The sequence below is a fragment of the Diadema antillarum genome, unplaced genomic scaffold (genome assembly GCF_040938485.1).
Source record: "Diadema antillarum isolate AM-2024a unplaced genomic scaffold, OU_Dant_1.0 seq00000373_RagTag, whole genome shotgun sequence".
Taxonomy (NCBI): Eukaryota; Metazoa; Echinodermata; class Echinoidea; order Diadematoida; family Diadematidae; genus Diadema; species Diadema antillarum.
The window spans coordinates 218,992-291,080 of NW_027271373.1; the positions used below are offsets into that span (position 1 = coordinate 218,992).

Consider the following 72,089-nt stretch of genomic DNA (forward strand, 5'->3'; position numbering starts at 1 on the left):
TGAGATGAAGAGTGATTGTGGAATTACTTAGAACTTATACCATTTGATAATTGTATTGTTCAGCAAAGACTGCATAATGACAGGTCTATCAGACTGTTATAGAACGAGAAGAAATGTTATGAGAAGTTGGAGATCCACTTTAGATCCAATCTTACATGGTGTATTTTTTGCATGAGCTGAATGTATGGCCTTTCTCATACTATCCCAGAGATTAATGTATGTTAATTCTCTCAGATAAAAATTCTTAGTACAGACCAAAAAAAAAAACCTGCCCTTTTCATCTCTTTCTAGAATATCCCCCTTGAATGTTTCCAATACCTTACTGCCAAACACCACATTATCAGCTTCAAGGAAGTGACAATTTTTTTTAGATTACCCTCGTGTGATGGTTTTCTAAATTGTGGAGGAATTCTGATGCATGCAAAGCGCCACAGAACTGAGCTATTATGGCTCCTTTGTAGTTTTAAAATCATTGGCTGTCTTAATAATTGAAGATGACCCACTCAAGGGCAATCAGGAAAAAACCTATTCATTCTTTATTCATTCTGTGTTATTCCAGAAATATATCTAGCAAACCTTGTGTCAGTTTGTGGCCAACAAACAAGCTTGTGAATGGGATGCCTTGGTAGGGTTACCATGGCATTTCTTGGCATTGCGAGACTTTTCCTTGCTTGTCTTCGTTTTCTCGAGACAGCATCAAGTTTTTGAAGATCACCTTCAATTGTATCAATGCTTGCTTTTGTACAAATATTTATTGACTGGGATCAAATATAATCATTAACGATTTAATTCCACAACGCAAAATAATGTGTTGCCTGAGAGGCAAAAACAAACCACTTTAGCGCTCAGTTCGCGAACCGCATATACCCGCCTGGCTATATGGGATGTAACGCTTACACGCTTGCCCACATTACATGGGACAGTGGTATTGCCCCCCCCCCCCCCCCCCATACACAGATTTTGTTCATCACCATGGCTTGATGACGTCACTTGTGAACCTCGTCCTTACATTTTGAATTTATTCAATTCAATTCAATCAATTCAATCATGGTTTATTTCCAATCAACGAAAATCAAAAACATAGTACAATGTATACATGTCATTAAATGATATTGTTCAAACGCTTGCAAAAGATTCATGTAATATACGAGACAAATTATAGAACAACATATATGTACAATAATAAAGAGGAAAACTGTACAAATACTACGTGGGCGAGCGGAAAATAAATTCGATCATGGAAAATAGTGATCCACTAAAAAGCAAAGCTTGTCGGACGTGGATCGCTAGATAAATAATGAGTGAATGATATACTATTCTATAACAATATACATGTAGTTATTTTGAGATACACAGGTCGGGAAAAAAATATAGAATACCAATGCTATAGTGCCCGGACACTGTTCATTGAACCACGTGTACCGGGAAAATATGACAAGGACAATACATTCGTACACACATTCAATTACCCACACGCATATACACTGTTGGACGCGAGACAGTACCGAGAGGAGAGAAGACGGTAACAATACAAGTCTACGAAGAACAATAGACAGGAAAGGAAAAGGAGAGAAGAAAGAAGAGAGGTCTGCACACAGAACACGCCAAGTGCTGCGACATCAGGACAGGTGAAAGCTCAAGCATAAATTATAACAATTTAGATTATCTAAGATTATAAGTAGAAAGTAAATGTTTTCTGAGTTTATATTTAAATGTGACAAATTTGGGGGAATCTTTTAAACTATTATCTAATTTATTCCAAAGTCTGGGTCCGGTATAAAGAAATGTATTTTGGGCATGTGCGGTTCTCATTAACGGAAGATGGAATTCGTCGGATCGTCGCGTGGGATAGTTATGAACATGACTGTTTCGATGAAATATATCATGGAATATTTTAGGTAAAAAGGTACTGTTGTAATTAAACATAAACTGACCAAGTTGAAACACATACAAATCATTTACTTTTAATATTTTATGGTCAGAAAACAAAGCATCTGTATGTTCTCGGGTATGTAAATTAAAAACAATTCTAAGCGCTTTCTTTTGCAATAAGAGAAGTTTATCAAGTAACATCTGATATGTATTACCCCAAGCAAGAATCCCGTAGTTTAAATAAGGGAGTATCAAACTAGAATAAAGAGTTAATAATGCAGATGAAGGAAGATAATATTTTAATCTATTCATTACGCCAATGTTACGTGAAATAATTTTACATATGTTATCAATATGATTCCTCCATGAAAGCTTGTTATCAACGCAAACACCAAGAAATTTAAAAGAAGAAACTTCTTCTAAGGGAGTAGTATCAAATGTTATATTGCCTGGGAGGCTATCTAAAGAATTACTAAAGAGCATAACTTTTGTTTTTTTGAATATTTAATGACAATTTGTTTGCGTATATCCATTGTATGACCTTTATCAATTCTTCATTAACTGTTCTTATTAAGATATTTGGGTCAGGGTGGGAAAAAAAAAAGATTAGAGTCATCCGCGAATAATATGAATGATAGTTTCTCCGACGATCTATGAAAATCATTAATATAAATAATGAATAACAATGGGCCTAATAAACTCCCTTGTGGAACACCACATGCAATTGTTTTACTTTGAGAGTCAAAGCCGTTGACATGTACAAATTGGGATCTTTCTGATAGGTAACTCGTGAACCACTCCAAGGCCTTTCCACGTATTCCATAATGAGACAGTTTGGCGAGAAGTATTCCGTGGTTAATCGTGTCAAAGGCCTTGGAGAAGTCCAAGAAGATACCTATTGTGTGTGAAAGTGTGTCGAGTGCGTGTGTGACTTTGTCGATGAGGGTAAGTAGTGCGTGTGTTGTGCTGTGATTTTCCCTGAATCCAAATTGAAAGTTTGAAAATATGTCGCAGGTTTTAAGAAAACGTACTGTCCTGATGTAGACTATTCTTTCAAGAATCTTAGAAATAGAAGATAATAAAGATATGGGTCTATAGTTATGCATGATTTCCATTTTGAATCGGGAGATGGCTGTCATTCTGCGTGACCTGGAAATGAATTCGGTCTAACTGGAACAATTTTGGCAAATTCATCTAAGGCACTTACCACAGTATTATTATTATTATTATTTTCTATGGTGGCCATCTTGAATTTCAACACGGTGGCCTAGTAAATCGAATGATCCACAATTAGGAAACAGCTGTCCTGGAACGTTGGACACCACAAGCACGTGCATTCTTGAAAATTTGATGCTTCTACAACAATTACAACCTGAGATATGGGTGAAAACGCTATGGCGGCCATTTTGAATTTCAAGCTGGCAGCCTACAAACTGTACAAAACAATCCACAATATAACAAAAAGATACATCAGAGTGTCTGACATCACAACGATGCACTTTGCACCAAATTTGAAGTTTCTACAATGCTCACTTTACGAGATATGGGTCAAAATGGGTCAAAATACAGTTTGTTATGGAGACCATTTTGAAATTCAAGATGGCAGCCTACAAATTGTATCAAAAACAATGTACAATATCAGAAAAAGAGATATCAGAGTGTCTGACATCACACCCATGCATTTTGCACAAAATTTGAAGCTTCTACAATGCTCACTTTATGAAATATGGGTCAAAATACAGTTTGCTATGGCGGCCATTTTGAAATTCAAAATGGCGGCTGAAGACGTTGTTGGAAAAAATGGAATCAAAGTTTTTTGGATTCAGCACCCCCAAATTGACAAAGTTAGCCAAAAAAAAAATATATTTTGGCACAAAAATCTCACGGGATTTCATAGTAGCCTCTACTATTACCCTTGACCCACGACCCCAAAATTCCCTACATAATTACTGCCAGTCATTACATGCTTATTCATTATGTTCCATGAAGATACCTTGAACGATTTCCGAGATATGGAGAAAAAAAGTGAAATTAAAAATTTTAACTTTAACCTCATGACCCAAACTCTACCAGAGAATCTTTGTTGGGTAGTACATTCAGTCATTGCATAGATAAGGGGAAAATAGTGAAATTTTGAGCATTTGATCTTGACCTTTGACCTTTGACATTCAGCATCTGCACCCAAAAATTGAAAGGCACAACTTCACCTCCTCATACATATACATGCCAAGTTCATTAGGATACCTCAAACGGTATTTTTAGTGACGCTGTCCACAACTTTGATTACGGACGGACGGAAGGACGAACAACCCGAAAACACAATGCCTCCGGCATTGTCCGGCACCACTTCGAGGCAGAGGCATAAAAAAAAGGACGAAATGTCACTGTATAGTGAAAATCATAGTAAGTCTGTTATGCTTGTTTTTTGTTTGTTTGTTTGTTTTGTGAACACAAAGTGGATATAAATTCAAATCAAATCAAGCGCCCGCTCAATATCGAATGTGTTACATCAATTGTGTTGTGTCAAATGCCATTGAAACTACATATTTCTTGAAATGTCCTGAAATCTAATTTGAACTCCCAACCCCCTCCTGGTTCGCGGCGACAGAATTACATTTTGTACAAAGTGCATCTTTACGGGATTTGTGAAAGACCTATAATTTGGATTTAGAGATAAGTTGTCAAATAGAAAATAATTTTGAGCATTAAAGGCGTAGTTTAACTCGTACATGAAATCAATGCAGTATGCCAAAGGGCCTTCTCCCTAGCTTGGCGTCGTCACTGTGTGTAGGCTTTACTAAATTTATAATTGTCTATGGAAGACGACCGAAGGGAGAGGGTGTGGGAGGGTTTGTCCCTTCCCACACAAGCGAGATTTTGCATTTTTAGGATAGAAATTTAACGATCTAGTGCACACTTTTGGTAGAATATTTAAAAAGTTTTCAATCAAAAAAAAAAGGTACATGTTTGAGCAGGTTGCCCAAAATATATATTTTTTTTTCAAAAATGAAAACCAAATAGGAAAATAGGATATCAAGCTTAAAAAAAAAAAATAAGGGAGGACCATCCAACCAGAAAACAAAACAAAAAACACGGGGGGGGGGGGACACCCCACCCCTATTGCCAGCAATGGACAAGATCACAGCAAATGATCATGATTGTGCTTCTGATAGAGGAGTGGTTTCTGTTGGAGGAACGGCTTCTGTAGGAGGAACGGCTTCTGATAGAGGAGTGGCTTCTGTTGGAGGAACGGCTTCTGTAGGAGGAACGGCTTCTGATAGAGGAGTGGCTTCTGTTATAGGAACGGCTTCTGTTAGAGGAACGGCTTCTGTTAGAGGAGTGTCTCCTGTTGGAGGAACGGCTTCTGTTAGAGGAACGGCTTCTGTTGGAGGAACGGCTTTTGTTTGAGAAACGGATTCTGTAGGAGTAGTAGCAGGAACGGCTTGTGCTCTTCTCCTAGTCATACGTCGGACTGCTCTTCTCCTATTCATACATCGGACGCGAATTAAGTACAATCCCTTCAAGACTGCCTGAGCTAAAAGCGTTGCCAAGCTAACGCCCACCACTGTTGCGGCCGCTATGCCGGGGTAGTTTTCGAAGTCGAGAACATAAGAAACGGAGGCGCTTCCGAGCGGGTCCGTTCCCCCAGCCGCAAAGTAGGTGACGATGGACAGCAGGTAGATAACCAGGAACATGAACGGGTAGACAACGTGTACGAAGCGGACGACGATCAGAGTGAATATGATTTCGATGAGGAAGCTGACGGTGAAAATGAGATTGTACAAGCAGTATAGGTCAAAGTACAGGATCCCCAAGTAGAAAGCAGTTACGATGATGGAAGGAGCGGCGGCGAGGTTAAAGAGAAGCCACTGAATTTGGTATCGAACTTTGTCTGAAAGTACAACGAAAGAAAGCAATAAAGAAAGAAAGAGAGAATAACCGTGATCAAAACAAACGAAAACAAACATGATCAATTACCCAAGGTTATGATCTTATCCTTTGGTATAACGTATGGTGAAAGAGTTGGATATGATTATCATAGCTGCTCTCTCAAAAATTACCTCGATTTGTTCCAACAAACATGACAAATGCATTTCCATTTTTGTGTCGCAGTCAATTCAAGTTATGAGATCTTAAATAAACTATTAAAGCCATGCCCTCAGCAGAAAAAAAAAATGTTAAGTTGCTTGAAAGCGTTGTTGTTTGCTTAGTGGTACATGCGTCTTTCAGTTGCAGCAAGATAATGAGGGTAGTTCTGCATCGGAAACAAGTGAGCTTAAACGACAGAATAAACAGTCAGAAAAAACTTCGTTAAAACACATACATTTTTATAATATCTGTCCCGCTAAAATCATTTGTTACCACTTGTGACTTTTACATAGAATGGCAATGCTTATGGATAAGGGTCCTACGTCTGACTCATGCACTGAATTAAAGTTTAATAATTTCTGTTATTCATTCATGGGTTTTTTTTTTTTTAAGTTAGGCGTAGAGACATTCAGTTTACTAACTACTTTACAATGACGCAGACCTGTATCACATATGCTTACAGACAAAATGAAAAGGCAGTGACAGGATACATATAAATCTAAAAATACATGAACAAAAGAATAACTTCCAAATGACTTAACCACTCTGTAAACTACAGATGTACATCGAATGTACAAAATATGTGAAAGAGGAGACTAAGGGTTTTGACAGCGGAATAATGAAAAGACTGAAAAATGTTTGAGATTTAAAGGCATCAATTAACTATGTTCTGAGGATGGGGAAAATATGAGTTGCATGGTGTCTTTGATATTGGGTGAAATTGAGTTATGTAAAAAAAAATTTTCATTGCAATTGATTGACAAATTGCCCTATATCGAGGTAAATACGCACTGAATTGTTGATCAGTGTTTTAGCAGTAGCCAATGATAACAAATCATGGGCGTACATACTCGGGCAGGATTCGAACCTACGACGTCCCGATCACCGGTGATCAGGAGGTCGTAGGTTCGAATCCTGTTCGAGTATATGTACGCCCAGGATTTTTTGTTATCATGGCTACTTGTAAAACACTAATCAATTCAGTTGCAATGAAAAAAATCTCGACAGAAGAATTTTATGGCTTTGAAAGAAAAAAAAATGTCTAAATAATCGTTATGTGCTATCTTAAATGAATGTAGATGTTAACTTCCTCCCCTAAACCATTTGCACTCCACCTATACAAAAAAACTCTACCTTCAACTATTGAATTCGTCCTGCTCTGCTTGAAGTCCATCACAGCATTAAAACAGACAAGGAAGTGATAACATGCTGCAGTAGTAAGTGTCCAAAAAGGGAGGTAAATGAGAAACTTCGGGCCCAGTGCCTTCGCATCGAATACAACAAGATATATAAAAAACCCGACGAAGCAGGCGGCCACTAGGAATTCGATGTACCTGTAGACAGATCTTGACTGAAAGAGAAAAAGAAATGAACGTAATTGAAACTGCGTCTTAAATTTCAAAGCAACTGTTCAGGTCCCGTTGTACTAAATTCTTGATTATGAAATTTCAAATGAATTCCTTCCTGTGAAATCCAACAAAATTCAATCATGGGGGATTTGACAATTTCTATAGTTCGGTGCTAATTGCTGGTGTTACTGCTATCTCAGCTGCACCAGCGCCGGAGATAATCCATGGGCGTCACCAGGGGGGGTGCGTTGGGTGCGAACGCACCCCCCTTGAGACCCTTAAAAAAAAAAATAAAAAAAAAAAACTTCAGTCTGCGAGCGACCTCAACGCCGGACACTAAATGATTATTATTTTCTATTTATTCATTTTTTTTTTTGATATTTTGCATCGGGGACAAAAACAAAACAAAAAAGAAAAAATCGTGGGCAAAACCAATTCGCACCCTGGTTCTGGCAGCACTGATCTTATACATAATTATCTAATAGTGCAAGTGTATTCTATACAGTGTTGACTATATACATAAATTTTGGACATCCTTCCCATACTTGGTCACTTCGACGCCACCTCGCTGGTCATACCTCCCCCAGTCATGAACATGAACCGACACCTTTGACTACCAGTGGCGGATCCAGGGGGAGGGGCACACCGGGCGTCCCCCCCCCCCCCGCCCCCTCTTAATTTCCAAAGCGAAAAAGTATAGCTACAAACGGCAGTTTTTGGACTGTAAAATGTCAAAATTTTCAAGCTCGCTCGCTGGCATTTAGTCGTAATGCCATTCTCCTGAAGTTGCTGCCAGAAATTGCCGGCAGTTCCACCCGATGCGCCCCCCCCCTTACTGCAAAAAATATAGCTACAAACGGCAGTTTTGGGACTGTAAAATGTCACAATTTTCAAGCTCACTCACTCCGCTCGCTCGCATTTAAATTCTCCTAATATTGCTGCCAGTAATTGCCAGCAGTTGCGCCCGGTGCGCCCCCTCAATTTCGAAAGCAAAAAAAGATATAGCATCAAACGGCAGTTTTGGGACTGTAAAATGTCAAAATTTTCAAGCTCGCTCGCATTTAATCTTTATGCAATTCCCCTGATGTTACTGCCAGTAATCGTCCAGTTGCGCCCGGTGCGCCCCCCCCCCCCTTAATTTCCAAAGCGAAAAAATATGGCTGCGGAGAACGGCAGTTTTTGGACTGTAAAATGTAAAATTTTCAAGCTCGCTCTCTTCGATCGCTCGCATTTAATCTTTATGCAATTCCCCTGATGCTACTGCCAGTAAATGTCTACAGTTGCGCCCGGTGCGCCCCCCCTTAATTTCCGAAGCGAGAAAATATAGCTACAAACGGCAGTTTTTCTACTGTAAAATGTCAAAATTTTTAAGCTCGCTCTCTTCGCTCGCTCGCATTGAATCGTTATGCAATTCACCTGATCATGCTGCCAGTAATTGCCAGCAGTTGCGCCCGGTGGCATGCGCTTCCCCCCCCCCCCCTCCCTTAATTTCCAAAGCGAAAAAATATGGCTAAGAACGGCAGTTTTTGGACTGTAAAATGCAAAATTTTCAAGCTCGCTCTCTTCGCTCGCTCGCATTTAATCTTTATGCAGTTCCCCTGATGTTACTGCCAGTAATTGTCTGCAGTTGCGCCCGGTGCGCCCACCCCCCACCCCTTAATTTCCAAAGCGAAAAATATAGCTACAAACGACAGTTTTTCTACTGTAAAATGTCAAAATTTTCAAGCTCGCTCTCTTCGCTCGCTCGCATTGAATCGATATGCAATTCACCTGATGTTGCTGCCAGTAATTGCCAGCAGTTGCGCCCGGTGCGCCCCCTCCCTTAATTTCCAAGGCGAAAAAATATGGCTAAGAACGGCATTTTTTGGACTGTAAAATGTAAAATTTTCAAGCTCGCTCTCTTCGCTCGCTCGCATTTAATCTTTATGCAATTCCCCTGATGTTACTACCAGTAATTGTCTGCAGTTGCGCCCGGTGCGCCACCCCCCTTAATTTCCAAAGCGAAAATAAATATAGCTACAAACGGCAGTTTTTCTACTGTAAAATGTCAAAATTTTCAAGCTCGCTCGCATTTAATCGTTATGCAATTCCCCTGATGTTGCTGCCAGTAATTGCCAGCAGTTGCGCCCGGTGGCATGCGCTCCACCCCCCTTAATTTCCAAAGCGAAAAAATATGGCTGAGAACGGCAGTTTTTGGACTGTAAAATGTAAAATTTTCAAGCTCGCTCGCATTTAATCGTTATGCAATTCACCTGATGTTGCTGCCAGTAATTGCCAGCATTTCCGCCCGGTGCGCCCCCCCCCCCCCCCCAATTTCCAAAGCGAAAAAATATGGCTAAGAACGGCAGTTTTTGGACTGCAAAATGTAAAATTTTCAAGCTCGCTCTCTTCACTCGCTCGCATTTAATCGTTATGCAATTCACCTGATGTTACTACCAGTAATTGCCGGCAATTCCGCCCGGTGCGCCCCCTCCCTTGATTTCCAAAGCGAAAAAAACATGGCTAAGAACGGCAGCTTTCGGACTGTAAAATGTAAAATTTTCAAGCTCGCTCGCATCGAATCGTTATGCAATTCACCTGATGTTGCTGCCAGTATTGCCAGCAGTTCCGCCCGGTGCGCCCCCTCCCTTTATTTCCGAAGCGAAAAAATATAGCAACAAACGGCAGGGTTGTTTTTTTCACTGTAAAATGTCAAAATATTCAAGCTCGCTCGCATCGCTCGCTCGCATTTAATTGTTAATGCCTTTCTCCTGATGTTGCTGCCAGTAATTGCCGGCAGCTGCGCCCGGTGCGCCCTCCCCCCTTATTTCCAAAGCGAAAAAATATAGCTCCAAATGGTAGTTTTTTTTTTTACTGTAAAAGATGAAATCCTAGCGACGCCGGTGCCCTTTCCCCGCTTGGTTTCCCTCAACAACAGTAAAAGTCTAGGGATTGAGAGCTTCCTATATTCCAAATGTCTGTCCAAAAAAAAAAAAATCTCGTTACATTAGGGTCAAAACGCACCCCCCTCGAAAAAAAGCTGGTGACGCCCCTGTAATCTCAAACTAGAAATCAGTCGGTGTTAACAAATTGACTGCAAAAGTATGACGTAGACACTATTTCCGCTTCGGCAGGTAATGTTTTTGTAAATTACAGTTGTTTTTGTTTTAATGGCGTGTATTACTTAGAATGAAGTAGTTACGCCATAGCGCCATGTTATGCTAATGTTTGGCCCGGTGTAGTCTAGCTTTTGAGAACCATCTGTCTGTGCTATTTTGCTTCCTAGAATGCTAACGCCCTCTAACGACGAAAGAAGTGGTATGTTGCGCTGGATGGTCCCATTCACTGAACTCTATGGTATAGTGGAAGCACAGAACTATAGGTAGAATGATCAAGTGGGGTCTGAAAGGGTAAGCACTATTTGGGCACCCGTCTCGCTTCATCATGAATATTCATCAGGCAGTAAGATACTGTACTAGTAAATGGCAGAACGCTGGATACGTGCCATAGAATGTAAAAACGTATTGCCGGGAAATATAAAAATCTCGAAAAATTGCATCAACGGGGAATGTTAAAACGTCCCGCCGAGAGATGGAAAAATGTTCAGTTTTGCCGGGAAATGTAAAAACGCTGCCGGGAAATGTAAAAATCATGTATTTCCACGGTATTACAGATACACGTAGATGATGAATATTCATGATGAAGCGGGACGGGTGCCCAAATAGTGCTTACCGTCTGAAAGCATAGCCAGCGCACGCGATCTTCGCCATTTTGGTTAGTCTTTTGTAACGTCACGGCTTGCGTGCGCAGAACAGGGTTTGCAGAGTTACAGCATAGCGCAGGCCTACGCTGACTTTTTTTTCTTCTTTTTTACCTCCCCTGTTCATCGCAAGCCGTGACGAAACAGAAGACTAACAAAATGGCGGCATGTAATGTGCGCGCAACTGGCTGTAAAGCTACGCATGGGTTGTGAATGGGCTTGATCATAGAGATGTATACTAATATATATCATATCCCTCATGTAAAGTCTCTTGCCATAGGATTACACAGAGCACGAACATGGTGTAGTTTTACTAGCTAGCCACGAGCAGCTGGATGCGGTGCAATTCTCGCTATCGCCAATGACGTAAAAAGTACCCGGATGTTGATTATGGGATAGTCCGGTAGCAAAGTCACTTCCGTTCGTACGCGCGTGATACGTGACTAATGCTATTTACACACACAACCGACTGTATTCTACGTGTACTTCCGAATTTCTCGACTTGAATTACAGCTTTAATATGATTTGAAATTTCTCCATTCTTAAGAAATCGCTGTTAATACGACTATTGGTTGTTGCTGCGAAGCTGCCATGTGTTGTTCGCACGACAATAAATGAAAAAAATCTGCAGAAATAGGACCCTTACTGGCATGCGAGACGTGACGTGGCCGCGTGGGTGAAGTTTGCGGGTGACTCCACAGCGCAGTACGTGCACGCGCGACTTACTAGTAGTGGTAGTATTATAGTAGCACTAGGTAGTAGGCCTAGTGCCTACGTACATTGTACAGTGTACGTACTTACTTGGAAGAAATTGCTTCGGAGACAGGATAAGTTCGAGATCACTGTTCGTTCCCGATTGTGTTCGCGACATTTCGACAGAGAACAAATAAAAAAAAAAAAAAAAGATGGGCATTCCATGACGATATACTGTATATCCAGGTGGGTGAATATTTTCCACCATATTTTCAGCGTATGCAGAGATGACTGATCTGTGATGTGCACATCGATCGCATGATCAAGCAGTACGCCGTATCGGTATGTGTTATGTACTCCTGTAATTAGCTTATGCGCTGCGTGCAGTGGTGCATGCTAATGCAAGGCCGACCGCCGGCGGGGACTACAGTGTACGAGCAGTGGCGTATCTAGGGAAAACGGCGCCCGGGGCAAGCGCGAAAATTGCGCCCCTAATTTCTGAAAAAGTGTTCAACCCCAACCCCATCCCGGTTCACATAGGGCCTATGCTTTTTCAAGCACTTAAAAGGGGTCTTTTGCGGGTGATTTAAATGTAATAAATTTAAATGAATATTGGCGAGCGAGCGCAGCGAGCGAGCCGAAAAATTTTGTATATTTCGCGTCATCATCACGTTTGGTTCTTATCTTTTCTTCTTTTTTTTTTGGATAAATTGCGGTGAGCGAGCGCAGCGAGCGAGCTGAAAATGTTTGTATTTTAGCTTACAATACATGGAATTCTTGTCATTTTTTGCTTATTTAATCTTACAATTCTAATCAAGATATAGTGACGGCCTTATAAATAACGATTTATACCAACAAACTTAGGACTGGAAAAAATACTCCAAATTAGTACGCACGAGTGAGCCGAAATTCGTATATTTCTGCGCCATCATCACGTTTGGTTCTTATCTTCTTCTTCCTTTTTTGGATACATTTTGGCGAGCGAGCGCAGCGAGCGAGCAGAAAATTTTTGTATTTCAGCTTACAAGACATTGGAATTCTTGTCATTTTTTGCTTATTAAATCTTACAATTCTAAACAAGATATATAAGTGACGGCCTTATAGATAACGATTTATACCAACAAACTGAAGAGTTGAAAAAATATTCCAAATTAGTACGTACGAGTGAGCCGAAATTCGTACATTTCCGTGCCATCATCACGTTTTGTTTTTATCTTCTTTTTTGTTAAATTTTGGCGAGCGAGCGCAGCGAGCGAGCCGAAAATTTCTGTTTTTCAGCTTACAAAACATGGAATTCTTGCCATTTTTTGCTTATTAAATCTTACAATTCTAATCAAGATATAGTGACGGCCTTATAGATAACGATTTATACCAACAAACTGAGGACTGGAAAAAAAATACGCGCGAGTGAGCCGAAATTTGTATATTTCCGCGTCATCATTACGTTTTGTTCTTATGTTGTTTGATTTTTTTGCGCCCCCCCCCCCGTAATGTTCGACACCTTTGGTGCCCTCGTGTGATCCAGTATAGGCGATCGCTTCAGAGCGAAAGAAATAAAATTGCAGCCGCTGCTCCGTGTAACATTTTGCCTTCTAACAATGGCATGTGTGAACACAATATACATTGTCATTTTGTCCGCGTTATCATCCCGTTTTGTTCTTATCTTCTTTTCTATACATTTTGTCGAGCCTAAATTTCAGCTTACAAAACATGGAATTCTTGTGTGAACACAATTAACATTGTCATTTTTTCTTTTTATCTTGTTAGATTTGGTTTTCTTTCCCCCCCCCCCCCCCCCCCCCCCCCGGTCCGGGCGAGGGTTTTTTTTTTCCCCTTCTTCTTCTTCTTCTTCTTTTTTTTTTTCGTTTTTTCGTTTTCGGCGCCCCCAAGGAGTGGCGCCCGGGGCACGTGCCCCCCTTGCCCCCCCCCCCCCCCTAGATACGCCACTGTGTACGAGTATGACAGGCCTGGCCACTCGCTGGCTAGGGCGGCACAGCGGCCTACTGTACTAGTATCCGTGGTCGGCGCTGCGCTATAGGTAAGGTACACGTACGCGCACGCTAGCGTTGTGCAAATTATGCCCCGCGCCGGAAGTGCCCTTGCTACCAAGTGCACTAAATCTTGACGAAAAAGCCACATCCGGGTACTTTTTACGTCACTGGCGATAGCGAGAATTGGTTACTAGCCAGCGTGATATAGTACTTTTGGGAATCCACGATCTGCACCCAATCGTGATCGTGAGATCGATATCTACATTTCTCACTTAAGAATGTGCGCAGTGCGCGTAGTAGCGATACTTTTGAGCGACAGTCTTGTGGCTTGTGGCTAGCTAGCTAAAGCGCTAGCAGCGCGGTGGTGCGCGACAGCATTACAGAAATCTGTGGTGCGATGGCGTGTGTGTGTAACGTTAGTCTGATCAATGCATTCAGCTCAATTGACAAAGTGACTGCTTCAAGTAACGGAGGAATGATCGCAGGAGGACATCATTTCAGGTACGAATTAGGAATAAACTAAAACCGATTTTGAAGATGATTTAGGTAACGAAGCTGCTTTAGGCCTACTTCTAACGTAGTCCTGGACCTCCTCGATCTTTCGGAGTTTTGCACGCTGTTTAGTGTAGCTCGTGTGTAGGAATCAACAACAGCGCAGCGGTGTCGTTCGCTACGCGCTGCACGCACTGCAGCTGCACTGCTACGGCCTAACGTTAGATTTATCGTTCAGGAAACCTGCACACTTTTCCAAAAGGAAACCGTCATTAATCTAGTAAAATGCTCGAGAGGGATATAAAACAAATATCGACTGCTTTCTTTCGGGCCATGGTAAAACTATTTGACCTCGGTGATTTCTCAACAGTGCCATGTCCCTCAACTTCGTCTCGGGACATAGCACTGTTGAGAAATCACTTCGGTGCAAATAGTTTTACCATCTCCCTCTGCAGCAGTCGATATTTGTACACTAGAGCGCGGACTGCGTGTGGCGCGTACGCAGTGTTCATGTGCCGAGATGAAGAGGCCGCGCGCCATCTTTGTCCGGGCAAAAACAAACATCGCGTCCGGGCAGCGCAGTAGTGGTGGACACGTGAATACGTATACACAAGCGCTCAAACACGTATTGGCTTTCAGCAAGATGAGGGGGTCGGAGATGAGAGAAGGAAACAACTCAAAAATTTAAGTTGCCAGCAATCTCTTATTATGAGTGGTAAAGAAAATGAAAATTATACAAAAGTTTACTTTATTCTCCACGAGGTAATACTTTCAAGCCGACCAACACGACCATGGCCCATGCAATACAAAGGGTTTTCTTGGTCTCTAGACAGCCGGGTGCCCCTTGTGATACAGTATACTGCGTCAATTTTTGTATTTTTTTTTTTGCAATTATATTTTTTCTGTATGAGGGGACTGCATTCTATAGTCCTATCTGTGTATACGAGTGTTTCATTGAATTTTTTTTTTCTTTTTGTGGAAATGAAATGAATCATCTTTATAAGTACGTGTAGGCATATTGGTTCCATGACATATCAAGTTCAAGCTCGAAATGCTAATGTTGAAGCTTACGTGAACCCTAACCCAAATCATAACACCTAACCCTCATCCTAATCCTCACCCTGCCTTGAACCAAAAGACCAATCAGACCCATGATGCTAATTCTATTTTCAGAAAGATATATATCAATGCCGGAGCATAATATGTCCTGTCATCAGGCATATATTACGTATTCTAAGCTTTTCCCACACTATCACCTTAGTAAAATTAACTGCTGGTATAGCAAAGGGCGGTGGAACGATTTTTTTTTTCTTTTTTTTCTTTTTTTTTGTGGGGGGGGGGGCTCAAGGGTCAAATAACGCACTTAGAAAAGAGCACTTTTTAAACTTAAAAAGGGGAGGGTTTTTTTTTTTTTGGAAATGGGGCAAATGCCCCCCCCCCCCCCCCTCCTCCCCCGTTCCGCCGACCTTCACGAGTAGCAATAGATCGAGAATGGCTGAGGGAGGGCGGAGTGCCCCCCTGACGAATTTTGCAAGACCTTCTCTTTTCTTTTTTTTCTTTTTTTTGTTGTCTTCAATCAATCTGTTTAACACAAACTACAAATGTAATTTTAGTTACTTGTGAAAGGAAACTCCGCTCCCCTTCTTTTCTCCTGTTTCTACATCCAAAAGCAGCACATGAACCAGGCATTTTGCAACATAGATCCATGCTACTTTAAGAAGAATTTGCGCATTTAAGAACATTTTCGATTTCCAAACTCCGATAGAGACCTTGGCATAGATGATAGCCTACTGCCGTTGCATCCCGTCGTCGATCTCCCTGAATGCTCCGCTAGCGCTATACGTTATCGGTACGGTCGCTAGTCGAAATTTGCCCGGACCAAAATGGCGAACGCCTCCTTCTAGGGCTCACACCCGTAAATACAATGGAATGTCCGAAACCCCTTCACAAATTCGTACCAAAGATACCAAAATAAATGAAGAAAAAAATTAATTAAAAATCAATGATGCAGTTTGGCAAAAAACTGAATAGCTGCAGATATTGAGTATGAATTCCTCTACAAATTGCATTTTGGTTAGAAGATGAAAGCTTTTCTGGTGGAATTTGAGGGGACTATATTTCATTGGGTACGTGCACGGAAAATGGGTGACTTTTTGAGAGACAAGAACTCGTAGTCTGGCTTTTCGTACCCCTGAACAGAATTTGAACTGAATTATCCACCCTGAGAATTTGATGGATGAAAGGGTACATCTAACTTATCCAGGTTAGTGAAGCTGAAACACCTCATTTCTCCCAGCTATTTTACAGAATTTTTTGAAATTTGATTTTTAACACACGTCCCTATGGGGAAATATTTATGGGTGTGAGCCCTATAGAGGATGCATGCAATGCACACAAGTCTATGGGAAGTATTCATCCCATACAAACTCTGCTGGTTTATGTTGATGTATTGTGTCAGATCTCTTCCTCCCTCCCCCCTTCCCCTTCCTACCCCCCCCCCTTCTCTTCTACCCCCCCCCCCGACTCTGTTTGGCTATAATTTGTTTTCTTATTATGTTGATTGTGTTGTTGTGGTATAGATAGATCTTTGTACATAGCAGTCATCAGTATCACACAACTTTGAATGACTGTGTTATTTTAATGTATTTCTTTGTTTGGCTACCACTGGAACAGGTCAAAATTCATAAAGTTAGTCTGTTTGACAAAACAAAGTCTTTTCAAGTATTTTGTAGGCAATAATGTGATGATGACACCCCCATAATCAAAGATTACTGCCTGCATCTAGGTATTCATCTTATGAAGAACTGATCAACACTACATTTTTATTTTTTTTTAAAACCTCAAAGGGTGTGAGTTTCAAAAGTGTTCCTTTGAGAAGCTTTATAACCCTAGAATGTGTAATTTCCCATATGATGTAGGTGCAAATATCATCAAAAACACATTTATGATGTTTAAAAGTCAAATGAGAAATATGACCTACACTATAGGGCTCACACCCGTAAATACAATGGAATGTCCGAAACCCCTTCACAAATTCGTACCAAAGATACCAAAATAAATGAAGAAAAAAATTAATTAAAAATCAATGATGCAGTTTGGCAAAAAACTGAATAGCTGTAGATATTGAGTATGAATTCCTCTACAAATTGCATTTTGGTTAGAAGATGAAAGCTTTTCTGGTGGAATTTGAGGGGACTATATTTCATTGGGTACGTGCACGGAAAATGGGTGACTTTTTGAGTGACAAGAACTCGTAGTCTGGCTTTTCGTACCCCTGAACAGAATTTGAACTGAATTATCCACCCTGAGAATTTGATGGATGAAAGGGTACATCTAACTTATCCAGGTTAGTGAAGCTGAAACACCTCATTTCTCCCAGCTATTTTACAGAATTTTTTGAAATTTGATTTTTAACACACGTCCCTATGGGGAAATATTTATGGGTGTGAGCCCTCTATCGGTCACAGGGATTTTACGGAGTCCGCCCTCTAGTGTTCTTTGTATATATCTCTATGGGCTTGATCAATCTACCTATTTATATCTGTGAGTGGAAGGGGCGCTGTGCGCACTTAGCTCGCACTACACACCGAAAAGCTACTACGCTCGTGTTGCATTGTGGGTACAAGTTTGAAGCCACCGGAAGTGCTGGCCGGTGGCGGCATTTTGTGACTTTGTTATGGGGCACCAATAAGGTACCAAGTGTCACATGGCTATTTCGTTATGAAATTAGAAATTTTGTCTACAAAATGGCATTTTGAAATCAGTCATTTCGTTGGAGAAATGTTCATTTTGTCATAAAACCAGTTGTATGTTAGGACCTGTTAATTTTGTCGACTAAACAGGCGCTGCAGCCCCCCCCCCCCCACACACACACACACACTTTTGGAAGAAAAAAGAAGAAAAGAAAGACAGAAATAAACAAACAAACAAACAAACAAACAAAGGGGGAAAATCGGGGGAAAAAATCACAACACCCATGAATTTGAATATCCAAAGATTCCGCCCTTTACATAAAGTTCCCGTCTAAGCACCGGCGTAGCCCACCCCCCCCCCCCCTCCCCTTAAGATTCTGAATAATTCTGAGTGCACAAGACTGATCACTTACCTTCCAAAGATCAAAAGTTCCCTCATGTATAAGGGGAATATCCCCTTTTAATCAACCCTTTCCTCTCTCGGTTCCCTCCGATCATTTTTTTTCTTGATACTTTCCCAAATATTCCATCAAATATGCGTATACGAGATATCTCAATTTCACCTTTAAAAAGGCAAAAGCTCCCTCGTACGGGAAGGGTGGGGATAGTACTCTCCCACGCTTTATCCCTATTTGCCTCCCCCCGCCCTGTGCATACAAATACACTGGTTACATTTCGAGTTTTCCAAATAAAAAATATGCCACAAAATGTGTTCACCAAAACGTTTAACTCCAATCAGAAAATACAGAATGTCCCTCATGTAGGCGGGAGAATAGAGCTTATCCCCTCCCATATTATCCTGCTATGTCTCGTTCCACAGACTTGCACTTCTCTAATTGACAAATTTTCAGATATTCCAACAGAAGTCAAAATATTATGCAACTTCAAAAAATTAATAGTTCTCTTAGAAATGAGTTTCTCTAAAACTTTGGACAACGATGATGATGACAAAATTGGACGATAATTACTGACTTCAGATTTGTCACCCTTCTTAAATAATGGAATTACTTTGGCCAGTTTCATCTTATCAGGAAACACACCATTAGAAATTGATATATTAAAAATATGAACAAGTGGATCAGCAACTGAAGATATAACACCTTTAAGAATACAAGTATCTATATCATCATAACCAGAACTCCTCTTGTTCTTAAAGGAAGATAAAATATCCATAACCTCATGCCTATTAGTTGGAGTAAAAGTAAACAGAATTGAGATTACGCTGACCTAAATATTCAGTAAAATGCGGATGCTCTGACACAGGAATATTTTGAGCGTAATTTTCACCTATCTTTGAAAAATAAGAATCGAAAACATGTGCAATGTAAACAGGGTCACTGATGATTTCATCATTCAACTTGATATTATCAATAGCTGAATGTTTACTCGAAACATTCATAGTTTGCTTTAAAACATTCCAAGTGTTTTTCATATCAAACTTATATCTTTGCAATTGCTTAAAATAATATTTTTTTCGGAACGTAAAATCATAGTTAGAGTATTTTTATATGAAGTGTATTTATGTTTTGATCGCTCATTTTTTTTCAAATTTGTATCTCTAATATAATCGATTTTTCCTGTTAATCGACCGAAGAATTGATTTTGAAATTTACGGTAACCTAGGTGTCTTTATATAATCTGATTTCTTTTCTTTTTTTTGCTTTGGAATTACATTATCCAAGTAAAAATTAAATGTTTCCATGAAATAATGAAAAGACGAATTGATGTCATCACTTTCAAATACTCTTGACCAGTCAGCATTTTTGAGAACCGCATCAAGACTAGTTAACTTTTCAGACGAAACTCTACGACTTAATAAAAAAAGATTGAAAAGAATTAACATTAACAACAGAGGTTTTAAGAGCAAATGAGTCATAATTGGATAATGATCAGTCATATCTGAAAGAATTATATAAGAATCAGTAAGGGGTAGGGTGTTAGAAAACAAATTATCAATAAGGGTATAAACAGAGTGATCTGTGACACGTGTAGGTTTCGAAATAAGCGGAAGAAAAGAGGAGGACAAAAATGTCTGAAGAAACTCGTGTGCGATAGTATCATTTTCCGACTTAAGTAAGTCAATATTAAAATCGCCGAGGAAGAAACAATCCTTGTTTTTGAAAACAGGGGATTTTACCAAATCAGAAAGGTAAGTTTAAAAATCCTTGATATTGGAGTTGATATATATTGACCTACATCATAATATGTGAAAATTGCACATTGAAGGGGTGGAAAGCTGCTCAAAGGGACACTTTAGAAAAATGAAATTAATGATGCACATTGGGGTGTTTCAAAAATAAATCTTGCAGTTTTGATATGGTATCTCAAAAACGGCGGTAATAATGCAGCATGGGCTTTCTTTTTGAAGGGTATACTTTTTCTCAACGCCAGCAAAATGTTATATACTAGACGTAAATAATCATAGCTGAATGATACGTAGCTCAAAAATCAAAATGATGGTAACAACAGTGAGTATAGATAGATTGACCTATTTCCTAACACCAGCCTCTCGGGATCTTCAAAGTTGTCATTTTGAATCCGGTGTTGGCAAGTGTTAGTTGCTGTTTGCGAGACCCACATTCACGTCAATGGATGCACGATGCAATACATGCATAAATGCCATGCTCCCGCGTGGAATGTATACAAACATACTATATGGCCCCATTCATCTGAGCCTTGAAATAAAATTCAGATTGTTATAGTTTGTAGAAGGAGTGATATTTGTGGCACTTCTATCCCTCTTCCTCAATATGTGTCTAGAACTGAGCAGTCATGACTAGGGCCTACTTGGGATTGCTTTCATACTTGACTTGAATCAAGGGCCATTACGGTCCATTCAGAGCGATACTAACGCCAAGGTCATGTGAAGACAACATGAGCGTTTTACATTTTATTTACTGTGATCACATTGATCCGCCTGTCGGTGTTGGAGCTCAATTTAAAGCAGCTGTGTGGAAGACAATACTAGCACCAGTGATAATAAAAACAAATAAAGGTGTTGTTTTTATTAACACTAGAAAGTTTAAATTCCTGATTCAAAGAAACAGTACTTCCGTAATCAGGCTGACTCTAACAAAGTGCTAAGTAATTGAAATGAAGCTATCATAGTTGTGTCCACCTATATTTCATTGAAAACGAGAAATGAATCGAATAACCCCTTACTTTTTCAGGTGAAACGTTATGAGCTCATTTTATAACGTCATGTAATTTGACGAAAAGATTTATAGACAGATTATGCGTTTGGTTAAAAAAAAAAATACAGCAAGTATCCACAATAACCCACTTTTACCAACAACGAGCCCTTACTACCGCTTACCAACATCAATGCATGACTCTGACTTTTTTTTTGTCTTTTTTTTTTTGAAGAACGGTAGCGCCGAAGTTCTTCACCAGCAATAGCAACAAGAATACTGGTTGTACCTTTTTTATTCATTTTTTTTTGCGATGATTGTGATGATGATTGTTCTACTGACAGTAGTAATATCACAACTACTACTATTACCGCAGTACATGGTAATTATGACAACAGGAATGAGTTAACAAAAAAAATGATGATAACAATAACAACAATAACAATAATGACAGTAATAATTATAATTATGACAATAACACCAGTAATCATTATCAGAATGATCGCAATGATGATCAAGGAAACAACAAAATCGAAATAACACCAGCGATTGCCTTTTCACTTCCAATCTCACTGCTAATTATTTCAACGCGTTCAGTGAGGATTTTATAAGGTGCACATAAATTGGCATTCAATAGCCAAATGTGTCAAAATAGGCAGTCCAATAGGCAAATACTTTCCAATTACCTAAGTCTCGCATTATTGTAAAGTTTAAAAATCAGCTAGTTTCGTATGTTTTATTTGTTTTTTGAATCTGCTTTGGTAAAACTTAAGTAGTACAGGAAACGTAAAGATTTTTGAAACTGACTCTCTTCCTTTAGTCTTACTGAAAAAAAAAACCCGAAGATTATGAAACGAAAATTTTCCCCTTCTTCAACTTCAAAGTAGAACATGGAACAGAATTAATGATTGTGATATATGTAATCATAATTATGCGAATGCCGTTTACAGCAGTTTAGGCACTTAGACTTGTCAACTGAGACAGTGCGGTGTGTTACTCTCTAAAAAAAATCGAGTGAAAATTTTCACTCTAAAAAGAGTGAATACAAAAAAGAGTGAATTTCGAGTGAAATTGGAGTGAATTTTGAGTGAAAATGCTCATTTTCACTCATTTTGGAGTGACGTCAGGGATCACTCGAAGATTTTGGAGTGATCCCTGACGTCACTCCAAAATGAGTGAAAATGAGCATTTTCACTCAAAATTCACTCCAATTTCACTCGAAATTCACTCTTTTTTGTATTCACTCTTTTTAGAGTGAAAATTTTCACTCGATTTTTTTTTTAGAGAGTACTAAATCGTTCTGAACATTGAACATTTCACAAAAGCTACCATTGTCTTCACTATGCTATTGTTTGCACCAGTTTGCTTCAGTATCATCAAAGGCACACAACTCTCTAAACTTGAAATAGGAGATAACACATTTGTAGTTTGAAAGGTACTTATCAACCATTGCTTTAATATTTCGCTAAAAAAATAAAAACCGTGACTTTTGACATTCTTTCAAATTTTGTGCTAAAAAAAGGCATTTTTCGGCAAAAACGCGCTTGACATCCGGCCGTACGCTAAACTTGAATATTTTTGCAAGACTTTCAGCTGGAAAACTAAGCATTAACAAATTTTGCCGTCCAAAGAAAAAAAAAATCGTCTTGGCTGGCCTACTATGAGATTTTCATTGTTTAAACAACGAAAACAAAAACTCTTCGTCTGTATGAGGAGGGATGTCAGTCTAAACACCCCCCCCCCATACTCACTGTGGACACGTCTTTGAGTCGTCTGCAACAAAGTTTGAAGTCCGTCCATTGTACAGAATACCACTTTCTGCTCTCATCTTCACTATCAATTGTTCTCTGCACGTTCGCTGGTGATTTCCCTGAAAATGGACAACAGGAATAGCTGTTTTATTTAATCATATTGCTGTAAAGCGCGTGATACTCGTATTTTGTTTTAAATCTATTGCACAGTCTGTCACGAAACCACTACGCAGACATGGGAGAACTAACTTATTAACACAATGTCGATCGTACAAATAAGACTATTCGAAGGGCCGAGAACGTTACAAACATCTTATTTCATTCGATTAGATTACTGTTTTTTTATGAAGAAAAAACAAAACGAACAATCAAATGAATAAACACAGAAAGATAAAACGACACCTCTTTGCGATACGTAGTCCTGATCGCGTTTTTGACGAAACTTTCGAACAAGGGCAAATAGGATGAAAGCAGCAGCTGGTATACCAATACTTAGTCCAACGATGAGACCGACATTATTACGTTTTCCTGAAACTGGATAAAGACACAGCAAAATCGCGTTATTCAGTCATTGCATGAGTAAGAAGGCGTAAAACAGTATCCTGATCATTTTACAGCATCATCACATTTTGTATAGTGCCAAGAATGTTGTTGACTACACGGGTAAAACCGTTATGGTCTTTGCCTTTACTCAGCAAAATTCATTACGCTTTTTAAACGTGTGTTAGTTATACCAAAATAGACTTTTATATGATTGTGTGGTCAAGCATTTACATTACTCAAAACTGCCTACTCGGATTAGACTTCCCAGTGACAAAGCAGATGCAAAATATTTGTTGAAGTACTGTTTATACTTTTTTGTTGTGCATAATTTTTGGCAGTGATGACAGAAGCTATGCTATGTCTGATTATTCAAAACCACAAAAAATGACAATTTTCACAAACCTGATATAGGCAGAAGAGTGATTTCTGCTGTCGACGTTCCATTCACCGCGTCACCGGTAGCTATGCATACGAAGGTTTGCTCTGTCCCGTGATTGGCAGAGACATTGATTTTCTCGAACCTCTCGTATGTGTCGTCAGATAGTGTTGTCTGTAGCGAAGCCATGGATTGTAGTCTCTCCCCAGACTCATCAGTCCACATCATAGAAATGTCAGGCTTGAATCCACTCACGACACACGCAAGTGTAATGGAAGTAGCGTTGGATGGGGCTTGGTACATACATCGGTTTTGACTGGACTGACTCCTATTCACGCATTCCTCGATTATATGGCTTGATGCCATCGCTACGGAAACAATAAATTCATAAGATGGCACACAGTTAATATTAATACTAAAACTATATATATATATGTATATATATATATATATATATATATATATATGTGTGTGTGTGTGTGTGTGTGTGTGTGCGTGTGTGACCGTGCACCTCAAAACGAACATAAAGTCGCACACACTAATTTTGCGTGAGGACTGAAAATAAGTGAAATGGGTCAACCGAGCCGAACTTGACTTTTTCATATTTTCTGAAAGAGCGGGTCTTCTTTTACATTATGCTAAAATTTGGTATCATAAAACGGGCAGGAAAGTGTGTTCTTTTAGCAGTTTATCTCGAAAATTTTTGGTAGAATAGTGTGATTAGGTGTGTCTTTAGAATCCCTTTTTCATTTCTGAAAAACCTTGTCCACACTCTTCACTTTCAACTCTAATAACTTTCGAAAGGATAGTGCTACTGCTTTGAAAGTTGGCATTAATTATGGACAAAATGTGTTAATGAGGCATCTTTAATTTCAGTTTAATCAGATAATCCCTTCATTGTTGTTACTCTGGTGGTTTACTTCCTGTTTTTTGTCCCATTCATCGCACAGCCAGCACGGTTTGGTAAAGATTAAGCGCATGAATAGACACTGTACTTCAGAGCCTCTTTTCTCAGTTCACACTTTTCCTGAGTTTGTGCTTTCTTTCCAATATTTAGATAGGTTAGGAGAGCCATTTGATTTGAGTTATACATCATTTTAAAGCTTAAAGTCTGCTCTTTCAGAATATGGTCTTAACTAAAAATTCATATTTGGCGACTTTTTGTTTGTTTTGAGGTGTAGGGTCACATATAATCTATACAGTCTTATTAAAAAGAAAAGGGTAAATCAACATTTAAAAGGGGCGAGGAGTGACAGCGTTTTTAAAATGTTGTATTCACCCTTTAATCCAGCTGAATCCAACAGTTAGATGTGCTAGATACAGCAAGAAAGGGGGTGGATACATTTTTAAAACGCTGACACTCCTCGCCCCTTTTAAAACGCTGATTTACCTTTTTCTTTTTAAGAGTGCATAATATATATATGTATATATATATATATATATATATATATATATTGTAACCAATGAAGAATTGGTAGATTAGTGTATTAGTAAGAAAACGGTGAAAATTAGTCAAATATTGAGAGTTCCGTGGTCGAATATATAATCGATCGATTATTTTAACAATCGATCATGAATCGATCAGTTTCAAGGAAACTGACGTTTATGGATTGTTTTGTTAGGAATTTTAGAGGGGTAATAATTGTTGGAGATGCGATTATGTTCAGTAATAATTTTTCATATAATTATTGCTTTGTTATCTTATCATTTCCGTATGATGAGGAAGGTTAATAAGCGTTAGTATGTGAGGAAAATGTCAGTAAAGTAAAATGCGTAACTGTTTCGGAAATATAGCGGTTGGAGAATAATAAGAGGTTGAATATGTATCCAATAGAGCTGGGTGGGCCTGGATATAGGCCGATAGAGCTGGGTGGGCCTGGATACAGGCCAAAGTGTGGATGAGTAGTGTTAATAAAGCGTTGATTGAAGTGGATACTACTGCCTGGACCGTTTCATTTGAAGTCTGCTGCAGTATAACACAAGTATTGGTGAGTAGTGCAGTGCAATTACGGAACTGATGAAATGATATGCGAGTGAACTGGTATTGGTATCTGCGATTGGATGAGCTGCACTGGTATTGGTATCTGCGATTGGATGAGCTGCTCTGGTACTGGTATCTTCGTTGGATGAATTGTGACTGGTAGTATTCTGGTAGTAAGCAAGTAATGGGAATATACTGGTAGTAAGTAACCCAGCAATATGGTAGATTTCAACGCCGTTCTCCACGCCTGGTTGTATATTTCAACCAAACGGACCCCAGCCTAGCTCGGACCATCCTGACCCTTCTCCAGCTAGTTGCCGGGGCCGGTGGCACACAGCGTATAACAACATATACACTAGCGACACAAGGAGAGAAGGCTACACGTGGTGTCAGGAGTGGGATTGGCAGTAGACAGGGCAGCGCAACATGCATCACTCAGCAAGGACTGCTGGCTTGCGTCAGCAAACTCCAGCGGAAATTTGGTGGCAGCTAGAACAGGAGCTGGCAGACGTCGAAGCGATGATGACAGATCTTCGTGCAGCACTCGGAAGAACTCCAGCTCCGTCGCAGGGACCCGCTACCACCAGCTACCCCAGCTCAGGAACGATGAGTTCAGGAAGGGCAGGAATTAGCAGCAGCACACCACTAGACCAGGATGGCTTCACCACAGCACCGAATGATGCAGCAGAGTCATCCGGAAGTAAAGCTCCTCCTGCTAGTTTTGCAAGGCGATCTGGTGGAAGCGTTGAGATTCCTCATTCGTTCCCCAGTAGTTTTGCAACACCTGAAAGCAGACCAGTCAACGATGGATACAGCAGGTATCGCAATCAACCAGTTACAGCGCAACGGCTTGGTGTCGGCATGATGACTGGAAGTCAGCAATGGCAGAGTGGTCCTACATGTGAAGGTAGGATGGCAGGCGGCCCCAGCAGGATCCAGCAGACCAGTTGGGAGACACCAGCAACGGGCAACCAGCCAGCACCAGTAAATGAAGTTCTGGTAGGTGGTGGAGGTAATTCATCAGCAGCGCCATCAGCAATGGGTACACCGTGGCGAAGACCAGAACTGTGGGACGAAGGCAGTTACCAGCGCAGATATAGAGGTGGAGATAAGCTGCGGATGACTCCCGATAGATTCGACGGCAGGGGGCCGATTCTTGACTATTTGAGTCATTTTGAGGCCTGCGCAGGGGTGAACGGATGGTCCGAAGATGAAGCACTGCAGTATTTGGCTGCCAGCATGCGAGGCCCAGCTGTAAAGGTCCTTGTTCAACAGACAGGAAGGAGGTTAACGTACAGCGAGCTGGTAAATAGGCTTAAGCAACGGTTCGGCCCAGCAGGCAAATCCGAGGTCTTCTTGGCTGAGCTGCGGACCAGGAGGAGGAAACCAAAGGAGACTCTGCAGGAGTTGGGGCAGGGTATTCGGGAGCTGACTGCATTAGCCTACCAAGAATTTGACGAGGCGGGGCAAGATCGCTTAGCAAGAGGCCACTTCATGGACGCGGTCGTAAGAGCAGAGATACGAGAAGGTCTTTTCCGCGCCCAGCCCCGCACACTTGACGAGGCGATCGAAGCAGCATTGAGTACAGAGGCTTTCCTGAGGATGGAGACGGAGAGAAGCGATGGCCGGTCGCAGCGGTATAGCAGAGCACTGGCGACTGATGATGTAGAGCAGAAGAGCCCTGCAACCAAGGAGAAAGACGGCGCTATGAGGCGAATGATGAAAGCAGTGGAAGAGCTGATTTCCAGAGTGGAATCTTCTCCACCAACACGATCGAGAACGAACGCGACATCACAATTTGCAAGGGTACCAGCATCATCACTGCCTGGGGACCAGAGCAACAATTGTTTCAATTGCGGCCAAGCTGGCCATTGGAAACGAGATTGCCCACGTCTAGTGAAGCAACCACTTAGAAGTATGCCAGCAAGCATCGATGCAGACAGAAGGATAATTAACTTCGCCACATTTTTCGAACACACTAATGTCTTATTCTTTTCCAGTAGAACACTTAAGATCCAGGATTTATATCATTTTAATATCGGGTCATTTATGTATCAATTAAACTCAGGTGGTCTCCCTAATGTGTTTTCTTCGATGTTTGTCAAAAATACTGAAGTTCATTCTTACCCTACTAGACAAAAAGATTCTTTTCATCTTTCTCCTGTACGAACCGTATGTGCTTTAAAAACAATAACCACTACAGGACCTAAATTTTGGAATGAGTTGGATAGAGAAATAATCCAATCTCAGTCTCTTTATTCATTTAAACATAAACTTAAACTAGTTTTTCTGAATTCATATCTATAGCTATTCTTCAATCCTCCTCGATATTCTCTGTTCATACTTCACATTACTGACATTATCGATTATGTAACATGTGCCTCGCTCGTGATTTCTGTATTATCTCCTGAACTTCCTTTGTACACATTTGGTATCTCTGCTATTGTACACTGCATCTGACTTGTACCTCGCTCGGGTGATCACGCAACACTCAAGAAGTCTGTGCCGCGGACATTGTTTTCATTGTTTTCTTTTTTCTTTTTCTTTTTACTTTTTGGCGTTTATATTTCTCCAATTCAGAAATTGTCATTCCTTTAATTACATACCCAAGTAAGAAATAATCTCACATTGTTGAAATGTGGAATATGGAACAATAAAAAACAAAACAAAAAACAAAGGAGGTGCTACCACTGCAATCAAGTTGGCCATGGTTGGAGGCACTGCCCCCAAGCATCAAATATCGAGCAGATACCAGCACGCAGTCAGCCAGAGTGGGGACCAGCTCCACTTCGTAGCGATGTTGGTGGCGTGCAACAAAGGACACCAGAACAACCACAGCCAGCACCCCAGGCTGAACAAGCAGAGCAAGCACGGCCAGTTGGCAATAGCAGATATCACGGTCTTCATGTTGAGTCTAAGATCAACGGTCAGCCCATCACATTCCTAATTGATACCGGTTCATCGCAGACGTATGTGTCCAATGCGATCTTCAGCAAGATTGCAGATGCAAGGAAGCCGGTATTGCAGCGAGCAACTCGTACAGTGCGCCAAGCAGACGGTTCTCCACTCGAGACCAGTGGTAAAACACTGGCTGAAATCCAGATGGGACATTTGCTGTTCGTGTTTGAGGTGACGGTGGCCAATCTTCACAATGAGGGTATCATCGGGTTGGACTTCTTGATGCAAACACAGTCGGTGCTGGATTGCCGCAAACTGGAGCTGCAGCTGCCATGGGAGACGATCCAATGCAAAGATCATCGGGGTCAGCCTTTCTGCCGCAGAATCATAGCAAGCGAGACCAGTTCAGTACCCCCAGGACACGAGGCAATATTGAAAGGCATGGTGGCAGGTGGAAGGCCACAACCAATCGCAGGAGTTGGCCTGCTGGAAGCTCCTACCAACCAGGCTGAGACCCTCAGTAAGGGCTTGCTGATAGCAAGGGCTGTCGTTGAGGCGGATGCTGAGGTACTCCCTATCAGAGTTTACAACCCCACAAAGGAAGAGAGAGTGGTGAAGCAGGGCACTATGGTGGCGTGTCTGACTCAGCTCCAAAACGCTGAACAGGTCGAGGTAATTCCACGTGACGTGAACGGTGGTGATGGCATGCCATCACATGTGGTAGAGCTGTACGAGCGAAGCATTGAAGAGGTCCCAGAGCAGTACCACACGCAAGTAGCAGAGCTGCTGGAAGATTTTGCAGATGTCTTCTCACATGGACCAACAGATCTGGGCAGAACTGACCTAGTCCAGCACAGCATTGATACTGGTGATGCAAGACCAGTGCGACAAGCACCAAGACGATATCCAGCAGAGCAGAGGGCGGAGATTGATAGACAGATAGATCAGCTACTATCTCAGGGGCTGATTGAGCAAGTAAGCAGTCCTTGGTCTTCCAACGTGGTCTTGGTCACAAAGAAGGATGGGAGCAAAAGGATGTGCATAGACTACCGCCAACTGAATGTTGCAACACTGAAAGACGCTTATCCGCTGCCCAGAATAGATGACACACTGGATGCACTCAGCGGGGCAAAGTGGTTCTCAACCCTCGATCTTGCCAGTGGGTATTGGCAAGTGCAGCTTGACGAGCAGGCTAAGCAGAAATCAGCCTTCATCGCTAATGGTGGGTTGTATGCCTGGCGCGTTATGCCCTTCGGGCTATGTAATGCGCCAGCCACCTTCGAACGTCTGATGGATAGAGTGATGGCAGGCCTTACCTGGGAAATGTTGCTTGTGTACTTGGACGACGTGATTGTCTTTGGCAAGACAGTGGAAGATGAGCTGTCACGACTTCGAGTGGTTTTCCAGCGACTCCGTGAGGCCGGCTTGAAGCTTAAGCCGTCGAAGTGCTCGCTATTTCACACCAGCGTTAGGTACCTGGGGCATATCGTGTCGAAGGATGGAGTGACAACAGATCCAGACAAGACATCCGCCATTCAACAATGGCCAACACCGAGGACCACCAAGGAAGTGAGGAGCTTTGTGGGGCTGGTATCGTACTACCGCAGGTTTGTTGCAGGCTTCGCCTCCATCGCCAAACCACTCCACCAGCTAATGGAGAAAAATCACAAGTTCCTCTGGACGAAAGAATGCCAAGAGGCATTCGATGAGCTGAAGGGGAGATTATCATCGCCTCCTATCCTGGCCTATCCACGCCCAGATGGCAGTTATATCCTCGATACTGATGCCAGCGACGTTGGTGTTGGGGCCGTGCTCTCCCAAGTCCAAGATGGTGCTGAGAGGGTGGTGGCATATGCAAGCCGCACACTGAGGAGAGCGGAGAGAAATTACTGCGTGACGAGGAAGGAGCTCCTAGCAGTGGTGGTCTCTCTGAAGCAGTTTCGTCAGTACCTATATGGCCGTCATGTGGTGATACGGACAGATCATGGCTCGCTGCAATGGCTTGTCAGATTCAAGGACCCCAGGGGTCAGCTGGCAAGGTGGTTGGAGTTGATCTCGGAATATGATTTTGAGATCCGTCATAGGCAGGGGCGAAGTCATGGCAATGCAGACGGGTTGTCACGCCGACCGTGTAGACAATGCGGTTGTGATGAGGAGATACCAGCAGACCAAGCCAGGGTACTGGTAGAGCAAGAAGCAGATGAGGCTCCCGATATCGGCAGTTTACAGGAACAAGACGAGGACATCAATCCGGTTCGTGCCGCTAAACTGGCAGCTGAGCGACCGTCTGATGAAAAAGCAGCATCATGGTCTGCCAAGGCAAGACAGCTCTTGGATCACTGGGAAGCGCTGGAGGTTAGCAGCGGGGTCCTTGTCCGTCGCTGGGAGGCAGCAGATGGTAGCACTGTGAGGAGGCAGATTATCCTACCAAGAGTCCTTGTGAGAGATGTGATTCGGGCAGTTCACGCTTCTATGACTGGTGGCCATTTTGGTATGGGCAAGTCGCTAGCTCGTGCTCGGCTACGATACTACTGGATTGGGATGGCAGCAGATTTCCGGTCTGCTCTGCGTGAATGTGACATCTGTGCAAGGAGAAAGGGTGTTGGTAGAACACCGCGTGCCCCACTGCAACAGAGAACCAGCGGCTTCCCAATGGAAAGAGAGGTGCTGATGCCAGGCGATGTCGCTGAACCAGATGATGCTGACCACCAGGAGGAGGTCTGCACAGATTATGCAGATAATCTCCGTACAAGGATGAGACGAGCACATCACCGTGCACGAGCTAGATTGGGGCTGGCCTGCAGAAAACAGAAGCGGTTTTACGATCAGAGGGCCCATGTCGCAGCATACAATGTTGGGCAGTATGCGTGGCTCCGGAGAAAGATGCGGAAGAAGGGCTGCAGTCCCAAGTTGCAGACGAAATGGTTGGGGCCATACTTGATCGTCACGAAATTATCAGATGTTACGCTACGGCTGCAGCTTTCACCAAGGACCAAGCCGCTGGTGGTTCATGTGGACCGCCTGAAGCCATATACAGGGGTGCAGAGGCCAGTGTGGGAGTTCATACCGAAACAAGTAGAGGAGGCTGTACCAGAACCGGCTACAGATGACGAGGAGTCTGATGGAGGTTCAGATGCCCACCCAAATCAAGTTGATGAGGCTGTATCAACAGAGCTGGCGTTGGAAGGTGATGAGCCTGGAAGAGATTCCAGCTATGAACCGCACCCATACCCGAGACGGAACAGACGTCCCCCCAGATACTTCTAGGCATGCACATATCGGCATGTCGAACTCTCACTGTTTTGGGACTGAACTCTCATGATATTTCATTTTGGTATTCGCATTCATGCAGGACATTTCCGACATGGCGAGGAACCAGAGGGGTGAACAGTGGTCCGCTGGGGCCAGCAATGTTGCTGAAAGTGAGCAAAGGACAGTTCTGGATGGGACTTGGCACGGACTGTTTATAAAAGCCACAGTAAATGGGGCACGAGTTGAAGCGTTGGTGGACACCGGCTCAACCCATTCCTTCATAGCCAGGAGGATTTACGACACGATTGACTCGAGCAGTAAGCCACCGTTAAGCCCACTGGATGAGCCGATGATGATGGCAGACGGATCGCTATTGGCAATGGATGGGAAGGCAACAGTCAATTTACAATTGGGACTTCTATCGTATACGGCAGACGTAATTGTTGCTGACATACGCCATGAAGGAATATTGGGCCTCGACTTCCTGCGTGGTAGCAGATCTGTCGTAGACTGTTACCGACATAAACTGCATACGCCATGTGGGACTCACGAGTGCTACCCCCATCTAGTTCAGGAGCCGGTATGGGCTAGGCCAGATACTGGTCGCGCAGATTGTTGGTGTTTCGGATTCTGCAAGTGATATCAGTGCCGGAACAGTGATTGTCGTTGTATGTGGAGTGACTGGATAAATTTAGCATACACGCCAGTGCCAAATCGGACAATTCAATGATGCCTTCTTTTTGTGTGTGTTTTGTTATCATTATTTTTAAGACCATGCCCACCGAGGAGAGAAGAGACGAAAAGGACCCCAAGAAAACATACCGCTGCCCGGTGTGTTCACGAGTCTATGCCTCGCGGGCTTCGGTGAAGAGACACGAGCAGGACGTACATTCTCCAAAGTACTACTGCGACCGTTGCTCATTTAGGACCACGTACCGTAAGGAATTGGAAAGACATTATGGGGAGCATGCCTCTAATTGCGCTCCAACCATCAGGGTACACACCAAGACCCCCGTCTCCGCACCGGTTAAGAATAAGGCCCCAAGCACGCCCAACAAAGACAGAAGCAGGAGCCGGTCACCTGTGGCAGTGGGGCGTAAGAGGGTCCCATCTAGCAGCATGTCACCCGCTCGGCGCGTTTCACCATCACGGGGTGAGACGCCTTTAATTGACGAGGCGTGTCTGGAGCAAGACAGCGAGTGTGAGCTATTGGACCTGACTGGGGGTAGAAAGAGGGAGGTTCCAAGGTCCCCGGTCGCCTCCGCCTCCAGAGGGTCAGAGGTTAAGATGGCTGTTGATGCCGAGGTACAGGTGAGGCCAGCGGATCTGGACGGGACCATCATCAGGGACAGACTTTTGCAGTTGCGCCAGTGCGAGCAGGCCACTAGTCTGACGGACAGCATCGATAACACTACCAGGCGGGTGTTGCGGCCAGGCCGTGTGTGGACAAGGCGTATTGAGCGGTACATCACTACAGCCGGGGAGTGGCTGGAGGTGCAGACAGATATCGTGGCTGACGATTGAGCAAGGGAACCAGTTTAACGTAGCAACCAGTGTTTTTTTAATTTGGTTTAAACTTTGAAATATGTATGGACAATAAATAAATGAAAGGACGGAAGCCGGGATGAGCAGGATGGACGCTTTGCCGATTTATGAGCTGTAATCATTGGACATTAAGTATCGCACTGGACTTGGTTTCTTATGCTAAGATTCTATGTTGTGCTCACATATGGTATAAAATGGTGTGAAAATGGTACAATTTCCATACACCTAGTTGTTATTTCAACTATTCACATATGTCAAATGTAGGGTTTTGGTTTTCGAGTGGCAGATATCAATGTTGTGTCATAGGTAACCATAAGCACTTCAGTTTATACCAAGTAGGTATTCACTTAATTGGTAGTGATGGAAGATAACGATGTTTAGCAAAGACCATACTACCAGAGAGGTATCCTTTTTGTTATCATATTGGGATTAACAGTGCAGATTGTGGATTTTTATATTAGTTGCGGTTTAGATAAAACCAGGTTGTTTTGGAGTAATCGCACTGAATTATATTTTGTCTCTCTTTCAAGAAGAAATAGGACCAAAGTGGTAGAGACCGTGTTCTGTTTGAGGAGAGTTTTAGCAGTAATTTTGGATGATGTATGTTTGATTAGGCTGGTATCATTTACTTGATTTGCTAGGATGAAAATCAAACAGTGAAGGTCCATTAAGATGGGAAGTGCCATGTTTTGCTCATTCAGCACAATGCGCTAGAAGACAGATTACAGCATGTTCATGTTCATGTTTATAGGAGGTGAGACCCGGTAGGAATTTGTGATTTGAGCAGTGCTCATAAGGTTTCCATTCGTGCGGAAGTTAGAACGTACAGATGTTTGGTATAAAACGTTATGTGGTTGGATGTTTGAGGAAAATGCTATCAAGACGTTGAGGTAGTAGCAAGGTTTTTATCAAGTGTTGCCTTTTGTTGTATTTTATACTTACCTGTTCAAGTTGTCGAGTTGTTATTTGTCAGCTCGGGGACCGAGCTTAGCGAGGGAGGGGTGTCGTGTAACCAATGAAGAATTGGTAGATTAGTGTATTAGTAAGAAAACGGTGAAAATTAGTCAAATATTGAGAGTTCCGTGGTCGAATATATAATCGATCGATTATTTTAACAATCGATCATGAATCGATCAGTTTCAAGGAAACTGACGTTTATGGATTGTTTTGTTAGGAATTTTAGAGGGGTAATAATTGTTGGAGATGCGATTATGTTCAGTAATAATTTTTCATATAATTATTGCTTTGTTATCTAATCATTTCCGTATGATGAGGAAGGTTAATAAGCGTTAGTATGTGAGGAAAAGGTCAGTAAGTAAAATGCGTAACTGTTTCGGAAATATAGCGGTTGGAGAATAATAAGAGGTTGAATATGTATCCAATAGAGCTGGGTGGGCCTGGATATAGGCCGATAGAGCTGGGTGGGCCTGGATACAGGCCAAAGTGTGGATGAGTAGTGTTAATAAAGCGTTGATTGAAGTGGATACTACTGCCTGGACCGTTTCATTTGAAGTCTGCTGCAGTATAACACAAGTATTGGTGAGTAGTGCAGTGCAATTACGGAACTGATGAAATGATATGCGAGTGAACTGGTATTGGTATCTGCGATTGGATGAGCTGCACTGGTATTGGTATCTGCGATTGGATGAGCTGCTCTGGTACTGGTATCTTCGTTGGATGAATTGTGACTGGTAGTATTCTGGTAGTAAGCAAGTAATGGGAATAGACTGGTAGTAAGTAACCCAGCAATATGGTACATTTCAACGCCGTTCTCCACGCCTGGTTGTATATTTCAACCAAACGGACCCCAGCCTAGCTCGGACCATCCTGACCCTTCTCCAGCTAGTTGCCGGGGCCGGTGGCACACAGCGTATAACAACATATACACTAGCGACACAAGGAGAGAAGGCTACAATATATATATATACATGTATATATGTATAATTCATATTGTATCATATTACACTTATTTTACCAAGTAAATATTTAACCCAGTCTCTAAATCTCTTCCTGTAAAGACAGTTATATATTTCCGTTATAGTTTGGCATTTTACAAAATGTAATACGGCTGGAATGTGAAACATACATGTATGTATAGTATCCCATCTCATATTGTGACCTTCATACAAATGTAGCTACTTAGGTTTCATACTTGCAAAATTCTATTTCCGTTTCTGCCATCTTCTTGAAAGAGTTATGAGGTTTCCCTCTTGATGGCTTGATGTATCTCGTGACGTTGGTCAATGAATGCTCTATAATATGTATGCTTCAGCTGTGATATTATTACTTATCCCCTGCTTGTTCACGAAATACGGGCAAATATCTACGGTCTGGTGCCATATTCCATGAGGCCGAAGGCCGAATGGAATATGGCACCAGACCGTAGATATTTCCCGTATTTCGTAAGAACAAGCAGGGGGTAACGATTTTATCTTTTAGTGTAAGTGCTAACCTTCTTCTCGCTGATTTCCCCTCGTGAATGATGTTGAAATCGCCGGCTGTCAGCCATGACCATATTAGTAGGCCTACGTCTCGCGAGCTGATTACTGCATGCGATGCGCGCATACAAATACGTACACGTAAGTACACGCCATGAGATACAGCAGTGCAGTAGCCAGATAGATATTATTAGTTATCCCCTGCTTGTTCACGAAATACGGGCAAATATCTACGGTCTGGTGCCATATTCCATGAGGCCGAAGGCCGAATGGAATATGGCACCAGACCGTAGATATTTCCCGTATTTCGTAAGAACAAGCAGGGGGTAACGATTTTATCTTTTAGTGTAAGTGCTAACCTTCTTCCCGCTGATTTCCCCTCGTGAATGATGTTAAAATCGCCGGCTGTCAGCCATGACCATGTTGACTTAGGCCTACGTCTCGCGAGATGATTACTGCATGCGATGCGCGCATATACAATACGTACACGTACACGCCATAAGATACTGCAGTGCATAGATATAAGTAGCTGTTGTTTATCAAGCGTCTAGTGGTCTCAGGTTATGTGCGCAATACGCTTGAGGACCGCGCGCTGTCCATTTGTTTTGTACAGGATTAGCGCGCACTTTCCTATAAGCGTCTTTGGTACATACACGCGCAGCTGGCTGTGTAATACAGGATCATGACGTCATATCCACGGAATACGGGATATATTCAGTGAGTGGTTGATTGACCAATGAGATTACAGAATTCACGATCACTAAAAGATAAAAGTTGCTGTTGTTTATCAAGCGTCTAGTGGTCTCAGGTTGTGTGCGCAATACGCTTGAGGACCGCGCGCTGTCCATTTGTTTTGTACAGGATTAGCGCGCACTTTCCTATAAGCGTCTTTGGTACACGCGCACCTGGCTGTGTAATACAGGATCATGACGTCATATCCACGGAATACGGGATATATTCAGTGGTTGATTGACCAATGAGATTACAGAATTCACGGCCACTAAAAGATAATGTATTTTATGGTATATAGGCTACAACACACTCGTGTAATATACACGCGTAACATCTCAAACAATACATAACACATTACTCTTGCAAAGGAAAGCTATTTCATTGCGGCAAAGATGGCCTTTGTGAGCTAAGACATTCCACTTTGGCAGAACTGAGGATGTCAAATGCAACTTATAATCAATAATATTAACATTATTCGTGTTGATATACTTCTCTCTCGTTTACACAATGAACAATGAACTGTTTATGTATTTCACGGCACTGTTTTAGCTAAATAAAGACATCCCTCTGTTCATTACTAGACGGAAATTTGAATATCAGTTACATAATAAAAAACACGCCTCCATGCCCTGATATGGAATTTAATCAGACATTACGATCCACACATATCGAACTCTCTACCTTGTTGAGACTACGATGCTAAATACCGTGTAGGCCTACTCATTAAAGAAAGCTGTGAAAAGTTCCTTGCTTGTAAACTCTAATGTTTTGATGGGCATGTCACGAATTGTGTACCGAAAAAGAAGCCCCGAAATAATTTAGGTACCCAAAAAAAATATGATAACACAAATAAATGAATAAAAAAAAATCTTGCCCTGTATCCTTCTATCTGGCAAATACATGTATTACAGCACAATCTTATTTCTAACATCCTTGACCAAGTTACCCACATGTATGTCCATTATGTTATAGTAATGTAAACATATTATTTACATTTTTTGTACAAAGGGCTGGAATAACATCCAGCCTCGTTTCGTTTGTTTCACACTGTTTTCTATGGTGACAATTTGTTATTCCGATTTCCGAAGTAGCGTGATTCCGAAAATTGTTAGTTAATTCGAAGGCTATAAAAGATTTCTTATTTGGAAGGCACGTTAGTCTCACTTTTCTTCTTCTTGTGTGTGTGAGTGTGTTTTCATTTTCGGATGAACCAGTATTAACGAACCTTATTTAATCTCAACATTTATAGGTATAGGGTATTTCGGAATAATAACACTAACCTTCAGAACAACGAACACTACCGGTCTGTTTTGTGTATAGTAAAATTAATACTCCTTGAGAGCATTCTGATATTCTGATGTGATATCATTCAGTTGCTATGGGAATGCCAATCATTTTTGTTTCTTTCGCTTTTTATTTCGAAGGTTTTATACTTGGTATAGTATACTAAGTGAAAAAGTGAAGTTGAAATCAAAAGGAGCAAGTTGGGGAATTCACCACACCATGCAACTACAGTGAACGAGAGATGGGAATAAGGTCATCACTAAACATATATGAATTGCAAAAAACATTTCCCCCTTTTGATCCTTAATAGTTCAAAAACTATAACGATGACATTGATACCAGCAATAGCTGCTTTTGTGGAGGTAATTTAAAGATGAAAGCATAAATCAGTTTCATTAAATTCAAGATTTATTTTTAAGCTAGGTTTCAAATTTTGCTCTATTTTCTACCCTCTGTACAAAATTTTGGTTTTGAACACGGGTATGGGAGTGTGTGGTTGCTGGCCCTGAACAATGGCCAGGATTTGAATGCTCTATTACATATTCATGAGAAATTCCACTATGACAGCTAGTCTTTATTCATCCTGAAATGAAGTGCATGCAAGCACATGAAAACATGTGCTTATGTTGGTGTTGTTGTTTTTTTTTTTATGTGCATGCATTTCACCCTTTACCATGAATTCAGTCCCCGTTTACAGTGCGGGGCTGGGCCGAGCCCAGCCCCGCTTCAGTGTAAACGCGCAAAAGGCCAAATGCGAGGCCAAAATTGGCCTCGCATTTGGCCTCGCTCTGGAGGTGGTCTCGGCCGCGGCCGAGCCACGGCCGAGCCCGGCCTTTTCTCAGTGTAAACGCAAACTGGGCCAAATGCGCGGCCAGTTTTAGTCTGGCTTCCAAACCCTCTGCCTGTACTATTTCGCTGTTCAGGATATTAACCCCCTCAACGTCGAAACCTAGTATAGTATAAGGTAGTTTTGTCCTGCAAAGGATTTTTTCCTTCGGCAAAGGCCTTTGCCCGAACGTCGACTTCGTCGCCACGGAATTCATTTGGCAAAGGGTCTGAAAACCAGACAATACCAAATTGCGTATGTTTACAAGCAGAGCGCCACTACGACAAAATATTGAAAGGTTTGAATCAAAAGCGCGGCCGAGTGTAAACGGACAAAATTGCGAGGCTCGGCCGCGCAATTGAGGCCGGGCTCGGCACTGTAAACGGGGTCAATTGCGAGGCCTGGCCCCGCAATTTTGTCCGTTTACACTGCCGGGCTCGGCCGCGCTTTTTATTCAAACCTTTCAATATTTTGTCGTAGTGGCGCTCTGCTTGTAAACAAACGCAATTTGGCATTGTCTGGTTTTCAGACCCTTTGCCGACTGAATTCCGTGGCGACGAAATCGCCGTACGGGCAAAGGCCTCTACCGAAGGGAAAAATCCTTTGCAGGACAAAATCACCTTAAACTATACTAGTTTTCGACGTTGAGGGGGTTAATATCCTGAATAGCGAAAGATGCAGGCAGAGGGTTTGGAAGCCAGACTAAAATTGGCCGCGCATTTGGCCCAATTTGCGTTTACACTGAGAAAAGGCCGGGCTCGGCCGCGGCCGAGCCGCGGCCGAGACCACCTCCAGAGCGAGGCCAAATGCGAGGCCAATTTTGGGCCAATTTTGGCCTCGCATTAGGCCTTTTGCGCGTTTACACTGAAATGAAGGTAGACTCGGCCGCGGCCGAGCCGCGGCCGAGCCTCGCACTGTAAACGGGGTCCAAGACTAGCAGTGCCCAGGGCAATCAATCATAAATTTTTGATAAAGCATTCATGTGCCTTGGAGCAAGAGTCCAGAAGCCTAATCAGCAGAGCTCTGAAAAGGTGGTATTCGTGGTATTTATGTCTTTGTTCAGGATTATTGTAAGCACACACTCACATACACATCATGGGTTCTTGTGCAAAGTTGAATTTTGTACAGAGGGTTCATATTTGATCAAAATCTGAAAATTAATCGTGGATTTAACGAAACTGATTCATGCTCTCATATTCAAATCACCTCCAACTAAAGTGTACACTATGCAGCTATTACTCATATCAATGACAGTGTTATCAGGTGTTTACTTTCCGAACTAATAAGGATCAAAAGTGGGAAATGTTTTTTGTAACACCTAGTAGATATCACAGCAACCCGTCATGCCATGGTAACATATTGTCTTCCGTTCCTTTACCCCACTCCCACCCAAAAAGCACACACGTTCTACTATAGTCCTTCTCTTTATAGCATCGTATACAAATCATAAAGACTTACACCCGAGCAACGCCACTGTGGCAAATAATTACACCTTGATGTGCAACCTGAAATAGATAGGCTAATGTTGTTCAACCTACTGCAAGGTGTGAATACATTGCTTCTTACTCAGCAAAAACAAAAAGAAAGAAGGATTCAGAAGCGGATAAATTAATGATAATTCCTTTTTTGGTCATATGTGTCCCAGAAAAAAACGAAACCGAGCTTCAATGCAATTCTCTGCGATCATAATCATATATTTGCTTAATGAGATATGCATGAATGGAAGGGTATACATCTCTTCTTTCTTTTGATGCACAACTCATTGTTCATAATTCATGCATGACTGAGTTAGAAATTTTTTTTCACTTTCATTTCACACACATGCATGTTCACATGCATGTTTTTTTTTATTTTCATTTCCAATCAAACACAGGTAATACACTTTGACATGATTACATATATTGGAACATAATAATACATATTGGTTCTTAAAAGAACTTCATGGAAATGAAAATTGAGGGGCTGCTAAAAAGCGAACTTGTAGATTGCAGTCCCCTCACTTACGTTACATTACTACAATACATTAATTATATATGACTTTATAACACAATACAACGATACATGTACCGTACAAGCTAATCATTGAAAGTATACAGTTTTCATTCAATCAAATCGGATGGTTACATGAAGTACAGTGTATACGCTTTCACATGTATACACATACACATAGACGTACACATAGACATACACATACACACACACACACACACACACACACACACACATACACATACACACAAGCACACACACGTACCCACATACACATACGCACACACACGCACGTGCACACACATGTATGCATCCACATACATTGTGCACACACAGAAGCGAGTAGGGAAAGAGAGGGCGGGAGGGGGAGAGGGGGAGTAGAGAGAGCGAAGGGCAGGTCAACATTCTCGACACAGGGTGAAGAAAAAAAAATTCCAAACAGTCAAACTAATCATGGGGTACATATGAGCTAATCAAATATTTCTTTAAATTACTAGAGAATGATTTCAAACTAATGGAATCTTTTATATTTTTCTCAAGGGAATTCCAAAATTTTGGGCCACTGTAGATAAACGTGGATTTTGTAAATACAGTTCGGGTAAGGGGCAAATGATATTCATCTGTTTGACGAGTGCGGTATTTATGAATATTTTTATTCTTATTAAACATATTTTCAAAAACTGAAGGAAGTGACTTATTATACAAACTGTACATAAATTGACCAAGGTAATAATAATACAAATCCCTTACTTTTAAAACCTTATTCTCCACAAATAATCCGTCAGTATGGGAATATTTGGAGGTATTACATATTACTCGAAGTGCTTTTTTTGTAACAATAATAATTTATCCAAATAAGTTGAATGTGTATTTCCCCATACTATAATTCCATACGTTAAATAAGGTAAAATTAACGTTGAATATAACATTAGCAACTTTTTAACAGAAAAACAAAGCTTTACTTTATTAATTACACCTATGTTACTAGAAATAGTGCGGCATATACAATCTATATGCTGTTTCCAAGAAAGCTTACTGTCTACAGTTACACCAAGAAATCTAACAGAATAAACCTGTTTTATCACTTCATTTTCAAAAACTATATCATGTGGCAATTTATCAAGGGTATTACTAAACAACATCACATTTGTTTTCTGCAAATTAAGCGATAATCTATTTGCTCTTAGCCATTGCATTATCTTGTTCAATTCTATATTCATGACATCAACTAATGTATGAGGATTTGAATGAGAAAAGAAAAGATTAGAATCATCTGCAAATAATATAAAAGAAAGAACATTTGAAGATTTGGGAAAATCATTGATGTAGATAATAAAAAGTAACGGCCCTAGTATACTTCCTTGTGGAACTCCACAATCAACTGAGCGCAAAGAAGATTTTTCATTGTTTATACAAACAAATTGTTTTCTGTCTTTCAAATAACTTCTGAACCACTCCAAGGCCTTCCCACGTATACCATAATGATTAAGTTTATAAAGAAGAATGTCGTGGTTAATCGTGTCGAAGGCCTTGGAGAGGTCCAGGAAGATTCCTGCAGTATGTTGAAACTTATCAATTGCTCGAGATACTTTTTCAGTGAAAGATTTGCATGTGCTGTGCTATGTTTCTTGCGAAATCCAAATTGATATTTTGACAAAATGTCATTTCTATTTAAAAAATCTATAACTCGAGAATATATTATCTTTTCTAATATTTTAGATATATTAGGCAAAAGAGAAATAGGTCTGTAATTATTCAATTCTTCCCTATTACCCTTTTTAAAAATTGGAACTATTTTTGATATTTTCATAACATCTGGTACCTGCCCTTGTGATAATGATAGATTAAAAATGTGAAACAAAGGATCAACAATATAAGGTATTATATTTTTTAACAGTATATTATCAATATCATCATAACCAGAACTTCTTTTAGAAGGTAAATTATTAACAATATCTAAAATCTCACATACTGTTACAGGGAAAAAAATGGAATTTTGATTACCTACGTCCAGATAATCATAAAATTCTTTAGTAGACAACGGAATATTTGCACAAAGATTCCGGCCAATAGTTGAAAAATGTAAATTAAATATTTCTGCTATCATACGTAAATCTTTTATTTCAAATCCATCATTCTTAATTTTAGAAATAACATTTCTTTCCTTATGGTTATTCAATGTTTCATTTATCAATTTCCAAGTATTGCGCATATCATTTTTAAACAAATCTAATTTTCTCATATAATAATTCCTTTTTTCTTTACGCAATACCATAGTGAGAGTATTTTTATATGCAGTATACTTATCACGGGATTGCTGTGTTTTTTTTAGCCTTACTTACATAATACAAATTATTTTTACGATTAATTGAACGTAATAACGACTTTGACACCCATGGCAATCTTGGATCACGTTTATAACTACCCAACTTCTTTTTAACTAATGGAATATGTGTATCTAACAAAGTAACAATCTTATTTATAAAAATTTCATAAGCTACATTCGTATCTTGCACCACATATAAGTCAGACCAGTCAATTTCCATCAAAGATTCCTGAAACTGGGCTATATTCTGAGGTGTAAACTTACGCCTTCTTTCATAATTCTGAGGTATTTTCGTCTTTAACTGTAAAGATGAACACATATAAATAGCATAATGATCAGATATATCCGTAAGTATAATAGCAGAATCAGGAAAAGGGTTTACATTACAAAAAATATTATCTATTAAAGTGGCAGATTGTTCTGTTACACGGGTTGGTTTTGAAATCAAGGGTGAGAAATATGCAAAGAGCATAATATTGAGAAATTCCTCGGGATAATAAGAATCATTACATTTACTTAAATCAATATTAAAGTCACCCATTAGATAACATTCCTTATTCAAAACTGAAGATTCTTGTAATAATTCATTAAAATAATCAAAAAATAATGTTATATTAGCATCAGGGGGCCTGTATATTACGCCTAATAAAATATCTTTCCGATTAGGCACTTTGATTTCTATAAATAAGGATTCAACAAAACTTTCCATTCGACAGATATCTTTTCGAATGAAAAAAAAAAATCAAAATTGGATTTAACATAGAAGGCAACACCCCCACCACTTCTATTATATCTGTCGTTATTTATCAAATGATATCCTGGGAGATTAAATAAAGAGGCAGTATTATCAGTGAGCCATGTTTCTGTAAGCCCAATTACAGAAAAAAATGAGTCTGTAAAATTATCTTTAAAAATACGCAAATTTTCAAAGTTTTTATCTAAACTTCTTATATTCATATGCATCAGGGAGAACTTTTCGCTAACATCTTTGGACTTTAGTTGATTAACAGTGACATATGGCGAAGAAATATCTTGAAATTCATCATTAAAAATATCATTTGTATGAAAATTAATATCTTTGGATATTAGGTTGTCAAATGACAGTGAAGCAGTAGCATTCTGATTATTTGAATCAAATACAAATAAATCATGAAAATCCTGTTCATTCAAACGACTGAAGTCAAAATCAAATATCGAATCAGCCATTAAATCGATTCAATGCTGGAAGACCCTGACGGTCGTAACAAAACCACCGCACGTCCTGTAATGAGAAATCTACTGACCTGTTGAAAGAAGAGGGAATGAAAAGAAACAGTGTACATACATACACACACATGGTACATACAAACACATGCATACAAACACATACACAAAAATACACGCAAACACACACACACACGTTCATATACAGACGCACACACATACAATGTACTCATACACATCAACGTCATAAGGGGACTTACACATCTATCAATTTAAGGAGTCACATCGGTCTTTCCAAAGGAGCACAGGAGTAAAATAACCTTATGTTCAAACTACAATCTTAGAATTTGTACCGTTCACTAATTTCATTGGTACTTTCATTACCTATCAATAACTATCACACACACACAAAAAAAAAATTAATGTACCATTATTACGTACAATTATTAATAACAGATCTTTCCTGGAAGCAACGAAAAGAAGAAAAATGTTGAAAAAAAATTTGTAATTAAATCTCATAAAATCAAAATTATTATGGGACAGAGAAAAAAGAAGGATATTAAAAAAGAAAAAATAATAATAATAATGTTTCTTACTAAATCAATCATAACTATATCCTAATCTTTTATTGCCTAAGAGGCATATTATGAAAATGTCCTAATCTATTACAAACAGAAAAATTAAAATAAACACAGGATTTATGTGTAATGTCAGGGTTACTGCATATTTCCAATCTATTAACATTACAACTATATTTAAAAAAACACAAAAAATAAAACAAATCTCAATAACAGTACAGAGATTGTATGTAAAATGCAAAAAAGATATATTACTCAAACATAATTACTAACTTGATAAATCGGTTAATTCATACAAAAAACTAAGAAAAATATAACACTATTCTATACTTTAATAAACCAATTTCAATATCTAGACAATAAAAGAAAAAAAATTAACAACAAAATAACGGTATTCACGTCTCATTAAAAAAAAAGAAAAATTAGCTAGATATTTTACAATCAATGACACGTTAAGGTTTCGATAATAACATTAAATCATGATCGGTTGCAAATCAGAACGTGGTTACTGAGTAACCCTTAACTTGATTAATACATCGAGCCATACGATTAAAAAAAAAAAATCACAATCGATTGCAAGTCAGGGTATTAATGAAGATATCGAGCATGGTCGTTTGTATATCAGAGCGTGGTTAATGAGCAACTCTTTAAATTGATGGGTAAATTGGGCCATAAGATAAGATATAAAGGAAATAACATTTTGCAAAAAGACAAGAAAAGAACAAAATCAAACTTCGACCGTAAGAAAAAACAAAAACAGAAAAGATATTCCGATCTCACAGCATAGTTGCGACATAATATTCCTTGATCGATTTTAATTCGAGGTGTTTTTTTGTTTCAAACAATATTTTATTTCGATTTCATCATCCATCATTGATTACAATTCAATATTTAATTGCGTTGCTTGCAGCGTGACATTTCAAACGTATATCAAAATATTACAAAATAATTCTTAGGACTGTCATTGTGTAAATTTCCGATTGTTCTACTACTAGTATACAATACACAGTAACTGCTTCACAAATATAATCATCTCCGCAATAATTATAAAATCAATTGTTAATGCCTAATGGGTCAGCAAAACCAAAATGTATGTACAATACACATTACAAAATATACCCATTGACTGCGTCCGTATACTCGTCACAGCAGTGATTATGAGATAATGAAATCAATATTGTTAAGGGGTCAAACACAAGGTCTGCATACCTATGCATCAGGTGTCAACAAAAAGCCTACATACCTATGTACACACAATCCAATATACAAACATTTTACAAATCTTCATGATCAATGTCTGTACATAATTCATACCTATAAACATTACCCCTTCATCGCTCACCCGTATAACCTCAACAACACTTTCCCCTCTAAATAGGCATACTCCAGGTATACCTCACTCCAGCACGGATACACACACATATTTGCACGCACACACACACACACACACACACACACACACACGCCCACAAACATCGAACCTGTTCACCAAACACTCAACAACAAAAAGCACAAAAAAGGTATCAAATAGTAGTGCAGTAAGTATCCCGTGCCATTAAATGATTCCATTTCCTGCTGTGCAGGGCCAGCGTACCTCGTTTCATTGCTAATTTCCTTTCTTCTTCTCTACTTTCTAACATTCTTTCTCTAATTTCTCTTATCAAAGGGGGCCTGCTCTTTTCCTTCGAAAATACAAATATCATCCATTTTATCAATAATATCAAATGGTTTATGAGTTGTCCTTTTCCAATATCCTGCGTTTTAATACCAACATGAACAGATTGCCAATCTAACTTTTGCATCTGGGGTAAAACAAAAACTTCACTACACAATTTCCAAATCTGATTGACTTTCCTACAATGAAAAAACAAATGTTCATAAGTCTCAACCTCAGAATAACAAAATGTACATTGATTATCTCCTACAAAACCAAAAGAAAATAACTTAGCTTGTGTATATATTAAACCATACAACATTTTATATTGAAATTCACGCAGTTTACAATCAAGAGTAGACTTCCGAGGCCTCAGAAAAATCAATCTAATATCTATTTCCTCAAAATTATATAAACCAACTAAATTATTATATGCTGATGATGTTTCAATTCCATCCCTCATCAATGCTTTATAAATACGTTTTGATGTTATATCCTGTATATGATATATTTTATTCTGCAAATATAATTCAATTTTCAGTTGAGTATCCTCCATATTCATTTCTCGCTTTAATGTACCTTTCCATGATGACGGTAAAGCTAAAAATATTTCAAACATTTTTCCAATCATTTCTTCACTAAATCCTAATCTTAAAAACTCCCTTCTCCCTTTAAAGTCCCCATTTACATCTACCAAATGATGAACTTTATATACATTCCTTAGAAATAACTCTTTATCAAATATTGTATGTCCGTCAATCAAAATAAATTTATTATTAAAAATTACCTCATTCCTTTTTGAATCCTCTTTCAGAATCAAACTTCTACTTCCCATCCAAACCTGCAACATATCATTATAAAATTCTGGTATAATTAGCCTCAACAACCCTAAAATTGCCTTACTATAAAAAATCAAAATACCTCCCACCGATTTAGTGAAAAACTTAAAACATAACTTCCACTTCATACTATGATCCCCAGAAATCAAACGCTTAATCCACATAATTCTTTGTGCTTTAACAAACACTCGAAAATTAGGTGTAACAGTGCCTATCGATTCTTACCATTAGGATACATTATTCAAATACTGTACCTGATTTACTTATGGGGGACGATTACAATCAGATTTGTTTAACCTATCCAAAACTAAACAATACAAAACACTCAATCATTCAATATAATACCTTAGAAAAAATCATTCGGAGATACATCATTATGATGTATCAAATTAGGTTGAGAGAAAAAAAGCTACACTCAACATCATAAACAATGAGCGAACGATCATGATCGAATTGGAACGTTCTCAACTATCGGGGGAGACTGCAGTATTCATTATGCTTGAAACAAAAACAGAAAAAAGAAGAAAAAAAGAAAACAATCTATACTTATCAAAACACCAAATTTCAGATTTCAATACAACCCTTTACCTAGATCAATTCAAATAAATATAAATTTAGTATATTCATACCGTAAGAGGAAAAAAAATGTTAATCCATAAAAAGGGAAAAATCAAAAATATAAAAATAATTATATGTTATTCTTAACGCTGGGATAATGTGTCAAACATTAATATAATCAGAGCGGGGCAATATAAACACAATAAGTAGAATATTTAAAGTAATATCAAATATCCAATATCATAATAATTTATACAAACTTTGCATCAATATTAATTTCAAATAATAATATATTCAGTACATTTATCGGATATCAATCAGAAAAAAAATACAGAAAGTTTACTCAAATACATACGGGGCGCCACCGAGCTGGCGCCACTTCCCGGCGTAGAAGCGGAGTTTTATTCCCGAACTGTAGAGCTGTTGGACCTGCTTTGACCACCTCTTTTTTTCCGCGAGGTTGACTGCTGTTAGATCATCGATGATGAAGTAGTTTTCGTTCTTCAACACATTTCTGCAGCTGCGCATCACATCCACTTTGTCCCGGTAGGACAACAGCTTCACTAGGATGTGACGTGGACGGTCCTTCGATTTAAGACCGTCACGATGAGCGCGTTCCACTTTGGCTGTGATGTTGAATTTGTCGCGAAGGATCTTTTCGGAAGCCTGGATGCAGTCCTCTCGCTCGTCTCCTGGTGGAGCTTCGGGAATCCCGACGATTCTCACGTTGTTTCTCCTCAGGAAACGCTCACTCTTGTTGACGGCGGCTTCGCAGATGATGGTCCGGGCTCGAAGGTCATCTGTCTCCTTCCTCAGCTAGTCGATTGTCGTTTTCATCTCCGCCTGCTGTTTCTCGAGGGTGTCGATCCGCTTCCTCTCGGCAAGCAAAGACCTGTTGAAGTTGCTCTCCATTTCACTCAGCTTTGTGATAAGATTATCGGACACCTTTCTAAGCATCCTTTCAAACTTGTCGCTCATCCGCTGAAAGCATGCCTCGAGTGCCGGAGAAAGGGTCGTTTCAATAGATATATCATGGTCCGATGCATCTGAATGGACACCCTGTTGCACTGTGTCTGGGTTGTTGGCGGGCAATGGAGATCTGTCGATATTATGGCTTGCAGACTCTCCAGGGGTCCTTGTCGGGCTGGCACCGGGCGATCCTGTTGCAGTGGCTCCGCTCGCCTGCTTTGGAGCAGGGGGTGCACTGTTGGGTTGGAGCCCGCTCGCTGGTGTTGGTGGGGTCGTTTTTTTAACTTGAGATCTGGTGGGCCTTCGCTGACTCATCATCTTTGAAAGTCGTCTAGTCGGCTCAGAAGAACACAGTGAAAACAGTTGTAAATGTTCGAGGTGGTGAATTAACAAATTGAAGGGTACAAAAATGAAAAATTCCCTGGCTGATTTGGAGAGATCCGAAGATACGTTCCTTAGGTGAAGAGCGCCATCTATCTTTTTTGTAGACAGTAATGCTACTAGATTTCCATTTGCACGAGCAAGTGGCAACTTGAATGAGTTTTTTCAGGCTGTTTCGACAATCTTTTGCAAAAAAAAAAAATAATAAAATCATAGCCATAATATCCATTTTTTCCTTTCATATGACATCTCATGCGTTAATGATCTACGCCTGCTCGAAAAAAACTTCATTTGAAAATATGCTTCCATTTTACTCAGAAAGATGGATAATAAATAAGGAGCCAGTTAGCTTCCCCAGCACCTGCCCGACTTGGCAGATAACAATGGCCTTCATGCTTCAATGAATTTACACAAACATGAAGGGTGGGGGTAAAAGGGAATATTACAGACAGTTTGGAATAGTGAGCTTGCCTGACTATAAGACAAACCACAGAGCAATGGTGTTCATCAGCGGAATGTTAAAGGGGAGGGGAGTAACCGACCGAAAAATCCTTCCGAGCCCCTCCCCCCCCCCAAAAAAAAAAGAAAAATAATAATAAAAAGAACAACAACAACCCAGAAGATGACTTCGTGCCCTGCACTTGTACCTTTAAAATGTCAGAAGCGCAAGTTCAGTGATGGATAAAGTGATGTGCCTCTCTTTCTGCTTCACCTCCCCCTTCAAAAATTTAAAAACCCTGTCAGTGAAGAAGGATGAACCACGAGTGAGGAAAATGTAGAGAGGAATGAAAACAGTGAGATAAGTTTGATGTAGACAGTACCACTGTTGTAACGTTGATTTCCCATAGCCAATGGACTGCATGCAGCCTGAGAATACACACGATATTAGTCTTCAATTATTGGTTAAGTCTCATAGATTATTCTAAATAAATGACAACAAAGGATTTCCGTCTCATACAGCATTCATTGTAAATACCTCCCCCTCCCCTGAACAACATTCACTGTAGCACTGCCATTGTTTTCAATTGTGCAGGTGAGCCCATTGTTTAATGCTAAATCGGGAGAGCTGAATGCTTGTTTTTCGACTATCCGTAGAATCGGTAGAAATGAAGCATGTTTTCATGCCCATTTTTCTCAAGCATGCTTTATTCATATTTGACGCATAAGGTCTCATTAGAAAGAAGAAAACATGGATATTTTGGTTAGGAAATTTGTTTTTCGAAAACGTAACGTTAAAAGTCCGAAAAGTCACTATTTGCGCGTGCAAATAAAATTTTAATAGCACCACTGTTCGTTGTCATGCATGAACGATAAACATTAAGATGTACATCAAATGAAAGAAGAAAAGCTTTTCTTTCCATTGATGTATATCTCAAAAAGAAAAATTATGACTTCGATAGTAAAATATTGCAAGGAAATTCGATTTCGTTTTTTTCTGGGACACGCTGTATTTTGATGTTTTACTGAACATTAAAAGTTATCGTTCAGAATGGGGAGAATGAGAAGGATTTGAACCACTAGGTATTTCTTGATGTTCATCGGGTTGATTTGTTGAAATTCATCACCTGCCATGAACAGCGAACTAGCTTCCCACTTTACCAGGGAGCAGTATAATTTCTGGCACAAATTCATTTTATCTTGGTTTATTATAAAAGTAACACGGTTTCACCGAGACGATTTCAATTACGGAAAACTAGAGAAAGAGAGTATGTATCACTGTTACTTTTGTTAAAAATAAGATAATAGATAAACGAGTAGATGAAATAAAATGAGAAAATGAAAGGCTAATAGATAGGTTTCATGAGAGAGGAAAGCATATTTTTCGTATTAAAGGGGCTGACATATTGTGTTAAATGATTTACGGACAGGTCACCATGCCATCATAACTATTAATTCCTTCAGTTGTCTCCTCCACCGACCATTGCTTTGATTTCATCAAATTCTTTCACAAGTTAATGCAACTTGACTAATGAAAAAAAAAAACCTACCTCCATATCATAAAGATACAAACAAAGTATCACTTACAGTTAACCGTCAAATGGACAGAATTTTCGATATTCTCAAAATTCTTCAGAAGCACGCGACAAACGTAATGACCCCCATCTGCCAACTTCAAGTCGGTGATGGAAAGGCTGAAGTTCTTGTCGAATTCGAATCCTTCCTCCAAGCTTTCAAAATTCCCATCGCTAAATTCAGCTTTGGAAGCCGGCTGATATAAGACGCTCTCCTTGACCCAGACCACAGCTGCAGGCTCCCCTTGGAAGTGACATGGCAGTCGGATGTCTTCCCCTTTCCATCCCTGAACGGTAGAGACAGTGTTGATCACTGAGAATACAACGATGAAAATTGAAATATTAGCAAGTGTCTTGATCTCCTCACGCAACTTCGATTGTTTCCCTAAAAGAAAAGCTACAAAATGAAGATTATGAAATCATTTCCAGAAAACTTATCCCAAAATTCAATGAAGTGGTCAGTTACAGGGGTAGCGATATTTCAGTTCAGTTCACTTCAAATTTGTTTCGTTTTTGACAATAGCATAATGTATAAACACAAATCTCACATTCTTCAGTAACAAAAATAATGCATTGAAATTCGTACAAAAAAAAAACAATATTTGAAAACTTACAGTAGGGATGTATACAATGGTTGCTCAATAAACAAACGTCAAAATAATTGTCAGTATGCATCGTGTGAAAAAAAAATCGGAGAGACCAACTAAAAAGACAAAGCTTGTAAAGTGTGGACCCCTCTCGGATTCTTGTAGTCTGGGTGCCAAAACCAGATTTTGGGCTTTACCTTCAATGCTTTTACCGTTCACCAAGTAATTCTTGATGGCCTAGACCCTATTTCGAAAGTGTCGAATCTAAATCTGGATGGTGCAAATCTTATACATCCTTTAGGGTTTTGAGACATTCAAGATGGCCTCAAATAAGGTCGCCAAAATTTCGTATTCCTGTTTCCTCATAAATGGTGGAAAATCGAGTGTGTGACAGAGAGAAATACAGACAACAAACATCTAATAGTAACAAAGAAAATCAATTTCCAAATGCACATACATAGGAGTAGGCCCTTACGTGTACGAGATACGAAAAAAAAATAAGACAGTGCAGATACCTGCACCGATGGAGAGATACGAAGATGCTTCCTTCCAAACTTTGAGGAAAAATGATGACATTGTTATCCCTATCCCCACATATGAAATTACCTCATAAATAAATGACCATGAATAGCGCATAAGATCATTATCTTTGATCTAGTTGTGATTTCTTTTTAGTAAGTTTTAGTTGTGGCATTAATGGATTTTACATCATTGCAGTGAGCCCTGTTTGCTGGCTCAATTGAGATTAATATAATTTCGAATAACTTTGTTGCCCAACCCCTGTTCTAAGGTGACTCCATACAAACAGCAAAAGGGAACTTTAAAAGCCACATAGGGATAGATTATTTCGTCAAACAAAAGTTATGAAGTTTTAGAAATGAACAAGTTTTACGCAGTTTTTTGAAACAAAAAACGGCCATTGGCAAATAAGATAAGGGGCTTCTGTCGTCGCTAAAAGGTTTTCCGTTGACCTGCCTATAAAATCCTCACTCAATTCCAGTTACGAAAATATAGCGTAAAACAAAACTTGAAATAGTTTACGCTTTTTTAAACAAGATGTTGGTACGTTGGCAGGTTGGTTGGAATGTCTTTACAATGGTGAATTTAAGAAGGAGGTGTCTATTGTTACTACACTATCTACGATAAACAGTAATGTATTACACCTTCTGTACAACAAAGTCCTAAAACATCAAGAAAGCATATACAAGCTACCGATTTGGAACAATGAAGTATCCGAGCCCATGTGGTTTGAACATGAGTACAATGAACGACTCATTGCGGGAGAGGTACACTGTAAAAACATCGGTGTTAGATTTAACACCACGGGTGTTAAAATCTAACACCGATCAAACTTCAATAAAGGACCACACCCACAGGTGTTAAAAATGCACTGTGATGGTGTTGAAAAGTGTTCACCTGACACTTCGTGGTGTTAATTTGACACTGTACCTGGTGTTATTTTGACACTGTACTGGTGTTAATTCAAAAATGACACCACATGGTATTCATTTAATATTTGTTGGTGTTAATATCAATGGTTTAACACCCGTCCAGCTTCAATAAGGGACCACACCAGCTGGTGTTACTTTGGTGTAAATTTATTTTCACATTTTTTCAAAAATCTAGTATTTTAATGTAAAATTCTTGATCGTCTCGTTTAAATTAAAAATCAACAAGAAGTGCAGTTACTAAAAAACTCTTCAAAAAAACAGTTTAAAAGTTGGAAATGACACCCGTAGGTGTTAATTTAACACCATAAATGAGCACCAAAAATTTAACACCAGCTCGGTGTTCACTATTTAACACCGGACTTTTTGCAGTGTATGATATTCCCTCATACCTGATTATGTCTTGCTGACTCCCAAAAATCATATCAATTACGACTTAACTTAAACGGCCCATTTCAGACTTTATTCGCAAGATTATATTTTTTTTTACACATGTAACTTTTTTGTCAATTTTAGATTGTCAAAATATTACAAAAGGTATACGCTTACATCGTTGACTAAAACGAAAATGAACGGTATTACGCAATGTACAGATCTTAAGAATGGAAAAGCAAAAAATCGTTGGAGAAATATGGAAAACAGAAATTTGCCAAAACAGATTCAAATAATCGATTCAATTTGATTATGCATAGTTCAATAAGATGACAAGAGATGTTACATGGAAGGTCTTTGCATCAAAAAGCAGACCTTCAAAGTGTGACCACCCAAAACAGAATAACAACCTTATTATCGATACAGGTCTCATATAACAGGCCTACCGGTGTAGATGAGCATAATACTTATACACTACAAGATACAAAAAAAAAATATATATATATATATATGCAGGAGAAAGGCAGTGTAGCAAGTAAAAATGTAAAATTATAAGGTTATGAAATAAGATTGACAACTGAAAGGAGATAGGTCAATTCGCTAATCGAATATATAATACTCAGAAGAATTTGTTTGATTTTCTTACTAAACTTGATATAATGTTGTCTACTCTATAGCATCGGATAACTTATTCCATGCACTTATCTGGAACGCAATGCCTTAATCTCTTGTAAACTGTTATAGGATTATTTAAGCTTTGACGCAAGAACGTCATGTCGTCGTAATCATAAATAGTTATCAAACATAGGGCCTAGTTTCCTGTAACATTCAAACATGAATATAGCTACTTATAGAGTACGAATATCTACAACTTACTAAGGTTGTTTGTTTTTTTCTTGGGGGGGGGGTTCTGTAAAAAAAAAGTTTGTTCAATTAAAGATAATAACTTCTCTAAAAGAAACGTTCCCTGTAAGTAGTCATTTGTTAAATGATGGTAGAGTTTTGGTTGAGATGGGGCTTAAGGTTTCCAACTCTTTTGTGAGATAATGAGAAGCATCTTATGAAATACGAAAACGTATACAATTCTAGAGGAATTCAAAGCCTATTTGATTAAATTTGCTTTGAAATGGCTGAAATATCCAAAAACAGACATTTCCTTACAAAATTTGATTTGGGACCATTTTTTCTAGGACCACTTTGTTTTACTCTTTTTTGGGGGGATATCTCAGCCTGTTTCAAACCGATTTTCATCAAATAAACGTTGAATTCCTCTTAGAATTGCGTGCTGTTTAATATCTTAGGAGTGGTTTCTCACTATCTCTCACAAAAGTTAAAATCTGAATCCACTATCTTAGCCAAAATTGTAGCCATAATTCCTTTGATTAGTTCTGAAATAATTGCTATAATGAGATAATTTTTGTGATTTCCAAACAAAGAAAAACACAGTTATACGGCAAGCCTGGTATAGCGAGGTAAAGCGAAATCTTTTGGGGTAAATTTTTGCCCTTTCAGAATATTCTAATGGTTCTATATTGTATGATATGGGGCCTACTTAAGCATATTTTGTGGGCTGAGCTGCGTGATGAAAGTATTTATGTACTAGCTTCAAGCATTTCAAACATCTATAAGACTAAATTGGAAAGTAATTGTAGTAAAGACTTGGAAAAAAATGTGCACTATTCTATACTTTTTTTTTTCTGATACAACCACATTACATGGAAACTAACTGCTAGGCCCGTACTTTGAATTCTGCTAACTTAAAAATCTAAAAATAATTGGAAAGTTCAAAAACTATCGATTTGTTTTATGAAGCAATGTTCTTAGATTGAAACAAGAAACACTGCTAAACATGCACAAATCACAAATACATAATTTTCAAAATGGTCCAATGGTTAGGGGCTAAACGGAATTTTGTTCCATTATTGACCAATGTCATATTTCGTAATAAAATTTTTGCCTGCAAAAGGAATCAAATCCCTTACAACTAGAAAACAGGCAAAAGGCAAGTCTAACGTTTATATTTCATAATTAAGAAATAAATTATTTGATTAGAATTACCAAATTTCAGCCCTATGAACATGGAGGTACGTTACACGCCATGCTATGAACATCTTCTTACCGAAGAAGGTGTACGTGTAGGGCAATTTCACTGTCAGTTTCATAATAGTGTTTGGTTACCTCTATGCTATTGCCATAGAGTCAGTACCCCTTTTCAAAGAATTTGCAAAGATGGCGGCCTTTTTTAACATAATTTATATGCTAATTTCAAAGTTCTGTTTTGCCCCCATATAGGGTCCGCTATGCCCCACTTTCCCCTTCACATGCACACGGCCTTATGCATGGTTATCATGACGTAGCAGGCGTGAGGCAATCTGATGATGTGATTGGCTCTCTATTGGGGAATTCCCAGCGACCTCTACAGCGGTCGGCGACAGAGGTCGGTGACAGAGGTCGGTGGGAATTCCCAATCTTCACGCACGCTCGCATGGATGCCATAGAAGATGTGTTACATCGTGGAGGTAGAAATACCCAGTTTCTACCTCCATGGCTACACACAGCATGCATTATGCAGAACATGTCCGAACCTTCCACATACAACACACGCTTACTAGAGCCACATTTCAATGTACCAGTTCACAGACGATCGTGACACAGATCTCATGCAGAATAACATGTAGAATTTGAACATTCATTGAGAAACATAATGGGCGAAATCATCTATTTACACATAAAAGAGAGTAATTCTTCAGACCCGTAATTAGTAATTTTATTGGGGGGGGGGGGGGCTCACAACTAGAAAAAGTTAATTTTAGCTCAAATTTATGTTCATTTCCGTTATCTTACACGTACGAGCAATACCAGGGAGCAAGGGGGGGGGGAACTGCGACGTTATCAGTGTTAAATGAATTATGTTTCTTCTGTTCAATCCACATTGTATGTCTGATTATTCCTGTTGCGTAGAATGTGAGATGTACGTTATGCTATTGTTCAAAAAAGTGGAGTAAACTTGATCTTGAACTTTACAAATACAAAACTCAACTTGATTTGATTTGATTTGATTTGATTTGATTTGATTTGATTTATTGGTTTCTGTATTATCATTGTACATGCACATTACATGTGTATATGCATACATAAACATAGTTGCTCACAATTTTTTTCATTTCCTTTACACAATGTACAGCAAAACGTATGAGAAATACAACAGTAAATATACAGTGGGGCTGTAGCAAAGCGTTGCTTGATGTGCGTGCAGCCCCCGTAGGTCCTACATAATACACATCGGAAAGAGAATAGGAAGAAATTGATCGCGGAAATGAAAATATTCCAATATTGTTTTCCTCATAAAACACAAAGTAGTAGTTTTATAGTATAAACAAGAGTAGCAGTAGTAGAAGTAGTAGTAGTGAGCATAGTCGAAGTAGAAGTAGTAGTAGTAGTAATAGTAGTAGTAGTATTTTTTCTTGTATCTTCTTTGATTCTGTATGAAAATTTTCCCTGAATCAAATATAAAACTGAATTTCAATTGTGAAGAAACGAGAAATATTTGCTAAGTGATCTGATGAATCGCAATGAAATATTTTATTACTATTTCTCTCATAAAACCCAAAGTATTAATAGTAGTTTTTTAGTGTATCTTCTATAATTTTTATCTAGAATTTCCCCTAAAATCAGTCTTTTTTGTTTATTTCTGCGTTTCTAGTTACACTTGTATTTGCCTGGGTATTTGCGCTGGGTGCGAACCCCCTTCAGAACCTTTAAAAAAAATTGTTTATTACAAAAAATGCTTCAGTCTGCGAGCGACCTCAACGCCGGACGCTAAATAATTGGGTTTTTTTTCTTATTCAATTCTTATTTTTATTTTGCACCAGGGGGAAAAAACAAAACAAAAAACAAAAAACAAAAAACAAAACAAAAACAAAAACAAAAAACAAAACAAAAACAAAAACAAAAAACAAAAACAATCGCACCCCGGATCTGGCAGCACTGATGCAATATACATACAGTGTTTACTATCTATCGACCGTACTGTATACGTAATATTTCATTCATTGTGCAACGGATTATCAATTCAGAAAAAGCAAAAGCTCCATCGCATGGGAGGAAGATACCCCGCCCACCCCCTCCCCCGTTAAAGGTCTCCAATCAGTGGCGTAACTGGGATGGGGTGGGGGGGGCACGTGCCCCCCCCCCCCCCCATCCGCTGGTAAAAAAAAAAAAAAAATATCAAAATGGTAATTCAAGGGTTAGTAAACTGCTTTTGAAATTGACATGAAAGGGTGAGCAAGAAATTATCTTTTTTCTCTCTAAGATTTCTTTTAACCATAATTAAAGAGGCATCAATAGTGTGAAACATTGTTCAAAAAGCCCGGAGCCGTCAAAATATTATGATTCATCGTGATTCCTGGTTGGCATTCTGAATGGTAGGCAGGATGGAGCAGCGTACTCAGAACATCCGAACGGCAAAGAGTCGCTGTAATGTTGCGCAATGTGATGTAGAATTACATCTCTGTACCTTACACTTCGTTATATCAAAGCTAGATCACTGATTGCTGCTTTACATACTATAGTCTATATTAAAATGCCTTGCATTGCCAATAATAAGACTTGACGGGCTATTTCCCAACTTTCCCAACACACACAAACACACACAAACACACACAAACACAAACAATTAGGGGATGCTCTAAAGTGCAGATTTTGGACATCCTTCCCCCGCTTGGTCACTTCGACGCCCCCTCGCTAGTCATACCTCCCCCAATCATGAACAATAAACCGACATCCTCGACTACCAGTGGCGCACCGCCCCCCCCCCCCTTAATTTCCAAAGCGAAAACAACATATTTATAGCTAAAAACGGCAGTTTTTGGACTGTAACATGTCAGAATTTTCACTCTCACTCGCTCCGCTTGCTCGTATTTAATCGCTTTGCCATTCTCGTGATGTTGCTGCCAGTATTAAATTGCCAGCAGTTGCACCCGGTGCGCCCCCTTAATTTCCAAAGCGAAAAGGATAGCTACAAACGGCAGTTTTTAGACTGTAAAATGTCAAAATTTTCAAGCTCGCTCGCATTTTAATCAATTCAATTCAATTCAAACTTTATTTCATTTTTCGAAAAAAATATAAACATTTCACTTCCTTTGGTAACATAGAATAAGGTTGCATAATCAAAACAAAGTAAATTGAGAAAACATAATTGTGGAACCTTGGGGTAACAGAAACGTTGTAAGGAAAATTGATTGACTGAAGTGATACAGACGATATAATCGTTATGCCATTCTCCTGATGTTGCTGCCAGTAATTGCCAGCAGTTGCGCCCTGTGCGCCCCCTTAATTTCCAAAGCGAAGAAATATAGCTACAAACGGAAGTTTTTTGACAGTTAATTGTCACATTTTTCAAGGTCGCTCGCTCCGCTAGCTCGCGTTTAATCGTTATCCCATTCTCTTGATGTTGCTGCCAGTAATTGCCTGCAGTTGCGCCCGGTGCGCCCTGCTTAATTTCCAAAGCGAACAAATATAGCTACAAATGGTAATTTTTTGACTGTAAAATGTCAACATTTTCAAGCTCGCTCGCATTTAATCGCCTTGCCATTCTCCTGATGTTACTGCCAGTAATTGCCAGCAATTGCGCCCGGTGCCCCCTCTTAATTTTCAAAGCGAAAAGATGCGTAGCTAAAAACGGCATTTTTTTAAAACTGTGAAATACCAATATTTTCGAGCTCGCTCGCTTCTCTCGCTTGCATTTAATCGTTGTGCCGTTCTCCTGACGTTGCTGCCAGTAATTGCCAGCAGTTGCACCCGGTGCGCCCCCCTTAATTTCGAAAACGAAAAAAATTGATACAAACGGCAGTTTTTTGACTGTGTCAAAATTTTCAAGCTCACTCGTTCTGCTCGCTCGCATTTAATTGTTATGCCATTCTCCTGATGTTACTGCCAGTAATTGCCAGCAGTTGCGCCCTGTGCGCGCCCCTTAATTTTCAAAGCGAAGAAATATAGGTACAAACGGAAGTTTTTGGACTGTAAATTTGTCAAAATTTTCAAGCTCTCTCGCTCCGCTTGCTCGCATTTAATCGTTATGCCATTATCCTCATGCTGATGCCAGTAATTGCCAGCAGTTGCGCCCGGTGCGCCCCCCTTCATTTCCAAAGCGAAAAAATATAGCTACAAACCGCAGTTTGGGATTGTAAAATATCAAAATTTTCAAGCTCGCTCGCTCCGCTCGCTCGCATTTAATTGTTATGCAATTCTCCTTTTTTTTTCTTTTTACAAAAAGTCCCTCCGTGGAAGGGGTACCCCTCCTACACCCTCTCCCGCTCGGTTGCTTCGCTCCCTTGCCGAGGATCTCACATCGTCACATAATGTATCCCCGTAATAGTCCTTCATAGTATCTTCATTTTCACTATGCTCTATAAACGCGACTTTTACACTCTTGTTTTTACAAAAAGTTCCCACCGTAGGAGGGGGTACCCCCCCCCCTCCCACACCCTCCGCACTGAAGGAGCGAAATTGATCATCGTCGAGGATCTCACACCGTCACATAATGTACCCCCGTATAGTCCTTCATAGCGAGAGATTCGTGTGTGTATACAATCACATGTATGTACATATATAGAGTATGTGTAAATGTACATGATGACACAGGATCCAATAAATCAAATTTTTTTTAAAAATCTCACAGTTTACATTTACTGTCAAAACGCACCCCCCTTGAAAAAAAAGCTGGTGACGCCCCTGCAACTCACCCCCTCCCCCGAAAACATCCCCCGTCCCCGGATGAATACCACCAGGACAATTTTCGCAGAGCAATTACCCACCAGATAAATATCACCCGGTTGATTACTCCCTCTAAGGCTTTCCCACCAATCCTGATAGCCTACAACTATTACCTCTGGATATCAAACTTCTTACCCTCCAGGCCAATTCACCAGAACAATTCCCCATCGGGCATCCCCCGAACCCACGGCCCACGACAACTACTCAGAGGCAGGCAGGGATGAAATGTCATGGAGTACCCCATGAATATGTCTACTTATGGGCCCACATATTTTACCTTTATTTCATAAATTAATGAGTACATTACTGCATCTATTTTGAAAATTCTTATCACCGCCTCCAGATGTGTCTAGGAGAATTTCGATGCTATTTTCTGTTTATACCGTATTTAGTAGTCCGGCAGCCAAAAGCCATTTTTTTGGCCGAAGTACTTTTTCTCTGATACAGTTTTTTTTTCTCTGATGATTATTCATCTTTTGGGTCTTTTCAAAGGTATTCAGGTGGTTGTGGAGCTCTCACCCTTGGGCAATTTTGATTATTCAAAATGGCGTCCAACATGGCCGCCACACAGCCCTCAATATAGGAAAATGTATGTAATCATGTGTTTTAAATGCTACTATATCAACGTTTGGATAGGAGCATTTGTCCAAAGGTCCAATAACTTGAACAAGATATTTTTGACATTTTTTGTTGCAGGACAGTTGCCACGGTAAACACTGAATTAGCTTAAAATCCCTAAAATGCACAATATAAATACAAAATGATATGGAATCGGGTTTGTGTGTGTGGTGAGGGACATGTTGACCAGAATGTTTGGCAGAAATTCGTAGAAACTATTTTACCTAAAGGACCTGAGTAGAGGGTTGCCATGGATACTTGCTCTTTGGCTGGTTGCAGACATGATATTTTACATACGAATGTATAGTCCTGGGATGTTTCAAAATGTATAAGTAACCTGTATATATATATATATATATATATATATATATATATATATATATATATAGGAAGCTTATCAATCTGTAAAAGAAACTGACTACATCGTTGTCTTCCGAATTTGCCTTTTTCTTGGTGTTATACATGTTACCATGAGAGTATCATCTGAAGAGATAATTGCCTACGATGTCTTGAAGCATCATAAAATTATATACATTAAAGAAAATCCTATGATATCAAGTAGAGGAGATGCAGGAGAGTTGAACCACTTTTTCCATTTTTGGATATGTTTCCTAATCAATTCTTGCTTACAACAAGTGTTTGTTACCAAACTGAAGAACAACTATAAACATGTCTTGTAGCTATGAAAATTTCTTCTACTCTTCTAGGAAATTGCCTAATAAAAATAAAGAACTTTCTGTAGAAAAATAAATGTCAACACTCATGCAGAGCAAGGAGAGTTAAGCCATGAGTTGGGCCACCTTTAGAAGACATGTGCTACTTGTTTGAGAGTTAAACCACGATTACAAAATCGGCTTACAAGTAGCCAGTAGCCAGAAATAAATCTTAGCTTAACAAAATCGGTTTTATCCTAATTTCAAGCATAGAAAGATATGAAAATTTAAGAAGTTCAAACACTCATCATGCACTTTATTCTTGAACATCCCTTAATATAAGAACCACTCATATCGGGGCTGGCGCTATGTTTTGTAAAAGTGAGGTGGCCCAGTTTATATTTCTGGTGCCACTTCTGGGTTTTACTGACAAGCAAAAAAAAAAAAAGAAAGAAAAAGGAGGGGGGATACTTCCGGGGGTAATAGGCTGAATCAGCTGACAAGAAAAAAAAAAAAGATCAGGGGCATATCCCACTTTTCTTGTGCCTATTAAGTATACAAAAGTGTGGGGATCCTGGTGGTAAGACCCTATACATTCCTATGTATTATGCCCCCCCCCCCAAAAAAAAAAAAATGTTGAGGCGAGTCCTCACTCCTTGTTTGCGTCGGCTCTGTGTATTACAGTGAAAAGTTAAGTTTTGCGTAATGATATTTTGCAATGGAACTTCTTCAAGTTTGAGGGAGAAAGGTTTGCGGTGACACCATGTGTACGTAGTCCTTAACCGCATCGTTGCTTGGCAGAAGAGACTAGAAAGAGGGGAATTGAAGAGAGAAGCGACATATGGGGGTAGTAAGGAGGGCAAAAGTGAAGAGCAGGGGAATGTGTCGGAAGTTGAAGTTGTACTATTAGTGAAGACGGTAGAAAAGGGAACAGAGAGAGTGGTAAGGAAGAACAGAGTGAGAATCAAGTAAGATATCTAAGATTCTTTAAGTTTGCTCATCCCCTCCCTATGTCTTCGATACTATAGTTCCTCGCATAATGAAGCAAAGTAAAAATAAGCTACTCATCAGAACTGGAACCTGAATATTAAAAAACTTACATGACCTACTTTAGAAACCAACATGTACTACAGAAATGAAACAAGAAAAGTAAGTCATAATATGTTTTTTGTTTTTTGTTTTTTACAGAAAATTATAACAAACACATATTTTCTTTTTCAGAGTGTTTTTGCCATATACACTTGTATAATATCAACTTCGGTTAAATTAATATGCATGACTCATGAATAAAAACTACAGGTAAGTATAGTGAGATAATTAACAGGAAATCATAAAACAAACTGGATTATTTCATTCTCAAGGACTGTAGTTTATTAAGAAACAAGGTATGTATTGATGTCAATGTCATGAATGTGAAAGTTATTTCATTATAGCCTTCACCTTGTACCACATAGGAAGTCTCATTTTTGAAATGTTAATTTTAAATAACACTTAATGAACGATTTTTAAGGAAATTTATGCAGGCTGTAATATTGCAATGTATGTTCCAATAATTTGACAAAACCATGAAAATATTTCACATTGTGTGATTTTATTTTTGTATTACAACTTGGAAACAAATGAAAACATGCACATCCCACCTAACAGTCGGTTTATCCATCAAATAAGTATTACACAAAGATGTTAGTCTCTTGCCATCTAATTTTAATAGTGTCAAGCAATTTTGTTGCAATGTGTATGTATGCATGTTATGGGACTGTCCTTGAAAGTGACATTGAGCAGTTACCATGGCAACCAGGACATATCAACTTCATAATTATAACAGAGAGAGGTACTGGATTTGTGTAACCAATATAGGCATATGTGGAGTAAAGACCTGAAATATGGTATTTCACATTTTCACATCATTGCTATACTGCAATTCAATCCTTCGGCATTTATTCACAATTAAATTCAAGTTTAGGTTGCTATGGCAACTATAAATATAAATTAAGGCTAGATTAATGGTAACTTCATTAAGGCTTTCTTTGTAAGAGGTATGCAGGTAATTGATATTTCGTCGACGTCGCACAAATAACAGGCATTTTTGTGTATTTTGCATACTTTGCTAACTTTTTTGAGGTTTGTTCCAATTATTTGATGGTTACCATGGCAACCAGATTCTGTTCGACTAAAGACATTGTACTAATATTACTGGCCGTTTAGATAAGTGTTCTTATTGAAGTACTAGTGTTTTAATGACATTTTTCTGACTCTTGTATAGGCTTCATGGCGGCCATTTTGGACGCCACTTTGAATAATTAAAATTGCTCAATGGTGAGAGCTCCACACCCACTTGAATATCATTGTAGAGATCCCAAAGATGAATAAATCAACAAAGAATATATATATATATATATATATATATATATATATATACCGTATGTCCCAAAAAAAATTACAACGGGGCCCTACGCAATGATATCTTTAAAAATATTGCATCAATCTAAATACAAATTCAGGGTATGAAACTATAACTCATTGCCCACATCTTACAGAAAACCCCATTCGATTTGCTTCAGTGGTCAAAGAGAAATGAGGAATTTTGTAGAGGATGTCGGGAATCTCTTTTGTCCAAGTTCTGTCTATTGTTCACACACAAAATCATCGAAGTGCTAAACTTGGAAGAATCAGACTCATGACATGCTTTACTACAATCCCCATTTCTCTGTGACTGCGTAACCAAATCGAATGGGGATTTCTGTAAAATAGAGCTAAGATGTTATATTTTAAGACCCTGAAGTAGCATTGAAAAAAAAATCATATTGGATGTTATCAATGCGAAAATCTGATTGTAATTTTTGTGGGACATACTGCAGTATGTCTCTCAAAAATTACAATCAAATTTTCGAATTGATAACATCCAAAATGATCGACCTGTCTAAGTGCTACTTCGGGGCCTTAAAATATGACATCTTAGCTCTATTTTGCAGAAAACCTCATTCAATTTGGACAAGCAGTCACAGAGAAATGTAGACTGTTGTAAAGCATGTCATGAGTCTAATCTTTCCAATTTTAGCAATTCAATGCTCTAGTGCGTGAATAATAGACAGAACTTGGACAAAAGGGATTCCCGACATCCTCTACAAAATTCCTCATTTCTCTTTGACCACTGAAGCAACTCGAATGGGGTTTTCTGTAAGATGTGGGCAATGAGTTATAGTTTCATAACCTGAATTTGTATTTAGATTGATTCACTATTTCTAAAGATATCATTGCTGGGGGTCCCGTTGTAATTTTTTTGGGACATACTGCATATCAGAGAAAAAGTACTTAGCCCCCTCGGCTGCCGGACTATAGCATTCATTTCAGTATTGCCCTGCTGCATCATTTTGCAGTAACCACTACATTATAGGCAACACAGAACATTATTTCCATTTAAAATTGCCCTTTTCTAAAATTAGGCCCCAAACAGTCACCTCTCCTCCAATTAATTTGACACAAGAAAATTACCACTCCCATTTAAATTTTCTAACATCGTTTGTTATTTCAGTCGGAAAAAACTCATATTCTGTGAACAGCGAAAAATAACGGGTATCAACGAAGTCTTCGAAATCACAGTGATTAATTATTCGTTTCTTTGTAATGATCTCGGTATTCCCGAGCCGCTCAGAGCCGATTAATACATTAACCATCTTTTTTTTTTTGTCTTGTCCCTTTGTTTACTTGCTTGTTTGCTTGCTTACTTTGCGGTCGTGCTGGTCATCCAAGGCTAACGCTCAGAGATCCCCATTTCTGCATTCTGTCTAGGAATGTAATCGTGAAAAGCTTGCTTGCTTCACATATGATAATGATGATTATGTGAATAATGATGATATTGATAATGATAATGATAATGATAATAATAATAATAATGAATAAATAAATACATAAATAAAAACTAATAATGGTGCCTATACTTGCACAGGGCGCAGGTCTACTTTTTTCGATGGCGTTTCAAGAAATAAAAATGAATTTAAATATCATACATGTTCAAACAAAAAAACACAGAAGAAAATGACAAGCAACAAACAACCACAGATACCAGATAAAGATTGCAATCGTTCCGAACATTTGCAGTTATGCTCCTCATTGTGAGGGGAACAGATACGTTTTAAGTTTGGATTTCAACATTTTATAGATGACAGTAATAGAGTAGGTATACGGGGAAAAGGGTATGAACCGAATGATGTACTACAATGTAATAAGTTTTTGTGACATCTTTTTTTTTGGAATATTACACAATAGCGAATTCGAAAAACCCAACCGAGAAGAAGGCAAAGAGGTAAGCATAACAGCCATGGGCGTAAATTCCCCCTGTAATGGAGGCGGGGGGGGGGGGGGTGGTCTGTACATAATTTTATTACATAAAAGAAATGTTACCATTTTATTGAATTTAATTGGGCACTATTCAGGGCCGCGCCACATTTTTGAAAGGTTGGGGGGGGGGGGGGGTCAAAATTACCTTTCAATGAAGAAGAAAGGAAATCAAAAGACAAGAGAAACAACAACAAAAAATTCTTCATACTGACAAGCAAAAACAAACAAACAAAAACAAGAACAAAAAGACTACATATTTTTGCTGCCACTTCCCTTCCACTTTATAATTCATGCAAAAGAATGGGACATTCGCTCCCTGTAAAGTGTGTGTGTGTGTGTCGGGGGGGGGGGGGTCACCAAGCTTCTCCCCTCCAAAAAAACAAAAACAAAAAAACAAAAGGGTGCGCCGGTCAGGTTATTGGCTTGTAACCGTGGTAATGGTGACTATCGCCGATCACCCCCCCCCCCCCCGTACGGATTTATGCCGTTGATATCAGCTGCAGATTTTGATCCAACAACAACATCAAAAAAGAGGAATCGTATATTTGAAACTTAAATAACCCAACTGATATCTAACATTCCGCTGAACTTGAGCTCTATGACTTCGATATGAGATTTCGTGATCGACTATCACACATAAGTTACGGGCTGTTTTTGATGAAGTATACAAGTGCTAGAGACACAACCGATATGGACATAACATCATTAATGATCGAATTTACTTAACATATGATTCTGAAAACCAATAACTGAACATTTATCATCATTCAGTTTAGGCCACATAAAAGAAGGCTCCATATTTTGTTAAAGATGTATATAATAATGATATACTATAGTACATGAATGTCTTATATCGGAGAACGTGGATACAGCTGCTAACGTCTTTCACGTTGAGTGAGATATTCAACCAGGATGTAAAGGCCCTAAAGTTATCCAGGGGATTTCTTTTTCTGAGGGGAGGGGGGAGGGCAAGTAATGGGGGAGTGGGGTATTCCGGGTGGTAGTTATCCGGGGGTATAGTTATCCAGGGGGTGGTTATCCGGGGGTAATTATCCGGGGGTAGTTATCGGGGGGGGGGGGGGGGGTAGTTATCCATGGGTATAGTTATCGGGGGGGGGTAGTTATCCGGGGAGTAGTTATCCAGGGGGTAGTTATCCAGGGGTAGTAATCAGGGGGAATTGTCCGGGGGTAGCTGTCCGGGGGTAGTTATCTGGTGGTAGTTATCCGGGGGTAGTTATCCTAGGGGAAGTTATCCAAGGGTAGTCATCCTGGGGGTGGTTATCCATGGGGTAGTTGTCCTAAGGGGGAATCGCCCAGAGGGGTGATTGCCCTAGGAGGATAGTTGTCCAGGAGGTAGTTGTCCTAGGGGGTAGTTGTCCTAGAGGGTAATTGCCCTGGAGGGTAATTGCCCTATGGGGTTAGCTGTCCGACAGGTAGTTGCCCTAGGGGGGAATTGTCCTGAGGGATAATTATCCAAGTGGCAATTATCCGGAGGGTAGTTTTCGAGGGGGTAGTGTTCCTAGACCCCAAATGTCGAAAAACAACTTGTCACCTTGATTTCTTGTCCTAAACAAATTCCAACCACTCGTTGACTTGACTTGTCTTTTTGTCCGCAACAAGTCGACTTTTCTGTTCCACTAACTAACCAATTTGTCTTCTTTTCCAAAACAAGTCGACTTGTCGTGTTTTGACAACTCGGCATTTTGTCTTCTTGTCCAAAACAAGTCGACTTGTCGAGTTTCAACAACTCGTTTTCATGTCTTCTTGTCCAAAACAAGTCGACTTGCCGAGTTTCAACAACTTGTCATTTGACGTCTTGTCCCAAGCAAGTCGACATTCCGAGTTTCAACAACTCGTTATCATGTATTTGTTTCCCAAACAATTCGACTTGCCGAGTTTCAATAACTTGTCATCTTGACTTCTTGTCCCGAGCAAGTCGATTTGTCGAGTTTCAACAACTCGTTATCATATCTTCTTGGCACAAACAAGTCGACTTGCCGAGTTTCAACAACTTGTCATCTTGACTTCTTGTCCCTAACGAGTCGACTTGCCGAGTTTCAACAACTTGTCATCTTGACTTCTTGTCTCAAGCAAGTCGACTTGCCGAGTTTCAACAACTTGTCATCTTGACTTCTTGTCCCAAGCAAGTCGACTTTCCGAGTTTCAACAACTCGTTATCATGTCTTCTTGTTCCAAACGAGTCGACTTGCCGAGTTTCAACAACTTGTCATCTTGACTTCCTTTCCCAAACGAGTCGACTTGCCGAGTTTCGACGACTTGTCATCTTGACTTCTTGTGCAAAGCAAGTCGAATTTCCGAGTTTCAACAACTCGTTATCATGTCTTCTTGTCCCAAATGAGTCGACTTGCCGAGTTTCAATAACTTGTCATCTTGACTTCTTGTCCCAAGCAAGTCGACTTGCCGATTTTCAACAACTTGTCATCTTGACTTCTTGTCCCTAACGAGTCGACTTGCCGAGTTTCACCAACTTGTCATCTTGACTTCTTGTCCCAAGCAAGTCGACTTGCCGAGTTTCAACAACTTGTCATCTTGACTTCTTGTCCCAAGCAAGTCGACTTTCCGAGTTTCAACAACTCGTTATAATGTCTTCTTGTTCCAAACGAGTCGACTTGCCGAGTTTCAATAACTTGTCATCTTGACTTCTTGTCCCAAGCAAGTCGACTTGCCGATTTTCAACAACTTGTCATCTTGACTTCTTGTCCCTAACGAGTCGACTTGCCGAGTTTCAACAACTTGTCATCTTGACTTCTTGTCCCAAGCAAGTCGACTTGCCGAGTTTCAACAACTTGTCATCTTGACTTCTTGTCCCAAGCAAGTCGACTTTCCGAGTTTCAACAACTCGTTATCATGTCTTCTTGTTCCAAACGAGTCGACTTGCCGAGTTTCAACAACTTGTCATCTTGACTTCTTGTCCCAAACGAGTCGACTTGCCGAGTTTCAACAACTTGTCATCTTGACTTCCTTTCCAAAGCAAGTCGACTTTCCGAGTTTCAACAACTCGTTATCATGTCTTCTTGTCCCAAACAAGTCGACTTGCCGAGTTTCAATAACTTGTCATCTTGACTTCTTGTCCCAAGCAAGTCGAATTTCCGAGTTTCAACAACTCGTTATCATGTCTTCTTGTCCCAAGCAAGTCGACTTGCCGAGTTTCAACAACTTGTCATCTTGACTTCTTGTCCCTAACGAGTCGACTTGCCGAGTTTCAACAACTTGTCATCTTCACTTCTTGTCCCAAGCAAGTCGACTTGCCGAGTTTCAACAACTTGTTATCTTGACTTCTTGTCCCAAGCAAGTCGACTTGCCGAGTTTCAACAACTTGTTATCTTGACTTCTTGTCCCAAGCAAGTCGACTTTCCGAGTTTCAACAACTCGTTATCATGTCTTCTTGTTCCAAACGAGTCGACTTGCCGAGTTTCAATAACTTGTCATCTTGACTTCTTGTCCCAAACGAGTCGACTTGCCGAGTTTCAACAACTTGTCATCTTGACTTCTTGTCCAAAGCAAGTCGACTTACCGAGTTTCAACAACTTGTCATCTTGTCTTCTTGATCCAAGCAAGTCGACTTGCCGAGTTGCAATAACTCGGCTTCTCGGTATTTAACCTGTCTTCTCGTCTTCTTATCTCGTCATCTGGTTGGCACTTTTAAGCTTCCGTACAACGATTCTGGATTTGGCTTACATGCAGCACATTTTCCGTCTCACACTGATCAGATGATGGAGAAGACCTATACTCTCTTTCACACTGGTCCTTCCTGGATGCCCTATAGATGCGATTTGCATACGTTCCAACCTGGAACAGTGCATGAGAGAGCATCCACTATTATTGTTATAATGAAAATAATGGTGCCAGCACAAGGAACCGCGATGATAATGTTGTTGTACAGAACATCAGAACCATTATGAGTCTAATGCGTTTAAAGTAAAAAAAAAAAAAATTCTTGCGAGAAAAATGCACACACCTATACACTTCTATTTACCAGTTTGCAACGCTTCTGCGTGTTCTTGTTTTCTTTTTCTTTAAAGCACCAAGTCACTGTTTTTCTTTTCCGTTGTTGTTTTTGTTTTCTTTGGCTAATTGTATGTGTTTGGTATATAACAGTAAGATTAAGAGTTTTATACATGTATGTAGGTTTATTGGTGTTGTAAAAATGTTTAAGATATGGCCTCATCCACGTCAAGCTCTGCTCATAATGACAGTCTCCTGTATTGATTTTTCCTTTGTTCATAGATAAATATTTATTTTGTATAATATATCTATGCTCATGTTTATTTATATAAACAGTATGCCTTTACAAAAAGCAACAACAACAAAAAACAGTTCTGAACTCACAGCATGTGAAGGACGGGCTAGTCAAAACTGCGCTTTACTGGAAACAAGGTTTTGAAAATCTTCAAATAGCAAACGCCTTTCTGAGAGATTAAACATACAAGTCGCAGGCATAGATCTTTATCAGTTTATGCATCTTCTGTTCCATGTGATTTCAAGAGGATATACAGTATCCACAACACACACGCACGCGCGTGCGCGAGTATACACACATACATACAAATTACAAACACATGTACACACCAATAGGCACAATACAGTAGAATTCGTGTTTGCCTTTGAAGAAAACTCCCCCTACCCTTCCTCTTAGTCTGGTAGGAATGGGGGGTCCCCATGCACCCCCCGAACACATTTTTTTAACTTACTTTTTTGTAACCCTTAGGGTGTCTAGTTAATGAATTTTTTTGTTCCCAAGAAAAAATCGTGTCCCATGGGGGTCATTGGCGGCCATCTTGGCAGCCATCTTGGATTTTCAGGGAAAATCATTATCTTCCATAACTTTTGAACTACACAGCATAAAATTATAAATAAAGCACTTCTGCAGGGTAAACATGACACAAGAAATCGATTGCAATGGTTATTTACATGATTAAAGCAAGTCTGAAACAAGAAAAGCCTAAAAACATCCAAATTTTGGTGTCATTTTCACCGAAAACTACCCAAATATCTTAACTTTTGAATTACACAACATACAGGGACAAATAAAACAGTAATTCAGAGTTAATACGGCATGATGAATCGTTTGAGAGAGTTATTTACATGATTAAAGCAAGTTACATACAAGAAAAGTCCAAACATGCGAGGAAAACCAGTGTCGTTTACTCTAGAAATATTCGCAAGTAGTCTATATACATATATACATGACAACCTCATACCTCCTAAGAGTAAACTTACCTCTTTTTCTTAACAGTCTGGTAGGAAAGGGGGGGGGGGCGTGCACCCTCCTTTTTGTATCCCTTAGGGTGTCTATTTGATTTTTTTTTTTTGTCTCCAAGTAAAAATTGTGTCACATGGGGGTCGTTGGCAGCCATCTTGGATTTGCGAGGAAAATCATTAGTTTGTATAACTTTTGAAGTTTCCAACATACAAGGAAAAATAAAACATTTTTTTCAGGGTAAATGTGACATGAGGAATCGATTGAGATGGTTATTTACATGATTAAAAAATGCTTGATACAAGAAAAGTCCAAAATATGAAAAATTCTGTATTGGTTACACTGAAAAGTACCCAAATAGTTCAACTTTTGAACTATACACAACATAAAGGGACAAATAAAACATTTCTTCAGACGAAACACAGCATGAGGAATCAATTGAGATTGTCATTTACATGATGAAAGCAAATTTGATACAATAAATGTCCCAAAAATGAAAAATTAAGTGCTGTTACTCTGGAAATGGCCCAAATATTTCATGCTACATACAAATGTACATGACAAATTGCATACCTCACAAAAGTGACTAACAACTCTGTCTTTAGATCATTGCCCAAATAGGCCTTTTTTGTTTTGTATCAAAAACATTAAATAGAATCTGAAGAAAAAATTAATTTCAAGCATTGTCACCCCTCACTTGGCGAAATAGAATAAGAATGTAAGCACTGTGATAATTCATATGCAAATATCCTTAAAAAGAGGTGACACATGATAATAATGTTGATCACAACACTTAAAAGTGACTAATGGACAAAGATAAAACTTGAACTGAAATTTAACACTCTTTGTGCGCATTTAATTTCGTTTCATTTTATATTTAAAACGAGTTTGAGTT

General features: G+C 39.6%; 1 protein-coding gene across 1 annotated transcript; it reads right to left on the minus strand.

Moving 5' to 3' along the window:
- Positions 1-5,024: 5,024 nt before the first annotated feature.
- On the minus strand, positions 5,025-52,261 carry LOC139731447 (uncharacterized). The gene is made up of 5 exons (XM_071642331.1): positions 51,197-52,261; positions 23,745-24,086; positions 23,202-23,327; positions 22,800-22,918; positions 5,025-5,764 (listed from the first exon to the last, which is right to left on the minus strand). Exons 4-5 carry the CDS (start codon positions 22,846-22,848, stop codon positions 5,025-5,027), a joined length of 789 nt encoding a protein of 262 aa, XP_071498432.1. The 5' UTR covers positions 22,849-22,918; positions 23,202-23,327; positions 23,745-24,086; positions 51,197-52,261.
- Between the last annotated feature and the right edge of the window lie 19,828 nt (positions 52,262-72,089).

Excerpts from the sequence above, each read along its gene's own strand:
- LOC139731447 (XM_071642331.1), bottom strand. The coding sequence starts at position 22,848 with ATGGACGGACTTCAAACTTTGTTGCAGACGACTCAAAGACGTGTCCAC. Across the intron at positions 5,765-22,799 it reads GACTCAAAGACGTGTCCACA|ACAAAGTTCGATACCAAATT; the intron begins GTGAGTATGGGG and ends TTGTACTTTCAG.